The sequence below is a fragment of the Ammodytes marinus genome (genome assembly GCF_949987685.1).
Source record: "Ammodytes marinus genome assembly, chromosome: 1".
In the NCBI taxonomy this organism is placed as follows: domain Eukaryota; kingdom Metazoa; phylum Chordata; class Actinopteri; order Uranoscopiformes; family Ammodytidae; genus Ammodytes; species Ammodytes marinus.
The window spans coordinates 11700988-11773076 of record NC_137230.1 but is presented as its reverse complement, the minus strand read 5'-3'; the positions used below and the strand labels follow the sequence as shown (position 1 = coordinate 11773076).

Here is a 72089-nt window from a genome sequence, read left to right as displayed (position 1 = left end):
TGTTTGCGATTGGTCATATTATGTATACACTGCACTGTGTATATAAGTGCATTCAGGGCTACTTACGCTCCTGTGACACCGCTTATCCTTATTCTGGTTATTAGGTCTAACCAGCAAACAAATAGATATTGTGGGTATAATAATTGCTTTACATGCCTTGAGGCTTACCCCCTCTTTCCCAATCACCTGACTCCCCTGCCCATCTTCACACCTCTTCCCACTACCATCATCAGCTCTGCACTTCCTTGGCTTGCCCTGCCAACCTCCTCACATGCATCTCAATCCCTCATCAGTCATTCAATACACATTCAGTTGTCACATCCTCCTGGTTACATCACTATTATGATGCAAAGTCCTATTTTGTCTTTGGCTTTCAAGGCCTCAGAACCAGTTACTGCCTGTTTGCCTACCTATCTGATCCCATGCCAGCCTGTAAGCCTCTCTATTTAAAAAAGACCATCGAATGTCATCCTGTTGACTTTTGACTGTGTGCATTTTTGGGTCTTATCTCCATCACCCTCGACAAACCAGCAATGACATTTCTGAATATGCTTAACATTGTAAAGATATACTGTTGTTATCATGACAACATAGCCATCCCAATAGTTTGAACCCTTGAATAACTGTATGAGATGTAAAAGGGAAAGCTCACACATTTCTCAATGATAACCTCATGCCAAATCAAGGTATTTGCTGGTACTAGTTGATAGTCTTCCATAAGCTCAGTGTACTCAACAGGGTTTAAAGTCTGTTTTAGAGTTGCTTTTCGTATTTCTAACATTTAAATGACTATAACACAATGTAAAACAATTGACCGTTTCAGCTTGATATTAAAATGAACTTTCTAAGCATTTGGACCTTGCCTCAAATCCATATTAACATTTTAAAAGTCTTTCATATATGGACTCTTAAAGATACCATATTGTATTATGGTAATTCAATTCCAATGAGCCACAGATCATGGTGTGATGTTGATTAACAAATATGATGCCAGTACGTGTTACGTGAGTAATTAAGGCCTTGCTGCTCCTTTAGACTCAATTCTATAATCCACTGTTAATGTCTAAATAAGCAAACCTTTCTTGTTTTTTTCTTCCTATTGGAGATTAAGCTGTTGTTTGTTTGTGTTTCCATTTGTGAGTGGGTATACAGTGTTTCTGAGGCTACATCCAGGGAGAACCTGGATTCCCCCTCACTTAATAGATTCTTCCCCACTGCCCAGATTGGGGTCTGGGTCACAATGAATCATCCACCCATCCATCCGTCCATCATTCCATCCATCCATTTGTCCACCCACCAATCCATCCATCCATCCATCCATCCATCCATCTGTCCTTCTGTCCATCCATCCATCTGTTCTCATCTCCTTTCTTATTGTTTTCAACTAAATAATTAGAACATCAAATCAGGTAATACACTTCAATAGCTTTTATTGTAGGTGTGTTTGTCCTACTCTAATCTACTGCTTTGTTCACTTTCCTATAATGTTTTATGTAGGGGAGAACGGGGTAATCTGAGCCACTTTTTACATTTGCTCCCCTCTAAGCGAGCTAAAATGATTTATCACTCAAATTTACACATTTCCCATTAATTCAGGATGTTTCCTAGAAATGGGCATTAGCTGAATTTTTTCAAGACAAAGGGCAGTGAAAATATGATTGTTTTAAAAAAAGTTGTCATGTGGCTCACTTTACCCCAGCTGTGGGGTAAACTGATCCACCTACTTTTTCCACTCTGAAACTACCATAACAACACATATTGTAACAGTAAGAATCCTGAAAGCTAGCCACACATTCCAGAACTAATGTCGGTCTAGTAAAAGAACGATGGGGTTTGGTCAATTAAGCAAAGCAAATTTTCTAAACACTTGAAATTAACTCTGAACAAAATGAAATACAACACATTATAATTCAAAAGGTTTTAATAAGATTCAAATGAAAGATAGAACCAGTTAGATTAGAACACAGTCTGGGGTTCAGAACACAGGACCCTTAGAGCCAGCTAGTGTCTGGGGGTCAAAGCATAGGAAAATCAGAACCAGCGAGAACAGCCTGGGACTCAGAACACAGGAGAAGACCCAACTGGATTATAACATCAGCCTGTCATGCTCTACAACTAGGCCTACTCTACATTCCAGCCCTGAAGGTTACAGGGAAAGATGAGAAGGTGCTCTTTCCGTGTGGTTGCCCCAGGTCGTCTTCCTGGTGTATTTCCTTGGCATGATGGCTTTTCTACAATGTGTATGACATTAAAATAAAACATATGTCATGTAATATTACATTAAAATATGTTTAAGACTAAACTTAACTTGTGCCTGATGGTGGGGGAAAGTGAGACAGTGGCTCACTTTCCCCCACAGCATTTGGCTCACTTTCTCCCACCTCCACAATTTGAGAAAAAACTACCTCTCTTAGCATTTCAGGCTAATCTTTAGCTAATATCATCACATGGTTTTTATATGTTGGTAGTTCATCAACACGTATGATAGAAGTTTTTCTACGTGAATACATTTGCTTTGGCACAACAGTTGATTAAGTTGACAGCAAGAAAATTTACTTTTACATGCAAAATACCTATTTTGGTGAAAAAAACATGCTTACCACAGCACCATGAGGTCCTCTCTTTCAGGGCCATGGGGAAATGAGAGGGGCTTGAAAACATATATCTCACATGACCACAAATGTTTTCCGTTGCCTAGATACAGGGGGTGGCTCACATTACCCGATGCCTCAGATTCCCCCGTTCTCCCCTAAGCTGTGTTTTATCTACATATTTTATTGTTTGTTTGCCATTGTCTGTTAATTCATTCTTACTATGTGTTACTGTATTTTCTGAGTCGACTATGTTATTTTTAATCTTTGTTTGTACATGCATTTTATTTCTGTAACTTTAGGTTGCCTTTTTAATATCTGGCAGGGGGCAACGGATTCAAACTAGCCTCTTAGGCTGACTGGCTCACTTACAGTCTGACTGTTTATTAGTGTGCAATGTCAAATAAACCAATAAAATAAAATAAAAAAGCTATACCAATGCTAGACCAATTTCTTTACGTCAGGCTTTATCAAAAGAGATAAACTATTTTGAAATATTAGATTTAGTAGTTTTCTCACTAAAAAAAAGGGTCAATTGTCTCAGGATAAAAATCCTAGATCCAGATTGCCACCAAAACATTATTGATTGATTGATTGATTTATATTTATTTCGTCCATGGATGTCTTCCAACAAAACTCATTTCAACATTTTCACATGTACAATCCATAAAACCATGACGAAAAGGAGGCAGGGTGAAGAATATCTTATATTTCCTGCCCCCTGAAAACAAAACAAACAAAAAGAAAAACACTCTACATGTCAATATCAATTATTTCATGACCAGAGGCCTATCCATCAATTGATTTTCATGGGAATATATACTTCAGACTATCAGCCACAAAAACATGATGCCCTCAATAGAGTTAATTAGTTTTCTGTGTGCTTGTCATGGATTTTTGGGAAGTTATAGGATTGATCCTAGGCTAATTTATTCTACTTGAAAAGTCCTCTGGAAGTTCTCGCTCCATTTAGTGTTGTCAAGCCTGGATGGAAGCTTTGAGACGTTAAGATTGTTAAAAAGCTCTCACTGAAAGAAAACCTCAAGATGTACCAGTCAGTCCTCTTTACTCCTGTCAAACACGATGTATTTATGGTCATGTCTCACACTGCTGTCACAGGCTAATCTTGTGTTGAGTCAGCTAATGTAGTCTCAAACTGCTAGAAATAGTTACATAGAATTTATTTGAATCAATTAATATTTAAATCTGTTAAATCCTGAAGAGAACACTACAGTCCTGCCAACCAGATTCACACCCAGTTTGTGAAAAAGGATTGTAAAGGTTGGATGCACTTTAGCATGAAGGTTTTTAATCTTACTGAAGACCATCTGATTTGATGTTTCAATGCACCACACGTTTGATCAGCCTTTTCACAATAAAAAGAAACAATGTTTTTTTTTCCATTCCATCATTTTCCATCATTTTCAACACATGATTTTTATTTTATTTTTTGCAATTTTGCTTTATTACCCCCCATAACACATCCCATAAAGGGAACGGAAGTGGTCTGTGGACTTTTCTCCTTCAACTAGTGTACAACATTATTAGTATTAATGTTTTTAGATGTGCCATTAATACAGTATATATTACATACAAAATAATGTTTTCAATACATTTGTCAAGTGTGTTTTAAGTTTTTACACACTTCTGAAAATATGTTCCTAACACAAGCTTCTTGGGAAATGCTCACAACCACCTGCTGGCATAGCATCAGCTCTGTCTTTTCAAGTACTTGTGGGATTGGTCATGCTTGAGTGAAATCCATGTCTTCAACAACACCCTGGAGAGAAATAGGACCTGCAATTATTGGGCACATAAACTACATTTTGAGATACTTGCAGTCCTATCCCCAATTGCAAAATGTCTTGCCAAAATGTGTGTATCAGTGCTCTACTTTAGTATTGTTAAGAGTCTATTGTGCTATTTTAAATCTTGCTTGCATCCGCAACAAAATGGCACTACGTTAGGTTCCTGTCATTCACCCGATGTTTCATCCCTGTGTGCTGCCTTTTGATTGCGCTTAAATTCCACACAGGTAGCAATAGGAAAGAGCTTATTTGTGTGTATGGCTAGTGATCACGACTGAACAAGAAAATATAAGGTTTAGAAATGAGCATGTCTACATATATACACTTTGCATCTAGTCTTGCAACATCAACTCATCCCCCAGTGAGCTCTCCCTGTATCTCAGAATCAATGTGAATGCTCCAACATGCCTGTATACACCGTGCTTTTGGCCTCTGCTGATTTTCAAGAGAGTGATACAATGCATGGCAAATTATACCCAACACCAAATAGGAAAGACTGTCTTATGGTTGCAGCAGCAGTGGAGACATTCTCCTACATCTCCAACAACAATTAAGGCTTATTGTCCAAGCTGATTCTTTGCAATAGATGAACCCTACAGATTGGCCGAAACGTTTTGGCAGCACTGAAATGTGCACTGTTGCGCCGACCAGACTGTGCCCAGTATTTGTGAGAATGAGGAGCAACTACAGATTAGCGAATCGATGGGTAGAGATCAGTGGAGGAATGACCTGTTTATTCAAGCTAATGGCTCCCAGAGCTGCGCCAGAGCATGTAATGGTTTCCTTCTAATGTTGTCTCCTATCGTTTAAATTCTTCTCCGTGATTCTCTCTCACCCACTCACTCCCTAAGGAATTCTTTATCATTGGCGATATAACTCTTGCTTCTTGACATCCTAGGAATTTCTCCTGAATCGGCTGAAGTGTTATTACCTTTAACCAATATGCTTCAAGCTACTTTTATTCTGGGGCTTGCTTTTAACTCCATAATTTAGGCTTCCATGGGAAGTGGGAAACATGAGTTTTGGCTATGTCATGTTCAGGAGAAGCAGACTTAAAGAGAAAGCAAGTGCATGAAAAAGAAGGCTTCAACAAGCTTTTGTTAATCTGGCTCTTAAATGCATACATTTGACAGTGTAATGGAACAGTACATCAAATGTTGATAGAATGATGAAAGCAGATGTTTCATTTAATGCTGAATGATAAAGCACATGAATGTTTGTATGATACCGCTGAGCACCGTATATCTGGGGGAACATGTGGTCGCCTGGATTTTCTTTTGTTTGTTTGTTTGCATTTTCTGTGTGGGAAAGAATTGAATGAGGATGGTGAGAGTGTGCAGATGTAAATGAAGCATGAGGAAAACGTTATACAATCACAACCCATTGTGTCAGATCCAGAAGGTTGAGGAGAATTGGTGAGCGATGAATTGATGAATTATTCTGACACAGATTGTCTTCTGAACACACCGGAAGAATGCTTCTCAACTCAGACCACACATTGTTCTATTTCATGAGAACTATTTTTGTTGATGTAGAAAGGAACTTTCAAGGGTGAAACACACATGGAGTTGTCTATATATATTACCACTGCAATGTACATTTTTCCATAAAATGCATCCTCCCTTGCCTTGTATAAAGGAAATACGTACGTATGTATTAAATAGTGGGGATGTTTCTATGAGTTGGCAAAGTCTAGGGCTAAGCCAAGGCTTTCTAGGGTAGAGGGCAGGGTGGATCATTGCCCCTTACATTTAATTTAGATGTAGTATGCCATTCTTGTGGACATACAGTAGCCTAACATTTATAAAGCATGTTACTCAAAATGTCATGATGCAGCAGCAGCAGATCACAGATATGTACAAACCAGTAGTTCTCAAATATAGAGGCAGTACGGTTACTTGTGGGACTTTTCGTTAAACCTTACTTTTTTGTGAAGTGTTGTTAGCAACAGAGTGAGTCAGACAGCTGAGCAAAAGCAGCTTAATGACAATGCCGAGAAAGAAAAGAAGAGGCCGTAATATTCAGCCTCTTCCATTCCCTCTCAGCATCCACACACACAGACAATAACAATGAATGGGGGTGGTTGTAAAAATTAATTATTTACACTACAAAACGATGGTAGATGTTTTGCCTTCGAAGAAAAGATAAGGGGCTATGCATATAAACATCCACATGTTTAACGTTGATGATGCCGATATAAAATTGTTTAATGAACCTCAATATTACATTATTAGAGTATGTTATTAAAATGACTCAATTATCCTCATGTGATGCTATGTGTCAAAATTATGCAATGTGGCTGGTTTAATTATTTTTCCTGTGGAGAGACACACGTATACTGTGTTTAAGGGTATTTGCATCTTAACAGGTACCACCCAATGTAAACATTGTGCTTCACAGCTATACCCCATACAAACAACTTCTTAATTATCGTTCTCATGTGTTCAAAAGCCAGAAATGTAAACATTTGAATTGATACATCCAACACAGAATGTTTGGGGTTCAAAATATGTCAGCTGTTCCACAATAAACACTTATTCTCTGCTTGTAGAGTTAAAAATGTATTGCAAAATCCTGACTAAACATTGAACAAGAATGTATAACTTAGGAGTGATTACAGTGCCAAAGAGAGTGTATCCCTCAAATCCAGGTGGCCCATTTCTGTGGGGAGAGAACAGATTTCCTCCCTGAAGGAATCAGTGGTTCCATCGGAGTTAACGTTCTCTCACGTGGTTTATCGAGTAGGGAAAAGGGAAGTGGTCCTTAGTACAGACCATTCCCAGCGGTTCTGCACCAGTGCCACTCTGACTTGACACTTGGTGAGCAGAATAGTGATCAATCCCTCAACCTCAGAATGGATACAGACAGCCATAACCAGAGACACAAGAGCTATAGAGGTACTTGCTGCACTGTTACCACGGCAACAGGCCAAGGGAGGGGGTGGAGGGGTGAGGGGTATTATCGTCTCTCTGAGATTGGCTGGTGGTGGTTTGGTGCAATGGTTCAGCCTAGTTGGTTGATCTGCCCTCCGAGAGACACAGACATAAAGTGGATCGGCTTATCATCTACCTCCATCTGGAAGAGACTGAGCAGATTTCTGATGGAAAAACAGGGGAAGACTTTAGATCTGACAACTCAACGCCTCGGATCTTCAGATGGAGCCTAAAACCAAACACGTGTGATCCGATTACATAATAGCCATATCACAATTTATCATTAAAAAAGCCATCTTATTCATTTTCTGTATCACACATGTCAGCCTATGCAGTCTAATTTATCTGGTATGAATGCAATAAAATACAATAAAATAGAATGTTACTAAATATGCTGATACTATTACATGGTGAGGAAGGAATACGATATTCATAACTCTATCATGTCTTAATAATAATTTTGTATGTTTCCTAACTACACCACTGTCGTGTCTGGAACATTCAGTTGGCAATGCTTTTTTTGTATTCCTCACCATAATAAACCAGGGGACACTTATGCAATACACCTATCCAGCAATAGACATATCAGCCTCACAGGATAAAGTATTAGTGACATGGTAACACAGTCACAAACATGAGACTACTGTCCCTAGGTGCATACTGTATGTTCAGTATAATAGGAGTCCGGAAAGCATGCATTATGCAGTGTTAGTATATGCATTAACATGAACAGGCGAATGTTTGCACACAAACACACAATTGTGAACCTTAGCCCTGCCCTGCTCTGCTCCCCTGAGCACACTTAGAGAGCCCCCTCTCTAGGATGCAGACGTACAGAGAGGATATACTGCATTGTTCACACTGGTGAACCCCATCAGGATGAACACATCACTCAAACACAGTCAATTGCTGGCTGCTACACACAAACCATTTAGACATTGTGATGATGTTTCACAAGTGCCAACGATGGCTAATAACAGGATGCAGCCATCCTCCAACATAATTTCTTATTGAGCATATGCCTTTGAAAAGAAAAAATGTAATTTCTTTCATGCATTTTGATATCAAGACGGACCGACAACTGTTGACATTAAGATATGTTAGGTTTCATCACATTTTGCCAAACTAAATCTGGTAAACTCCATTGTTGTGTTTATGCAAATTATTTTCTTTTTAAATGCTCTAATGTTGTACCATGACCAGACATGGAACATCTGGGTGTCTACCACAGACTATGTGATTACTAGCAATTTTGTGTTTTCTGAGCTATTCAAATTGCACTAATGCTTAGCAAAGCCACATTCCCTGATGCCTCGTGGCTGAGTGAAACAGAGAGCAACCAAGCATTGCAAAATGGACCGATCCTTTCAAATGCAAATTCATTTCAGTGTCTACAAATAATAGAAATCTACTACACAGCTCCAGGGTTGTATAGCACATAAACAATGTGTTAAACTGTGTGTCACATGCAATACACAGGCAAAATAATTGTATTTAGGTTATAATTATACAATCAACAGGTCCGAACGGATGGAAATCCGAAGTATAGTTTTGAAGCTTTATAAGTAAACAATTTCTATAGTTATGGGATTATAGAGTTTAATTGTAGATTTGAATATACCTGTATGAAGAGTATTTTGCCTGGTATCAACTCTGGGCTTATTTCTTTATGCTTTGGCAAGTCAAAATAGTCTGAATAACATTAAAAGAAAATGAGTAATAACAACGATACAAAGAGAGTGTGTGTGTGCGTATGTGTGCATTTGTGCTTTTCTGTTTATCTTCCTTTCTCCCAACTAAATCCCTTTTATAGGGTTTCTCCCATGAGCCTCAGCGGGTTTAGCAGGTGTTACCTTCTCTCTGGGAGGCTCCCTCCTGAAGCAACACACAGTCTAACAAAGCAACACTCCTCACTCCCTGAGCAGCTTGCACTCTGCCAATCACACAGGTGAGGATGATGGACAGCCAGAGGAGCATCCCTCAGCCCCTATAGTGATATTACTTATTGCACCTGAAAAAACCACGATAATCTAAAAACTCTCTTGTTTTTCACATCTGATTTAATTCCTGGTCGAGGGGCGTGGCCATTCAAACATTGCATTTTTGATGTTAATGGTTTTGGCAAATGCAGCACTCCCTTAGAGTGAAATAGAAGTACAAATAAGCAAAACATGGAAGGTCTTAAAAAATAACAAATACATCCAAACTGTACTTAAGTACAATACCTACGGTAGCTACGTGGGCAAATCAGCCACCACTGGTTATTGTCACAATACATACAGGAGACCCTCCATGGGGCTCTGAAGTAAACCCTTTTCTGGGGGTCCTCTTGCTACAGATGCAGACACTATCGATCTAATTAGCACAATACGGGGTGCTTGGTTTGTGGTGCTGTTGGATTGTTATTTGGTGTGTCCCTTAGGATTAAATATATACATTTATTGATGTATTGTTTTCCCTTATATAGTAAAGCACACATGCTATTTTGTCTACCCCCTGTACAGAGGCAGTACACATGTCTTAAATTGGCTCTATCTGTGTGCAAATGTTTGGTTATCAAAAGCATATTGTTTTGCCTTAACACTGTGTCATATGCAGTAATGATGGTTAAAAATGGTGGGAGGAGGTTGTTACTTCAAGTCAAGGTATGGGAGTCTTGGGAAGTTCAGTGTTGCAGATCTTTACTTGTAGAGCTAATCCGATATCATCATATCAACTAGGAAAACCATTGTCTTATAAGAAAGACACTGGCTATATACAGTGGCATAATTCATGCATTGGGAGCTTCAGCGCAAGATATCCAGATACAAGCTGCCTTGTTACCAGCTGTAAATGCAATAATACAATAGGCCTTACAGTGCATTTGTAGAGATGTGTCTATGTTCTTGGCTGTGTCAGATGTGAACTATGTTTGGATTATTTTTCTTTTTAGAATAGAGCCAACGCAATATTCTTTATATGGTCAGACTTGTATACGACCCACATAGCAGACCTGATGCTAAAGAATTAGACCATTATAAAACAAAAACAAGTCTAGGAGTACCTACATTCTGTGGGTCAGTGGCAGTTAATGCAATTGAAAAAGCAAGATGGAGAGAGAGTAAAATCTAATATCTAATTCCATCTAATCCAATTCTCTCTGGTTCCAGAGAGTAGCATGTGCTTCTGTGGGTTATTTTTAGCATCATTCACACACTGTTCAGGCATGCAGAGAGGTTTGTGGCCATGCTTACATTCAGCCAACATTGAACCTTTCAAAGTTGAGGCTTTTATGGCTTGAATAAACTGCCTATTTTTTTTAATTAGCAGATATAGCAGGTGGTCTTTCCCTTCATTCTTCTACCCAACTTATCATCGGATCAGATAATTAATTTCTTTCATTTTCTTTAATAGGCAATTTGTTGCACACTTGGGAACATGCCATTCTGATTGTTGTGCACATAATGGACACAGTGCTGTGAAGGTTGAGGGAAATGAGCCAGTGGTGTGGAAGTTGCTGCTTTCACAACTATTGGTCTGCTTGTCAACTCTGCATTTTCCTTGTACCATTAATGCGCTTTTGGCTGTACTGCTACTATAGCAGAGGGTGTCACAGTGTTTTGGCTGCAGCATTAATGTACGTCCATAAGTCTTGTTGGATAACGTGTTGCAATTTTGTTCAAAGACCATAAAAGCAGGAAATCTGACCAGTCCATAAAATTATTAACGTAACTTTCTTGACTGATTTCAAATTTGCGTATTTAATTGTTAATAATAACATAATAATGATAATGTCCCATGTTGACAACATACTTGCATATAGCCTAGTGGTTGTATGTAATCCATCCAGTGAAACATTAAATTGACTCAAAAACACTATAGTGTAAACATCCGACCAGTCTGACTGCCAGTGGCAATTTCAAGATTATTCACCGTAAAACAAAAGTAAAAAAAAAAGTAAAACCAATGAATACATTTGGTTAACTACCTGACTTGCTACTTCATTTCCATGGGCAAATACTGCAGTAATCGCATGTCCGAGCGGAGTCACTGCCCTTTTGAAGCACCTATTGTCATAATGTGGCACAGCACAGTATGCTATGCCTGCAGCAGCCCTTCACACTTTATTCTCAGTGAAACATTTATGTCTTTGAATAATTACCATTAACAGTGGGCTACCATCTGGAAGAAGCTAAGCTCATAATTACATTTCTGGCTTTCTCTCTCTTAAGGCCTGGCAAGCCACACAAGCAATAAAGGAACACATACTTTTTGTCTTAGCTCAGCAACAAAGCCAAGGGATAGTAAGCTGATATACCTGCAGGCTAAGTGCAGGAGTGATAGTATCACATAACAGTGATAGTGAAAGGCTCATCTCTTAAGGATACATTGTAAATAGTTGAAACATCTTGAGCATATTCATCATAATGTAAACACAAAATAATAGGATTTTTTGATTTGGAATTCCAGCTACTGATCAACACTTGTTCCATCAGTGAAATGGACTGGATTGCTAACTAGGAGAGTACAATGGGTTGAGGCTATTTATTTATAGCTCAAGCTAAAGTCTGACAGAATTCAAGTTGCAGCTTTTTTAACTTGCATGTGAGTTATAGTTCAATGTTTTTGTATTCATGTAAATTGTTCATAGAAATGTGTGTAGGTTAAATGTAAGAATGACTCGCCTGTGTCAAGTGTTAACTGTGACCGCACCACTGTCCTGCACAGCTGTCCCCCACTGACTCAGTATTACCTATAACTATACGTTTATATAGGCGTCTCTTTCCAGAGGGACTTGTCACATCAGCTGCTATAGGGTTCAAGCCATTCTAGTTATATTGCATGTCATCTGTGTAATTGATTACCTGTTTTCAATGTTCTACATTGATGGCGTCCCTCTACTTTATGTTATTCTAAAAGGTGAACAAACTCCCTCTGCCTCTGACCCTGCCCCTCTCAGTCTGCATAGAACATTACTATGCACCCATGAAAGAGATGCCTTCTGATCAGATTCAACCACTTATGAATGGATAATGTACTGTTACCACAGTCCTGAGGTTTCTAATAGGGCCACGGTGACCCTCTTTCCTATCATACGATGCCCATATGTATTTGAATCAATCATAATGAGAGAGGAAGTTGGATGAGCTCTCAGTTAAATGTGTCATTGGACATGGGACAGTTGGAATATGCTGAAAATAAAAGTCTTAAACACTTTGATTTTCTAGGACCCACTTCATGAAGGGACCTCAACCCATAACACAAAAACATTTCAAACTCCTAAATCAACAGATTTTTTTATGCCAGACTTGTAAACTGTAATGATAGTAAACATGTGTATAACCAATGCATCAGAATGAATAATTTTTAGTTCTTAAATTTGAAGTTCTTATATGGCTCACAAAAACCAATGTTGGTTTGATGTTTCATTATGTCTCCGTGTACTGCCTTAGTGTATTTTTCTTCTCTGACTTACAGTTTCTCCTTCATATCCCCTCCCCCCACACAGTAACACCCTACATTATTCTGTTCTTCACTTACACAGCGTGATCTCTCTCTCTCACTCACTCTCTATCCAACACACATTCAGAAATAAGGTACCTTGAATTGGCTTTGCTTTTGTGCATTCTGTTTTTAAGAGCTGTTGCTCAAACCCTCAAGGCCTCTCTTTTTGCCATAGAGAAAACGGAAAGGCAGAGAAAGAGCAATTGAGATGAGATATAATTCTACCCCATCCTTCCTCCTCTTTTCACAGTTCCTCTACAAAACACCTATTGTCTCATTCAAATCATTTTGAGAGGCTTGTGCACAAGATGTGAGGTTTTGTGGAAAATAACTAGTAATACATTTCTTTTACACTCATCTTGTCCCATGCTTGCTCTTCTCCCATGTCTGTGGATGATAGATCCATTCGGCAAAGGAATGCTTTGTATTCTCCCTCCTTTCTGTGCACACACCCAGAAAACACATCTATACGCCCTTTACTATTGTCATCCAGTATTAATCATATTTAGAAGGTGTTTGCTATTGTTTGCGTAAATTGTTTCTGTTCTCGCATTATCTGAAAAGCTAGTAATTACAATGGAACTGGTAGATTTTTGAGGGGTTTGATAATTATCCTCCCTGTGTTGAACATATCATAGAGAAACATCTTTGATATGTCACCAAAGCACTGCCACGCATGAAGCAGAGGCATGCCAAAGTTGCGCTGAGATAAGCTGCTCAGCATAGCAAAGCCAGAGGCAGAAAGCCCCACCATTTCTATGACAAGAGGAAACAATAAAGGGGGGCTCCCTAAGACAATAAATAACCCTAATTGCATTGGATTGCAACCCTCCATCATCAGTCCTCCATCATGTATTGCAGAAAGAAAGCAGAGAAATACACAGCTAGTTCAGCCTCGCAAACTGTGTCCAGTGGTTGAACAGATCACACTATATTTTACCTCTCCCTGAATTATTTGAATCTTGTCTGCACAATATAACGATTTAGTGTTTGATGCAAATTCATAAGGGTAGTTCTTGATTTTATTTTCCGTATCATTTTGGATCACCGTCCTCATCTTACTTTACCAGAGCACGGTCCACATTGGTCGAAATAAGCTGATGGGGATATATACTCTACAATAGTGGGGAGCGGAGTAGACACAATGATGTAACATTGATAGACAGTGCAATGGAGAGTGGCTTACAGCATGAGTGTTGAACAAAAATAAATGGGTGAAGAGTGCCTTCTGTCTTTGACAGTTGCCATGGACACCAAGAAAGTTGATTTTCTGCTGTGTGCATTTGTTTTCTTCTAATGGAAAACACACGCACACACAAATGATCACCACACTTTACGACGTTCACAAACACCAGCTCCTAGTTGTCTTTCTGCCGAAAAAACACCCACTTCCTTAAGTGTTCAAAGAAGACAAATGCATTTTTAAATGAATAGCATGCTAATGACTTTTACAGGTTTTCTTGTATGGAAATGAAGTCTTTAGGAATACCTGCTAGGCTCTTACACGGTAAGAAAGCACAGCACAAGATGTGTTAGACAGCAGAGCAACAAGATAAACGCACACAGGGCACAGCTAATCAGAAGTTGTCTTTATCTTTGATGGAAGATGACTCCTGGGCTCTTTGTTCCTCGATGAAACAAGCATGAGATTCACCAACACAGCATAGCCTACCCATTAATCTGTCACTTTTCAGATACACTTTTTTCTCTTATCTTTCTCTTTCAGTGTCTCTTTGTTTCTGTTCGTCCCTTCTGTAATTGCCGGGGAGATTTTGAAGCTCTGATGTATGTACACGATCTCTTTACTGGCATCCTCTTTTTAACTTTTTCATCCACTAGCCTCATTAAACATTTCCTTACATCCACATGACTTCAAAGGGACATTTCATATCGCACAAGAGATTATTTATCAGGGAACGTCATATTAACAGTAGATTAGCCTGTAGCGTCTGTCTTTGTAGGGTGCATGTCAAAAACTCAGGCTTTAACGTGTTCCACTTAAGTGTAGTGGTATGCACCCTATGCATTATGATTAGGCCTGTCTGTCAGTTTAACGGAAGTGAAACTGACTGTGTGCCTTTAGGCAGACAACTTATTGATCGGTGAGTAAAGCACAACATGAATGACAAAAACATGCAAACCCTTAAAATATTGACTGTCCCATGACAACTGCATGGAGCTTATGATAATAGTTATTCCCTAGGAACAACATAAACAATAGGGACACTTAAAAAAGGACAAAGGTAAGATTAATCAACTGTCTTTGTGCAAATGGGTTCCACATTTTGGATTAGTTCAATGTGTGGCAAGACCAATCATAGAGGCCATTGCAGATGAATCCATTGCTGCGGTTGTGACTAAGACACAAATGAACTGTTAGGAGAGACATTACACAGTTAAGTTAATTTGCTATATACTATTACTAACATAATGGCATGCAACATTATTTGTGAATTTTTAGTGATACTGTATGTTACTTGTTTTAGCTTTTTTTTTAAGCAAAAATGATTTCACAAATGATTTTAAAATAGAAAAACCAGTGTGAAAACCATGTCATCCTCTGAGCGGCCACGTTAAACCACATCACGTTTGTCGTGGAATGAATGCCATAAGTGATCGGCGTTTGCTACAGGTTGTGTTGCTCTAACATCCAGATATGACTCCAGACCATAAAAGGCTACACAAGTTTTCCTGAGCGTGTTACCGCTTGAAGGCTTTCAGACATCAGCTGACACCGGAACGCATGGTGCCAAGATTCACCGTAGCGAGAGTCCGGCTCTGAAGCGCGCGCACAAATCAGCACCTTGGACAGCGCACGGCGCCGCAGTGGCGATGCGTGTATTCAACCGGTGGCTTTCAACCAGAGCAGTAGTGTGAAGAGACTGTTTGATTTAGTGTCACATGCAAATTATTTGTGTTCCACATGTGAACAAGGCTGATCAAGGCTGATGCTTTCTGGATCACTTGGACTTGTGTTTTTTCTTTTTTCTTCTCCGAATACAGAGCACCTCCGTCCATTCCATCGTGTGGGTAGGCGTGCCGCCGCTGGATACGCGCTTGACTCCAGAAGCCGTGCTGAGCAGCCTTTGGAATAGGTGACTGTCAGGCGGGCGGGAGTGGTGGTGGTGCCAAAGAGACCCTCCATTTATAAGGATGCTGGTGGGAAATGCCTGCAGACAGAGATGACGAGATTTGTCAAAAGGCACTTGAACTCCTGTCGGATCTTTGTTCGAAGGGAGAAGTGCAGAACGAGCACTGCCTGGATTTTATCTACTATTTCCGAGACCTCGCCAGGCCACGCTATTCGGATTCAGGTGAGGCATAATTTGCACGCTTGATGCAACGGGTGCATTCCTTGCTTTCAACTGAAGTGAACGCGCGTGAGACTTTGTGAACATTATGCTCGTAAAAAAAACCAAGGCTATTGCTGAGAGCTCTTTCACTAAGACAAACAATATCCTTTGTTCGGAATTTGGATCTGCACCATCTTCCCAACACATTAATTAGCTCACTAATTATTCAGTGTGGTTGTGTAGGCTTCTATTTTTTGTAACGGGAATGTAGGCTACGGCATCTCTTTTTCACTGAGAGCAAAAAACGTGGTCTAACAGTTTAAATTCTTATTTCCAATATTCATTTACGTGAGGTTGACATTCTGCAAGAGTCAAGATGTCTTATATGAGCCCGGCTCATTCCAACACGTGTACAAATGCCGACAGGGACGTCGTGTAGTGAGAGTGGCACACTAAATAACACTGGTCAGGCTTTTCTCCTCCATGAATGAGTTGCGCTTGTGCCTGCGCTCGCCGGTGGCAGTTATTACTATATCTTACTTCATTAAAAGTTTACCTACAATTTCATTCCTCTTGAAGCCTTATGTGGGTAACATGAAACATTTACTCAATGAATGTACTAAACTTGAGATAGGTCTACATTGCACAACAGGGCGTATTCCAGAACACGAGTCTCCATTCAGTGGGAAATAAGTGTGACCACATAGTCACGCTTCATCATCATTGCGTGTGTGTGTGTGTGTGTGTGTGTTTGTGTGTTTGTGGGTGTGTGTGCGCGTGCGTTGTGAGTGGGATAATGTGAAGGAGTGAGAAAGCACAGTTACTGCAATAATCCACATGCCTGTACATAAATTAATTTTTAATTATCATTAAGCATTCTTCACCACATTACCATCATTTTATTCTTACTACCCCTCTCTGCACCCATTCCCATCATCCCTTCCCTCCCTATTTCCTGCTGATATCCTCTATTCCCTGATCTTCCAGCGGTCTCCCTCCTTCATCATATGGGCTGATCCTGTCGTTTATTTTCCATTGCACAGACAGTTTGAGAAGTGGAACTTCTGTAGTAGGTAGCCTATGTGAAATGGAGTTATCTATCAGGGTGGCTTGCCCATATGGTTTAATTTCAGTTCCTGATGGCATGTTGGCAGCACCTGGTATACTAGATACAAGTAAATATAAGATCAGAGGTTCAGCCCCCTTTGACCCAGTGTTCAGAAAGGGGTGGGTGGGATTCAGTGTATGTCTTAAAATACTGGTTGTGAACATTTATGTCCTTTCGCAACTATTTTGAGACATAATTTTGACTTTGCAAAGTGATAAACCAATACAGGAAAAGTTCATTGTAATGGAGATATATTATTGACAATCTTGTATGGCTGCCCCCTGGAAGACTGTGAGTTGAATAATCAGTCTGAACCCCGCTTGTATGGCGTGTCTTGCCTTTGGTCAGTCAGTGTAAATAAAACATATAAGCAAAACACTGACACAATCATGCCAGGCCAGTAGTTGGCAATATTGTTATTGGTTGTAAATTATATTTTCTCTGGCAGATTTAGTAACATTTAGACTGAGGAAAGCTTTGTTTTCAATGGCTATTTTATTGGCTATCTTACGCTAACTGGCCATATAGCCTATTGCTTTGTTAGCACTTGTTTGCCTCATACATTATTGTACATACGTATATGAAGGTCACCTGTGCTCTTAAATAAGCCCACCCTCTTTGTCGTGATGCCATCTTTGAATATGTTCAGGTGTCTTTGGATTCTTCTCTGACAGGAAGAACTAGGGTGGCCTGCCAATTAAGGCAACTGCAGGCTCTGAGTCGTCAGATGACAAGTGTCACAATTTCTCAACAGTATTCTCCCAAATGACACATACTTTGGTATTCACAGAATCTCAGAGCACAGAAAGGACAGTTTGCCTGAGTTCCTGTGCGAGGTATTATGATAGCGCCCACACACAGCCATTCCTGTTAGGCAGTGCTGATGGATTTGAAAGATGTGTAATGCAAAATTCAAAGCTCTCTATAATGCCCAGACTTTTTGCACTTAACCGTCAGAAATAGTCTTTAAATGAGGTGTGGCAGATTGAGAACAACTTTTTTGTTGCATAATATGTTTTGTTATACCAGTTCCTCTTTTAAAGGGGTGTTTTTATGGTGACAAATCCTATAAGTCAGGTTGAGACTTAACTGCAACATTTTAAACAACACACTTTAGTTAAACATTTAGTGGCATACAGTATCTTAATATCCAGGATTTTCTATTGATATAACCTATAAAATATCTAGAAAAATGAAGATTAGAGTATTAAATCAGATGGCTTTGAAAATGTGTTTTCTTAACAAACCCTGCCTGGTTTTAGTGTGAAACTGTTTTCAGATACCAACAGATACTACATGCACAATACAATAGTGTCCACATACAAAGGTTTGCGTAAGGCTGTCTTTTCAAGCCACTGGTTGTTTCACTTAATTATGCTAACTCGTTATACAGTTACCTAGTTACTGAAAAAAATGTGTGGCAAGGTTGTCAGCCCATACAATAACTACATTATAGCCATTATCAATACAAATATCCCATTCTGATTGCCACCAAGGGATATTTGACTTGATATGATGCTCATTCTGTTGTTAAGATTGTTTTTATATTAGCATGCTTGTTTAAAAAAAAATGTTGGGCTAATACAGTAGCACACTATGCATAGCAATGTGAGGGTGGTTACTCAGGAAAAGCAATCATTGGTTCCTTTAGACTGAAATGGGTTAATTGGAACCCTATCATTGAAGTAATTACACTGAATCACAGATTGATTCTATTTTCAGTTATTATTTTCTTTTTAAAACCATACACATCTTCATCAAAATGTACTCTACACACATGGATGCTCACACAATCGATAGGTTTAAAGGTACCCATTAGCCTTTGCACATACACTTGGCCTTGGTCTGTATAACTGCCCTCAAAGAGCCAACAATAGACATCGAAAAATGATTTACCTTAAATATTTTAGATTTGATAATTATTTAAGAAATTTTAATACAGTAAATTAGAGGACACATTTAAACATCTAAACAGGAAAGCTAATAATGTACCTGGCTAATATTGGCCATCAAAGCTAAAGTGAACATTTCAATATGTGAACATCTGCCCCATTTTGTCATCAACATTTTTCCTCAAAGGACCATAACTTTGGATTACATTTAATTTATCTGACTCAGACTGCTGAAGTCTGGTCGCTTTGGCTGTACTTAGCAATTATGCCCCACATTTTTCACTGTAGTTAGGCAGGAGTGCTGATTTCACAGCCACTTTGAAGAGGAGCAATTATCATGGTCCTTTTTCTATCAATGTTTTTTTAAAGGTACAGTTCTGGACCTATACATAAAGACAAGAAGAGAGAGCAAAACTAGATGAAAAAGTTAATTAATAGGGTACATTTTCACGTGTTATATTTCTGTTCTGTAATACTTTTATTATTATTTATTTATTTTATGTATTCCTTTGACTATAGAAGTATAGAAGTTCATAGAATCCCTTTTATTACAGAGCCACAGATTGGAATGATAGTTAGAGTTACAGAGGCTTCTATGATTTATCTTTCAAAAGAAAAATGACTTTGGAGAAAATCAGCCACTTCTTGTGAACAGAGCTGATTCACAAAGGCCCTTGATGACTACGGTTCACAACTCACCCTTCTCATCCATGGTGACTAGCATAACCTGTCCTGGTGAATAATCAGTGTCTGCTTTGAAACCATAAACCATTGACAGACAGACAGACAGACAGACAGACAGACATACAGACAGACAGACAGACAGACAGACAGACAGACAGACAGACAGACAGACAGACAGACAGACAGACAGACAGACAGACAGACAGACAGACAGACAGACAGACAGACAGACAGATAGACAGACAGACAGACAGACAGACAGACAGACAGACAGACAGACAAATAGATAGACAGATAGATAGATAGATAGATAGATAGATAGATAGATAGATAGATAGATAGATAGATAGATAGATAGATAGATAGATAGATAGATAGATAGATAGATAGATAGATAGATAGATAGATAGATAGATAGATAGATAGATAGATAGATAGATAGATAGATAGATAGATAGATTGATATAATCACTTTTCCTTTTCTACTACACAGTAGTTTGAGTCAATATAAAGAGGTAACCTGAGGTCTACTGAGAAATCTTCCTTTCCAAAACGTTTATAAACATATTCATATTCATACACCTCAACCCCAGTATCATTAAAATGAAAGTATGCGTATGAAAATGCATTTAGTGGTTTCAACACACTATTCCCTATCTGGTATCAGCAACGGGCTAAACAAGATAATCATGCAAGGGCGTACACACCATTTGGATGTGATGAGTTAAAATGATGATTAAATAAATGGTTTAATCCTAATTAATCTCATTGGAGAATCGTTGTAGCAATGAATAAAAGAAAAACAGGAAATCCCACAGAGAGCTAACTGTATTGTTTTAATAAATCAGGTTTGGAGCTATGCATACAACATACCCATGAGTGTTACTGTAATAGCAACAATATGATAAAATATTTCCAAACGGTTTTCACACTACTTAATATACAAAGGTGTCTCATGATGGTAATGGCAAAGGGATACTTTTGGATTAACTTTGCAACAAAGCAGAAAGAAAAGTAAAAAAAAAGAATTGTTAAGTCCTCATTTTCTGTCTCTCTTGTCACCTTCTCAGATATATCGATAAGTCTGTTGTCACTGGTGGTGACTGCCTGTGGCTTGGCCCTGTTTGGGGTCTCACTCTTTGTCTCCTGGAAGCTCTGCTGGATACCATGGAGAGAGGGTGCTCTGTCTCCCACTACCAAGGAGGTCCATGGGCACCTCAACCCCACCATGAGCCCTCTGCCCTCGCTGCTGGCGCCCAGGCAGCCGGTGTACACAGCTGTGGATCCCCCGCCACACAACCGCCGTGAGTCAACACAATGCTCCATGGCCAGAGAGCCCACTCCAGTGGCGTCTGTGGTGTCAGTGGAGGCTCCGGTGACTCCTGTATCACCACCGCCACCTGCTGTGGTCATGGCCACACCAGAGGCAGCTATGAAGATCAGTCACACATCTCCAGACATCCCCCTGGACGCCCAGATTAAAAGCCGGGAGAATGGGGTCCACACTAACCCTCGCATGCAGAGACAGACCACTGAACCCCCGCCCTCTGGTCAATTGACTGAAATTGGGTCAGTATGCTACACCATTTCTTTGTTGATGTCATTTTTAAAGTGAGAACTGTTCGACATTCTGTACATTCTTCCATCCAACAGAATGTTCCTAAAGGGATATATATATATGACTATGCTTTTTCTGATTGAGTCGGTTGATGTTGTCTAATGATGTTTTGTCAATTGTCTTTGCTCACAGGCAAGGGTCTATTCGCAGGCATATGAACCTGTCCAACCCGGACTTCAACGTGGCCCAGTTCCAAAGGCAAGACTCCCTCACTGGAATGGGGCTGGGCCTGGGTCGCCTCAAACCCGAGCTGTACAAACAGCGCTCCCTGGAAGGGGATGACGGTGGTCGCAGAGGCGGGCGCTGTGGGCGCCTCACTTTTATCCTAAGATTTGACTGTGATCAGGAGCAGTTAATAGTTAAGCTTCACAAGGCAGAGGACCTCCCAGCCAAGGACTTCTCCGGTACCTCTGACCCGTATGTGAAGATCTACCTGCTCCCCGATCGAATGACCAAGCACCAGACCAAGGTGCACCGCAAGACACTTAACCCGGTGTTTGACGAGGTCTTCCTGTTTCCCGTGGCGTACTCTGAGCTTCCCACGCGTAAGCTGCACTTCAGCGTCTACGACTTCGACCGGTTCTCACGACACGACATCATCGGCCAAGTGGTCGTCGATAACTTCCTGGATCTGGCAGATTTCCCCAGGGAGACCAGACTCTGCCGGGACATCCAGTATGTCTCCACGGTGAGTTAGTGCTGCACTTTGAAAATGATGTCATGTCACTTAGGTGTGCCACTTTATATATTTAGCTCTGAAGTATTCCCACCAAAAAGCACACGTGCTATATTTAGCCTGACAGATTTGATCATTGAGTGCTTTTGGTCCACATTTGAGTCCTTTATTACAGCACAATCTGTCTTTCAGTGACAGTTAAAATATCAAATAAAGTTGACAGTTTTTATAAACACCGTGAGCTGTCAGCTCTGAATAAACAAGAGGAGAATTGATATCCAAGGTGAATAAGTCACACTTTGACATCGTTGATATTTCTTTTTACTCTACAAAACACACATAACAGGCCTTTGTTATCTAAAAAATATTAGCTTTTAGGCTTTGTATTGGCTTTAATTACTTTTTTAAATATACTTGGTAGACACAAAATATTAGGAAGAGGAAGCAATTAAAAAGACCCTACACATGCAGCTATTCATTCTAGTTGAACTACAACCATTGTTTATGTATACATTGCAGCCAACCGATACAGGGGAATTTCAGAAAGACATTTTAATGGGAAAACACATTAAATGCATCTACCACTAATTATCTAAATACAGTTCCCTTAGCTGGGGCCACCCATTTTTATAAAATATGTCAATTAAATCCAGGGTCAGACTGCCCAGGGTCAACAAAATGTAAAGCTTAGCTGGGTTAGGCTTCCAGTAACTGCTTCATTGACAGGCACCTCAGTGTGGGATTCTAACCAGCTGTTATGTGCAATTGATCTGGTTCGTCATGAAGTGCTGAAGTGACATTAATAGGACTATAGGGCCCAATGCCATTGATTGCTGCAGACAATTCCTTTCATCCTAGGTAGGTCAATGAACCATCATAAAAGAGGAACAGCTGTTTAGATGAAAACTATCTTGTCCTTTTCTTTACATCACAGATCCAACCCTCAGTTATTGCTGTAATGATTAAATTTTACACACCAGAGTAATTGCTTAGAAATATAAGCTAAAACATGGCAATGCCGCCAACAATTGGTCCGAAGTCCTCAGCTCCAAAAAGAAAACTGAAGTTGTACCTTCCTTCTGTAATTTTCAAATATTACACTTTCATAATTTTCTGATCTATAATGACAACTACCCAGCAAATGTCAGTTGTACAGTGTATAAAGCAACATGGGATTACATGCCTCAGCTCTGTGTGTCTGTCTCTGGTCCATCTAATAAGCAAAGCATCATCTCCCTCCACTGGTGTCCATGTTTCTGTTCTGCAGCTCTGTTCCTCGCCTCATATGTAAATGACTTGGCTGCACAGCAGCAATTTCAGTTTAATGAGCTTTGTCTCTTACGTACCTGCATTTGTTAGCCTTACTGATCCATCTGTCAATCTAAGTTAAATATAGCCACTGTAGTAATGTGATGTATTAGCTGGAGAAAGAAACCTGCTTACCTTGAAACCTGTAATGGACTGCTTTAGTCTCTCGCATAATGTGAGAGAGCTGCACAATTTAATCTTCACATTCATTTTCACAGTCACTCATGCTTTCATTCATAGTAACTGCTGGTCCTTTAAGTATCATTATTGTGTATTAATATTATTGCAATGAGCCAACTGCAAGGTATGTGGAAACTGCACCGTGCAGGTCAGTTTACATGGTTATCTTGCTAACTTAATGTATTCCCTTACTGATGTAATGGCAGATGGACTCATCATTATAGAGTATACATGACTACACATTGGTTTGGCCATTATGAAAAGCAAAACAGCTGGAGGCATCATATCCAAAAGACGTATTGTCAGCATTGTTTTTTGTCAAAATCACTCAAATAAAGTGCTATATAGTATAATAAACTTAACATTATAATAAAGGTGGCAACTCTGCTTTAGGACACACTTTGTCATGGGCCTCCCCAATTATGAGGGGAAAAGTCTTACTTGACCTAGAAAAAGTCATATTTAAGGGAGCCAAGCAAAAGTAGGCAGCCGAAGAAAATGGCAGATGCCTGATAAGACGCAAAGTATGCAGGAGTGGTCTGTCAGGCAGCTAGTTATCAAGAAGCAGACAGCCAGGTAGACATTATTTTTAGACCTTTGGGCTTCTTGTCAATGCCATGAAGCTATTAGAAATGACAGTGCACGTCAGTGTATGCATGTTTGTATCAATTCATTTATAGTTCATGTATTTTGTGCCTTGAAAACCATCAATAATTTACAAAAGCATACAAATAAATGGTTACCATTGTTGTTGCTCTGGTTGCAAAAGTAAACCTGAGTTAGGTGACAATACAAATCCAAAGCTACATCACCTGAAACAATGCCATTTTGGCCATTGATGGTTTCTACACAGTATTCACTGATAATAGGCAATGTATAAGGTTGACAGGGTTTGATTGATTATGGTTACTGCAATTTTTATAAAATATACAGCACACGTGAAGGAACATTTATCTTTTTTTTCCCATCTGATATCTGTCCACATGATGTGCCCTTGTTGTTGTTTTTTAAGATACATGCTACTTTTTTCTCAAAGTAGGAGTGAGCGAATTTGGAGAATGCTTGAATCTCTCCTCACAATCTGCTACCTGTCTGTACTGTATTGTGGATCCTGGATCGTGAGGAGATATTCACTGATTTTGACAACGAGTGATTTTGACAACAAGCATTCTCTAGAATCACTGACTCCACCTTTAAGCTTACAGTAAATGTGTGGCATGGTGCATATCTTTCATTCTGTAGACTTCTGATGCAGCAAATATCAGCTCACCGAATAATACTTTAATGCATAGAGTTTCACATATGGCACACTGTCTCTATCTTTCTCTCTCTCACTTTCTCTATCTCTATATGTCTTTCTCACTCACTAACATACACACACAGACAGACAGACACACACACACACACACACACACACACACACACACACACACACACACACACACACACACACACACACACACACACACACACACACACACACACACTGTATCCTCCTGCTTCATTCAGCTGCAACCTGCAAGTGCTAAAAGCAATGGAAGGTTGCATGAATCTCCAACAGTCTTTGCTTGATAAGACTTACTGCACTGAAATACACACAGCAGTCATAAGCCCACTTGTCATCCACACATTCAGCAGACTTGTCCCAATGATGATAATGATACCAAGTTAAACTGGGGGTTGAGAAACATAAAAGTGACACATATAAGTAATAGTATATACATAGCAGATTTCAACGTGTGAAGTTTATTTATTCATGCATTTGAAGTTTGGTGTCGATGGACAATGTGAACTTTCAATACATTGCTCAAGGAAAACTGAAGAAGGACTCACAACCAGTAAAACTGAGGTGTTTAGATACAGCTGAATAAAGATCCTGGAAAACAAAAGTGTGGGAAAGGGTTCAAAATGTTTATATTCAGGTGCAGCGGTATAATGTGATTGGTGGCCATTGACAACCATCTTGTATCATGTCCTCAACTCAATTAAACATAACTCGGGTCAACTTTATTAATATGGGTCTTTAAACACGGGGAAATTAAAATTGAGAAATATGAATATAAAGCTCACGACACAATGTCCTATTTGTGCAAACAGAGAAAGTACAAAATCCAAGTGGCTTGTACACTGTCTGTGTAAAGTGCTACTGCGTTGTGTAATGGGAGCTTCAGCAAATCAAGGAGCAGCAGGGAAACAAGGTTAGAGTGCTTTTCTTGTGCTAGGTCTCAGGTCACAATGCGTAACCATTCTGTTTCTCACAGGATTCATCCTCCAAGAAGTCCTAGAAAATTATGTTGGCAGAGTCACCAACTGGATAGATTGATCCAACACATACCTCACTGTGGTTTTATGGTCATGTATGACTGAAAGTATACGTCGTGATCATGTGCAGTCAGTACCATGGGGAATGGACAGATTAGCTGAGCAAGTACATGCATATTTCAGTGTGCTTCTCTGCAGCTAAAGAGGACACCGTGTGCCTTTGTGAAGCACATTACATTTACACTGACACTATTATTCTACACTTATCATGAAAGATCATGCTTATATATTTATGAAACAATTGATAAAAACCAACATTGGTCTAAGAATCATAGCAAGTTACAAATGTGCCATGAAAATCAAGATGTCCTCAATAGTCCATAGTTTATCACAAAATAGAGGATTTTGGGACCACATTTGCAGAAAATAAGAGACTTGGAAAGGAAGTGAGTTCGGAGGAGACGCTGAGAATGTGACTACATAGGAAATGTGTTCTGTCAGTGTGTCCGAAGGGAATATTGATATTGACAAAAATATTCATGTGTGTATAAATGGTTCCCTTCTGATTTTTTTTTGTGGGGCGGTGCTGATGCTTCTTCCCTTTATTATTGATAGTTTCTCAATGTTAGCCAGTTAGATGAGAATGTTATGTGACAGGTGGTGATGAGCACCAGACAATCCCAGTATCTGTTGTGCTCCATTCTCACACAGTTCAGTTTATTCATTCATTTTGACATTACACAGCTTGCGAAAACTTACACATACACACACACACAGATTCTTAGACTTGCTAAATTGCTTGTTCTCAGACATTTGCACACACGTCCCACCCGTATACCCTCATAAACATTGTGCTATGACATACAAAACTAAAGCATGAGCACATTTAGTCAGTCGTCCCTTTACAATAACACTAAATGTTAATAGCAATATTAATCATACCTCATTCCAAATACCAACAAAATCCTCAATGCATACCAATGGATAAGCAAGATATTCAACTGTGGGAGTTGTTGTCTTCACCAGACACGTTTGTGTGCTTTCCTGCTTCTCACTTCTTCAGTTGAGTTATTTTAAGAGCAGGTGAGAAATGAGCTCAAGCAGCTGAACAGTATTCTCCATATTGGGTGAACAGTGCAGGGCTTTTATAAGAAAAATGTGACTGAAGCAATATTGTTAAATAGTGACCATCAAGTTGCTTTCATCAACATAAAACAAGTGTATGCTAGCATGATAATTAAAACAAATATACATAATCAAGATAATGCTTATGGTAGAGTAAATATGTTTTTTTTTGTGTCTTTCAGGATAATGTGGACCTTGGGGATCTGATGTTTTCACTCTGTTATTTGCCTACCGCTGGCCGATTGACCATCACCATGATAAAGGCACGCAATCTCAAGGCCATGGATATCACCGGCGCATCTGGTAATTCAAATGTGACACTCCCTGGAATCTCACTGGTATCCTGAAGGAAAAAATGATTGTCATCCTGTCTGTTTCTGTCCCTTGTTTAGATCCATACGTGAAGGTTTCACTAATGTGTGACGGGCGGAGACTGAAGAAGCGGAAGACATCAACAAAGAGGAACACTTTGAATCCGGTCTATAACGAGGCCATTGTCTTTGATGTCCCTCCAGACGCTATCGAGCAGATCAGCCTTTTGATTGCAGTGATGGACTATGACCGGTTAGAAGCTTTATATAATTCATACGGTCTTTTGCAACTCTTTTGCAGAAATCATTTTTAATTTATACGTGCTGCAGGATAAAAAGGATGCACTGTTTTCAAAGCACACTGCAATGACTTTGTAAACTCATATAAATAGTTTTGACAGTTCCACTTTTTCTATTCACACTCAATAGGTATTGCATCGTTATTTTTGGGAAATGCAGGGTTGTTCGTTATCATATAATTTTTTTGTCTCTCCCTCATGCACCTACAGTGTAGGCCATAATGAAGTCATTGGTGTGTGTCGAGTTGGCAACGATGAAGACAACCTTGGTCGGGACCACTGGAGTGAAATGCTCACATACCCACGGAAACCTGTCGCCCACTGGCATCCCCTCGTAGAGGTGAGGTGACTCTACTGTGATGAGTGTGAAGACCTGACCATATTTGGAACATGAACACATTTTGGTTCTTGCTAAGTGTTATTGGCTAATAACGTTGTCAAATCTGTTATAACACCGGCTGGTTATAGTCCTCGGACAGGACTATGCTGTTACTAAGCAAATATTGAAGCAAACTCTAACTAATTGTAGTTACAATCTGCTATCAGCAGACCCTCAGACATGTGTCTAACTGTTTCAGCCAAGAGACAGTTTGTGTAAACGTTATGTTTACTTCATGAGGCAGATTTTTTTTTTACACAAAGCCATGTGCATGCGAAATGTGGATTTTCAAAGGAAAGAATATTATACAGTATACGCTTAGAAAATATACAATATAACGGAGGATGTTGCCTACATTTTAGCATATCGCATGGTAACAATGGCAGTAAGGGAAAAGAGGATTACTAAATGCAAATCATTGGAAACTGACATTTATGGAAAACAAACTGATACAAAAATATGTATGAGCCCAAAATAGAAGTATTTCTTGCGTAAAAGTGTAAATGAATGAAAAGTATCTTAAAGTTAAGCCTGGTCACCACCGTTTCGACAGACTGACAATGTGCCGAAACGTTGATGACTAAAATAAAATGTATGGAGCTTCACTGACTGTATGGTACTTCTTCTCTTATGGATGGTGGAAAGATAACCTGCAAAGCTCTGAGGGGTTTGAGCTCTGGCACGTTTAAAAAAAAAATATGTGGTAAATAAAAAACCTGCAATCACTCTTTGTCATATCTGAAGATTAACTGAGAATTGCAGAAGTGATAATGAGGCAGACAACTAAGAGATACTATATAATCCAGCAGAGAAGAACTCTGAAATGCCTTCATTGTGTGTATTTGTGTGCACACTAAACATATGTGCAAAGCAATCCAAAGAGACGGTGAGAGTTGGAGCAATTGAGCCTTTTATTTCTTTCCTCTGGGGTTTTTAGAGTATGTAATACTTAAAAATCGTCACCGGAAAGAAACCACATTCAATATTTATCTCCTCACTTAAAGTTGTTCCGTCTTCACAAGCCCTTCCTCCTCACGCTTCTCCCCAAACGGCAGAGTATTGTAGTGCTGACATGCTGATAGCTTTCGAATGCTAGGTCTAGTCACGTTTTGTTTGCCAAGTTAGCCACTTACACTGTGAAAACTATTATCACTTTGCTTGTAGATGGCAAATGAAACAGTCGCTCTAGCGCAGTGTATTCCAATACAATTGAGTGAATACATTAAAAAAACTGACCTCACAAAATACCAAAATGAAATAGGAGACATTATTTGCTTGCGGCCCAATTCCTACCTCTGCAGGCGGTTATTTGTTTAGAGGTTGGACGATGAAAAGTTGGGGTTTTGCAAAATGTGGCTGTGGTTATATTTGATATGACTATGTATCTGTTAGCATGACTTTGTGAGAGAGTATTTTTTCTTGCACACGAATGGCACAGCTCTAACAGCTCTTTCTGCTTGACTTTGCAGTACCAGGGCACCACAAATAGCCAGGGGGGATCCTGCAATTCTCTGAAGACGCCTCCTTCCCCGTAGCCTTGAGCAACACTTCACATAATGGCACCAATCAACCTGAAGTTTCGGCTGTACCTTTGGAATGTTGTGCTGCACACATATGGTCCTTAAACATCGATAGACTACAATGGGAAAGAGAGACACAAACTGTATTGAGCTCTGCTCAGTTGGACCAGTTGCATGTTGAATTGCCGCATAGATGGATGTTTTTCTTTACTATAATGTTCCATAAGAAAAACAGCAGGCATGGGCAGACATTTTACGTCTGTGCTATTCCTGGGATTATTACTGTTTTTTACATAGTCTCGTTACTTGTTTTAATGAGGTGAGTCTGTATTTGCACAATGTACTTACAACCAGTTATACTGCCACACTGTTTTTTTTATTTGGTGGTAAATTGGTGCATGAGGTCATGATTTGGTGGGAAAACTTCTCCTTGTTTGTTTCGGTTTTCTATTTTTCGGGAAATGATATGTTGTTCTGTCAGTTGGTGTGAAGTGAAGGTTAATTTCTAGACAAAATATCTGTAAGTAAACTATGTTAAATGTTATCAATAAATATTCCATTTAAAAGAATGGTCTTACTTCATTTTGGGGAAATATAAGAAAAAAAACAGTCTGAAAATACAGTAGTTCTACATGGTGGACTTGGAAATATGTGAAACAATAAAATATGTACATTGAAAATCTATAAAGAATTTAAAACAATATTGTGAAAAAGTTGTAATTCATTTTGTAGCATGTCAATACTATTAATGTTTAACATAAATGTGTAAAATATACAATCCATAAAAAGGCAGCCAAGTGGATTTCTTAAAGGGCGGTTTGTCCAGATTATGAGTGCCTGTAGGCAAAGCTATACAATTAAACTTTGCCAAATTGGTAACTTCTCTAAAACAGTTAAGGAAACAAAATATGGAAATACATTATTTAAGTACACATTGCAGTGATTCCCACTGTAGTGAGCAATCAATTCGATTTTAGACTATGCTCTGAATTGGACGCACTCAAATGTGTTTGAAACTGTGGGATATTTATTGACTCAATTGAATCTTTTTGCATCCAAGAGTTTATCTGAGGTTGTTAAAAGGAAACATAGTATGAGTCACCAGGAACTTTTTTAATCATCTTTTAATAACACACACACACACACACACACACACACACACACACACACACACACACACACACACACACACACACACACACACACACACACACAACACACACACACACACACACACACACACACACACACACACACACACACACACACACACACACACACACACCACCATTTAAAATGCTAATTAAGAACAGTCAGTTCTACTGTACTCCTCTCGTCTTAGTTGCTTGAAATGGTCCCCAACCAGCAAGTCTCTCAACTGTGACTATTATATATACGGAAATTATATTTCATCATGTTTTATATTTAGTAGGGCAAGAATCTCGTTATACGATGCATATCCCGATACATGGGTGATGATACGATACGATATACGATACGATATACGATATATTGCGTTATATTGCGATCAACAAGCAAGGCGATATATTGCGATTTTTTTTTAAATAGTACATTTTTAGAAAAACTATAATGTTTACACACAATGGTATATGCATAAACATACTGTTTCTATGCAATCAGATTCAGAACAGTTATATGAATGAATGAATGAATTAATTAATGAATACTTTATTCCGGACTCAAAGTTCCATATTAAAAGACAATACAAATGCATGACAACACAAATTAAAATACATACAAGCATCGATTCCAATGTTTCCACAACCCAGAGGAGAACCTTGTATCGCTCTGTTTAGTGTCAGTGAGTGCAATTATTAGTTTGTTTTTTGACTCAAAAAGTCGACACATAAATTGATACATTAAATTCCTCAACACAGCATGAAAGGTGGGGACATTACTAGTCACAAACAAAGAGCTAGCACTTGTCCATCTAGGACGCTTAAGGAGGATCCTAAACGCATCGTTATACGCTACCTGGAACTTTTTCAGTTTTGCTGTTCTATATTTACACCAGAGGTGATCTGTGTAAAATGGAGTACAGTAGGCTCTGAAGAGACTAACTTTAACATCATCCGTGCAAATATGAAATTTGCGTGCCAACATATTGGCCTGTGCATAAAGCTTACAGCACTGGCGCTGGACATCATCATCATCACAATGCACTTCATAAATTCAAAAGAAAGATAAGCAGTATATGATTTCACAATTGAGGACATACGGTTTATTTCTACCATAAGGAACACTGTGTTTCGTGCTTTCTTTTAACTGAGGAATGTTCGATAACATCCTCTACTTCATATCAAATAATACATGCATGCGCCAGGGCGAGATAAAACGCTCTGAATCTGATAATGCCTTGCACTTCATGGATATTAAATTCAAGTGCAAGTCAATTTCATGACATGCTTCATCATTTTAATCTACTATATCTATGCACGAACAGAATGAATCATATCATTAAAACATTTGGGAGGCTTGCTTTGAAATAAACTGTTATCAGTTTAATAGTTTGTCACAGTTTGGCTTTAAAGCTATAAGTGAAATACGTAGAGGTTTGCAATGTGTATCAGATTATCATGACTTGGACTCTCATATTCCACAAAAGAAAATACATACAAAATAAATAAAACTCCATGGTCCATCAGAAGTAAAGTCAAAACCCTCAAGCACATTAAGTAGTTGATGTCATTATATATACAGTATTTACTTTTGATGATTTTTCCTCACATTTTTAAGAGACCATTCCATCACTTTAACATCCTGGGAAATGAAGTATTTAATAATTTACTCTATGGGATACAGTGGCCCTGAGGTTCAAAGCACAACAAAATTTCACAAAACCCAAGGACATTTCAGATTACTGAAGTTTTGGGACAACACTTCTTATTTGTGATTGGACAGAACCCAAGTCCATTCAGAGTTGGAGGAATGGCTGTGGATCGGTTGAGCATAAAAAGTTAATTAGGATGATCCCTGAGATGGCTAACCGGCTAATTGTTCAGAGCTTTGGCTTTATTGAACAAAAAACTACGCTTTCACAAGTATTTTTCCTGCTCCCACTTATTCTCTGTAGTCTCTGCTGCCTCCACAGTGTCAAAGGTCAACTTGAAAAGCAAACATGAAATTGTCAGCGAGTGTTTAGCAGTTGCGACTGCAGGCGCGTTGTGATGGTCTAGCTAGCAGACAGCTTGGAGAACAGATATGCTCAGTGCAAGAATGGTCTTCCCTTATACTGCAACCAAAACATCTACCTGCGCATGGTTTTTATGTGATCGAGTTTTGCGACTAATTAAACACCACAGGCACACTGCAGAGAAGACGCAGGAGCAGTACATTTGCTCATGAAGGTGTAGTTGTTTCAACAAAGACATGAGCCCAAAATGATTGTCCAGTTAGCCACGACCAGACTTCAGTGTAACTCCATTCTTTTTTACTTTAACACATGCCCTGAGGGGGAAATAACCAATCAAAGCAGTGTTGAGAGCAAACCTCCAGCTGATCCAATCTAGCACCAAACTGAATTTACTTTGGCTTCTGCCAATCACAAACAATAAGTGCTGTACGACCGTTTCTGTTATCTGAAATGTCACTGCGCCTTTTGAAATGCTGTTGTGTTTTCTTAAATGTTATTATGTTTTGTGAAATAACTTTTTTTCTTAATGGTGTTATGTTTTGACACTCAGGGCCACCATAATGGAAACTAAGAAAAACTAAGTGCTTATAAAAAATAAAAATAAAAATTGCTGTTTGTATTTCTATCATCCAGCCTCTCACATCAATCTTACCACATCACAATTTGTCAGCACATTTGGCCACAGATGGTTGGTTAAAGATGGTTGACCTCCAATAAAAAAGCTGTTTCTTTTTCTGAGACCTCATGGCAGTATTATAGATGTATGTCATACTGTATAAGAGAAGCAAGATGGACAAAATGCAATTTTCCAATATAAATATCTACCTGTCCACTGTCGTTGCCAGACAGAGATTTCGATAAATAATAGGCTAGTAGCCATGGATGGTTTGATGTGGGGGGTCCAGATGAATAATGCAGATCTCCTTTGGCTGAATGTCAGGGGTCTGCTACAGTGCCCTCATAGCAGCTAGCCTTCCCTTGCTCCCGTCTGGTTTTTAACCATGCCCTTGTCCACTTACTCTGTCTCAGATTCTGCCATCACCCTGCGTGTGAGCACATCCTGATGGAATATCATCTATACAAGGGAACAAGAGAGGTGGGTGTGGGTTGTCAGCACAGAGGCAGAGACGTGTGGTTAGCTTGTTATGGTCTTTTCAGTGGGTGTTGTGTATGACACATTTCTTGTAGGCTGTGCACCTGTGATCCAGTCGAATGGTAACAAGGAAGGGTAGCAGTGCCCTTTTCGCAAAGCATCTCACTTGGAAATATAATTACCTGTCTGACATTTATTTTACATAACCGAAGAGTATGATTGTTGAACATTCAGCATACCTTCCGTTGTGTGAAAAAACTATTAGCAATTGTCGATTTTGAATTGTTTGGTTGTTGCCACTCTACATTTAAAAAAAAATGTTAACCCACTTTTTAACAGAATGACATAGACTCATAACTTTAGTTCTATGAGGTTTTCTGAAAGTGCTCAACTGTCTTGGCCATTAGTTCCTCTTATTTGGAAACAACAAAGTGTGATCCGGTTTAGTTGTAGCTGAACTAGCCTTTTCCCTTTGTTTTTTTAATCATTGTGCTAACCTAAGTTTACCTGCATCTGGCTGTTGCTTCATAGTTACTGTACTGACTTGAGAGAGATATAAACCTTCTCTGTTAACTGTCAGGAAGCAACGTTTAAACAAGCATGTTTTCTTGGTTACAAAATAATTCAGTGTCAGTTGGCCATTCATGGTGGTGGATATTGATCAGGGATTTATTGCTAATTACGTCCACCGATTTGATGGGGATTTCTTTCAAATCCCAATAGACTTTTCTTAAATATGATGTCTGTTAAATAAAATTTTACAGAGTCAGAGACAAATTAAATGGCAGGGATTTGCCTACACTATTCTGGAGCCAAAAAAAGACGTGGGCATGGTGAATAATTACGCACTATTTATTACCGAAAGCTGTTTCTTTCTTTACATGCTGTACGTATATATTAAGATTGCATTTCATCTAAAAATAGAATATTTTAAGTATGTTGAGATGAGTGCATACGTGTTTATAAAGAACAGCGTATACAAGAAAAGTATGCAATCAGTAATAAGTATAAAACCAGGCTGTTGATAAGGAGTTATATATACTTTGTTCAGGTCCTGCAGCCCATGCAGACGAGCCAGCAGACTATACTTCTTAAGGTAAGGTCAGACTGACATCTGTGCAGATTCTCCAACCTCACATGAATTTAGAAATTGTAATTATTCATAGGAAACAATGCTCTAAAGCTTCCACGTGCAGATCCTTCATCCAAGCTATGTCACACTCCTCTGTGAGCTGCTCCAGTGCACAAGGCTTGCACGGCATAACAACATCAAATATTTCTGAGCTGCAACTTTATCCTGTGTACAGTCTACTACAACAATTGGGGAAGACATTAATTAAACAGTCCTGGAAAGAAAGAAAAAAAAGATATTGCATAATGTAATTGCCGACCGGATAGAATTATGCAGACCTCCACGAGGAAAGGTAAAATGTTTGGACTGTCAGCCCTTTTCAAAAGCAATGAAACAGATAATATGTTTTGCTTATATACACTTTTAGAAATCAATATGAGATCGAGTGGCAAAGGTTTGAGGTCAGCTCTCTTCAACGATGTGATTAACTGTTAACTGCAAATTACATCTGTAATAGAGGCGATAGTATATTGCAATTTGGGCTGCATACTTGTGCAGCCTCTTCTACTTCTACTCTTTTACATTTTGATGAGGTTTTGAGTGTCTTATTATCCACACAGTGTTTAGCATTTCAATGCTGTTTTGTATTCTGGTCTAATTATGCTGGTGTGCAATTACTTGTGTGAAAGCAAGGCTCTGGACACATACAATATTTCAACTGGCTGCCCCATATTTCATATATTTCAAATTACATATTCTTTTTTTATGTATCTGGTTTAATACTTGCTAAAAACAGTCTTACATGACAATGATATTTGCAAATGAGCTATTCACAGAAGCATATATTATCTTATGTATGAATGTTATGCAGAGGACGGGTGTTTTTTATTCAATAGCATGGCCCCCTAGGCAACCCAATACTGTATGTCCTACATGCACATATAATACACTGAAGTGGTATAACATCTTAGGTTGCTTCAAAATAATGTGTTCCTGTGTGTGTGTGTGTGTGTGTATATATACAGTATATACCATTAAGAACATATGCAGTGGATCGAACATCACATTCAAATGATTTATATTCTCTTTGCACCCAGGTCATTGATACGTGGAAACTATGATTAGAAAAACCTCACTGTTTAACCCCGGTGTCCGACCCTGATCCTTTTACCTAATCACAGTTAAACTGCTGCTGAGTAATTAATTTAGAGAGACAAGGAAGAATGATAAAGAACAAAATTATAGAAGAGGGGGATGGGGGGGGGGGGACTGGGAGAGAACTTATTCATCTCCCCCTCAGAGGCAGCTGTCTTTTCCGATGTATAGTGCCTTGCAGTGATGTTGATGGTGTGCGAGTGTGACAGATTTACACAGGGCACTGGTGTAACCTCTCATACAGTGCATTTCCCCATCGCCCTGGGTGCAATAATTGCTCCCATCAGCTGCTACAGGAACTGCTCACAGCAAATCTTAAACTGACCATGGCTTGTGTGGCTCATCCTCAAGACGATCAATTCTCCACTCAGTGGAAACTACATTAGCCTGCACATACTGGTGAGACCGACGGGTCAGTGTCCACTTGGCAATACAGAGTACACAGTATACACACAGGACACACAGGACTGTATATATGCTGTGATTTACTGTGATTACACCTAGCCTGTAACTGGCTAAATAATGAGAACTTCATCCTATACCACTTGCATTTCAAAATAGTTGAAATAAGCAGACCTCTTTCAGTTAGCTATCTCTCAAACAGTCTCTCTTTCTGGCATTCACATAGTAGCACACAAACACAAATTTAGATTTTTTGCTTTAATAGAGTGACATAAATACATTCAAATTCCCCCCAAAAAGGCTCTTTCACTATGCTGCAATGTACTAGGCAATTTAGACTGACTAATGTTCATCTGAATTAAATGTACTGCTCACACGCCCATGTGGCATGGTGAACATTGAATGAGGTTCCATTTGAAGATAAATAACAACATCATGGCAAGTGATTCTAATTCAGGGTGTGAGAACTTGATGTTCTTTTCCTACTTCCCCAACGTCACATTGCTACAAGTTGTCACACGGTATCCCTGTCGTCGAAGCAAAACAAAAGTAGACCTTTATTGAAGCACTTAAAAACAGAAAAGCAAACATGAACCTAACCTTAGCCTACTCCACTTGTAATACACTATTCAAAAATGTACACAAAGTGGTGTATGACAGTACAGTAGGGGAGAGTGGCCTAAGTTGTGCCAGTGGGGAAGTTGTGCCACCCCTTGTTTCTAGAAAACCATAGTAGAAATTGGAAATGTGACCACATATTTAAGAAGAGCCATCCATTTGACTCATCCTGTAAAGAAGGGAGAAACATGGAATAAGATATAATCACATTTAAGCTGTTTTTTGCCTTTCAAAGTAAAATTTCCATGATCAAGGTTTTTTGATTATTGTGTCTGAACAATTATAGACATGTTTGAAATCATTTGACACATGTTTTAGTGCTTTAGTATGCTACACTTTGTGTCTATATAGTTAGCACGATGTCAGCCCTAAACTGCTGCATCATACTTATTATCCGAAATTCTGGGGTTGGGGTGATTTGTGCCAGAGGGCCTGGGGTGAGTTATAAGTAAGTAAGTAAGTAAGTAAGTAAGTAAGTAAGTAAGTAAGTAAGTAAGTAAGTAAGTAAGTAAGTAAGTAAGTAAGTAAGTAAGTAAGTAAGTAAGTAAGTAAGTAAGTAAGTAAGTAAGTAAGTATTTTTCTTTATAAAAGCACATTTATAACAGTTTGCACTGTCCAAAGTGCTGTACATAGTGCATTCAGGAGGTAAAAAAATGAAGGTAAAATAACAATAACAAAAATAATAGACATAACGCCCAGACATCCACATATAAACAAAGATAGTTGTGCAGAGGTAAGATAGTTAATGGGGAGGAAAAGCCAGGGTGTACATATGGGTTTTGAGCCTTGATTTAAAGGCAGAACTGGAGAGGGAATCGCATATGCCAGGTGGCAGTTGGTTCTACAAGGGCGGAGCAGCTTGTGCAAAGTAAATTTCTGAGAGTTGTGCCATTGGCATGGATGTATACGCTGGTCACCAAAATAAAGTGATTGTCTACAGTAGCTCAGAAGAGACTGATATCTCCCATTACACTTAACGACACCACTGATGAGAGTTCAGATGGCCAGAAAGATGATGATGGTGACTTTGTCATTGTGAGCTTTGCAGGTAAAACCATTAGATCTGCTAGGGCTTGTTTAAGAAAATTGTCCTTCAATCTTTTTAAAATATTTACTTTATTTACTTTAAATAAGCCTTAAATAAGTGATTGTCTAATGGATTTGTCTTGCATTACAGTTTATGAGATATATATCAATGGCACAATTTACCCCATGATATTCTCTCTTGTGGCACAACTTACACCACACAGGGGGCAAGTTGTGCCGCAAGACAACTTTTTTTCCCGAAAGCTATATTTCTTAAACAGTTTATTTCAGATCCAAAGTTATTGTTGCCGGGGATGCATAACACCCTGAAATATATGTACATATTTGAGTTGGAGACTTTACCGTCAAGACCTCACTTTAAAATCACTTTGAGTAAAAAGTGGCACAACTCAGGCCACTCTCCCCTATATATCTTGTAATAATAACATGAACATACAAATATGTGCTTGAGGGGCTTTCTCAGATGCAAAATGTTGGAACGCTATCAATTATTTTGTCTTGTGCTACAGAGGGATTAGATTAGATCACTTCAAAGCTCGCCAAGAGACACTTTTATCCTCCCTCAATAGGAAACAAAGCTGTTCATTATATCACAACGTGTTTTCGAAAATGTGGAGCAATTTATTTTTAAGTATTTGTTTTCAGAACAGGGTTCATGAGGAAATGTGCGTTTCATAATCCCAATGGCAGGTTACAAAAATGTTCCTGGTCTATGTGATTTTAATCAAATACATTTATTTCCTTTTTGTTTCCCTTTCTGGTTTAGCTTTACAAACCATAATTATATATTTTTTTCCTGGACTAGGAATCACTTGGTGCTCAGCAGAATGGATTGATACTGGAGATAGGAAGACAAATAGATTATGGAGATCTATAAAATTAATGCTACATATATTGCATGTTTAAAAATATACCTATTCCATAATATTGTGAGTAGCAGGGGCTCCTTAGCTCTTTTTTCTATTTTATTTTTAATCCTAGACTTATGACATACATCCCTTTGTGAAGATATGCTACGTTTGTGTTGAATAGTGGTGCACCCTGTTGGCCACACTGTATATAACAGTTTATGAACTAAATAAATATATGAATGGTAAGGCAATAATAATAAGGTAATGACGATGCTTAACCAGTTAAACCAGTGGAGAGAATTACTCAGACTAATTAAGAAACTCCAGCAGAACAGGTATAACCTCAGTGGCAGTTGTGCAGTTAACCTCTGAAAGACAATGGATGAACAGATGCTACATAATAACTGTCAACTTGGGTTTCAAAGTACTCAAAAAAACATGATAGTATGCTAAATGTCAGCATATCCTGAGTGACTGGCTGCTGTGTGTTAGGATTGTATTTATGTTAGTAAAGTCTAACACTCTAATATTGCATCAATTAAAGAAATATTGCCAAACTGCAAAGTTTTTATGGGTGCGACTGCGCGGTCAGCTGTGGCCAGCGTTGCTTATCATTACACAGTATGTTCTCTGTCATCACTGTCAATCAAAATCTGTTGACTATGTTCCAATGTACTGATGTGACCTCCGTGGCTCCGCCTACACCACTGGCTTTAAGCTAAATATATAGTTGTCACATCTTTCACTTTGTTGTTTTGCACGGACTGGTCAAAATGATCTACAAATGTAGTTGGTGTGGAGTAAAAATATATACAAAAAAACAATGAAGACTGAAGGAAACAAGTAAACACACTATTCCCAAAATGAGCTTTGGTCTCAAGTGGATAAGAGAGCTGACAATGGGTAAGGCTCGGGCCGCCAAATGAGAGGGGAGTCTAAACCCAGAAGCCACATTCAGGAGTTTTCTTTGGGTTGTAAGTCACTCAGATGTCAGGAGGCCAGCTGAAAATAATCTATGTGCATCTTTTCTGCTGAAGTTCTCTCACTCTCTCATTCCACCAGCTAACACTGTCTTCTTTACACCAGTGAGGATCTACTATTGCTGCTTTGTTCAGTTTGTTACCATGGCGTCAAATGCCAGCCACATGTTGGAAGCTGCCTTGGAGCAAATGGATGACATTATTGCTGGTAAGAGTTTCTGTTTCATTATCAATAGACTGCCCAGTATGTAATTGCAGGCTTCAATAAAACCAACACTGCACCACATGAATTTCGCATTCATACAGTATACATAAAGAAAACAAAAAAAAACATAGCATTCCGACTATTGATTTTTAAATATTGATGGATTTGTTACGAACAAAAGCGAGAAAAAATAAATGTATTAAAGCATTTGTTGAGGATGAAAGGCCACTCATTTATTTGGAGAGGTTTGACTGAACTATAGCAAGCACAATTTTGATTATATGAGTACTTTGAACTTTCCTGGCTCTCATTTTATTGTACTCTTTTGCACTTTTATTGCTTCTGCTCTAGCTTATGTCTCACACTCTACACTAGTTAGACAAACTCCAAGTAACTCTCCAGTGCCCACTGTTCTGTATTTTCTAACAGAGGTGATACATTTTAGTCGGTGCTGTTTGTCACAACCTCGGCAGTCGGTTGGTGTTTTTGCACAGGGTCAGAAGGCAAAGTTCTATGAATAGAGGCGACAGGCCAACCATTAGCACACTGTAGTGACAAACTGCACCACAGTTAACAACTAAGAATAACACAGTGTCATTGAAAATACACACTCTTCATGTTACTAAACTGTCCACATTTGTCCACACAACATGATACTGTACATGCGATTCAATATCATGGTGTATGAACAGTACTTTCACCAACCTGGACATGGTGATTATTACAGTAACCTACAGGTTGAACCTTTAATGTGTGGATTTCAGAATCCACAGAGTACATCATTCAGCCATGTGATTCTATGCATATGCATTGTGCAGCATTGGAGCACAATAGTGCCTTCAATCGGTCATTTCAGGAACTTTTCTTACCATACTGCAAGCTCTTAAAACAGTTGAAGACTCAGTACAGATGCCTAAGAAATAGATGATGCTGGAGATATCCGGTTTCCTTAGTCACTGTTCTGTTGATTTCCTGTCTACGTTCTTTCCTCTAGGCAAAATGGGCGAAGGGCTTTTCAGTGCTCTAATGCAGATGGTTGGCCAGGATCACCAAACCAAATCAGAGTGTCCCTCACAGTCGTCGCCCCCTCCCCCATGTGTGGACCCTGCCCTCAAGGCTTTTCAGCTGACAGAGGCCCTCCGGACAGTGCTGGAGGGCCACGGGAGCGAGGCAGAGCAGGACTCTCTCAGGAAGCAAGTCCCTAACGCCACAGCACACTTTATAGTAAAATGGCTAGCGAGAGATGAGGTATGATCACACAGAGATGGATCGAAGAGTGGCAATAACAGCATTATTATAATACCGAGCAGTGTCCAAATCCAAACTGAAATATCCAACATCTAACGTAGTTTTCTGTTTAAAGAATTGTTCAAAGGTGTATACTTCTACTACATTCTTACTACTAGGCCATGGGTTGTATAAGTTGCGTGATATGGTGGGTTCTTTGATCCTGGTCATCAACATCTGGAGGGCTTTTTTCCCTCAGTCTGCAAAGGAAGAAGTGAGCTCCAAGCTGGATCTGTTGCAAACTGCACCGGTAATTAGATCCAGAGCTCCTGTTTTTAAAGTGCAAGCAGTTGCACCCCCTCCTTTTAACTGTCCTTATTTTCTTCATTCTTAACCCCCCCGCAATTTCCCTTTCCTTTCCCTCTTTCCGAAACAATTTGTTTGTCTGGTCCAGGTAAGCCTCCACCAGTATATGACCTCTTCTACTCCAATTACGTTTGATATTGTTTACTTTACACTCACATTCCCTTTCAGTCCCCTCCACTGCCTCCTCCTCCCCTTTCAGCGCACGTCTTTTTACTGACTTCTTGCTCCACACCACATCTGACAAGCATGTGCTGCAGAAAGTTTCCTCTCCCCTGTGCCCCTTTGGGAAGCTCGAGTGAGAGGTACTTCAGACGGAGCGAGGGAACGGGCTGCAGAAAGACAGAGAAAGAGAGAGAGACAGAGGTACTGGAGAAAGAAAGGGAGGACAGATAGGGATGAGAGATCATTTAGTAACAGAGGTACAACACAGAGATATGGTAGATACTGAAGCAGTTTGAACATGCTGCAGAGGGCATAAGCAGGAGAGAGAAATAGGGGGAGTTTAGAAAGAGGTACAAAAAAGTCAAGAGAAGAAAGAAAGGGATTGCAGCCAACTGGCATAGTTTTGAGTTTTTCGGCTCAGCGCTAAAAGTTTCAGGCTGCCCAGACTCCAAACCACACGGACCAAGGTCCTCTCTGCTCTTTCTCTCAGTACTGTTGCAATATGGAGGGTCTGTAAAAGGAGAACAGTTGGATGCAGGGAGCTAAAGAGTGCAGCCCAGCTAATAGCCATTGTTTTTATCTTGATGTGGATTGTGGTATCTGTTCATCCTCCTTGATGCTTTGTTAACATTGGCTAGATTCTGTTAGTACCTAACGTTAAGACTAAAGGAACAATGGGCCTGCAGAATGGAGTATGATATTGATTTCTACAAACATTTTGCCTGGCTTAAAAAGGTGAGTCTTTCTCAACTTGCATGTCTGCTCTTCATACCTTCACACTGCACCAACAATTGCACAAAGGATCTTATAGTTGTTTGTTTTGTTCTTGTGGTGTAGCTACTTTTATGACATAATTATGGTTGCCAGGGGAGATAATTTGGGAGGAAGACATGTTTTGTTTGTGAGTAGTGAGCACGAGGTGTGCTGCAGAATTTGCAAAACATGCACTCTGCTCTACAAGGTCTTAGTAGACAGGAAACATTGATGTAAGATCAGTAGCAGCATTACCAATAACAGCCATAATTTGTATACGTATATGCTGCTGGTCAGGTCAGATTTCATTATCGTCTCTAAAGACAATATTTTCCAGATAGAGCATTACAGTAAGAGACTTTCGAGCTATAGTCTCCAAAATAAACTTTTTTTTTATATAAAAACTGAAAAATGCACAAATGCAATAGCTAAAATAGGCTTTAATGGATTGTGTAAAATGTGGGTGAATTGTTGTGGTCTTACAAGCTGGTTATGAAGCTAAAGAAGAGAAAGATATATTGATGTGCATGTCAGCTGAGTTCATTTTGTGCCACTTGAACCCATAGGGGGTCTTTGGACCTTTGAACCCCACATTCCATCTTGCTTGCATTTAGAATGCATTAGTCCTCACTGCCTCCATTAGGTTATACATTTATACAGCATAGATTGAAGCGGTTTTTTGCATTTTACCTATACAGGCAGAATAGTTCATCTTTGCTTAGAGATACAGTATATCTTTGGATACATTTTTTTTAAAGTAAGTGAGTGTGTATAAAAAGTAAACATTTCTGTTTCAAGCCAAATACACAAAGTTCTGCAAGATATAAAGATGTGAAAAAATAAAAATAATTATACCATGTGACGAAACAAAATACAAAAGCATTTTCTTCTGCCTTACCAAATAAACAGCTCTCTGGCAGTGTCAACCAACATGAAAATTGTTTAGTTTCACAAAGGAAGTCTGGACTTTTATTTTTGGAATGAAATACAAATGGATATGCATTTTTGTATTAGTTAATCAGTGTAACTCCTCAGGATCAGTTTCAGTGCTGCTCATTAGATCACTGGGGATCTTTTACATTACTGTGTAGTCCATTATTGCTGAAAACCTGAAAGTCTGATTATAATAAAGCATACAGCAAAAACTAAGAGAGCTGTTCACAATTTAAAGTAAGCCAGGGCCTACTATATTGCCAGATACTGAACTGAAGGAGGAAGGAATCAAATGCTAACAGAAACAAAACGTTAAGTTAGAGGATATCTATTACCACTCCAACCATGCATACTGTACCTTCAAATATTTTTTCGCCAAAACACACACATTGTGTTGATAAAGACGGTTGCAAAGAGTATATTAAATGCTTAATGGTATTTTACAATTATTGCAAACCACTTGAGCTGGCTGGCTCAGGATGATGGATGTTGGACTACATAATGTTCCCGTCACTGTGGTTGAAAGCCTGGATTTCTGAAACGTTTGAGCTCATTTGGTTGCACTTTACTTCCCTTGCACACTGGTGTCCCAAAATTACCCTGACTACGCAGACAGCTCTGAGCTTAAGACATTTTTTTCCCCCCGCTAATCAGCCGGTGAGAATGGTGTACAAAACTTTTAATGCTGGATTAGGACTGGTAAACCTCTTACAGGCTTCTCCACACACCATCCACTGACACAATAGGAAGTATGACTCTGTGAGTTATGTGTGTGGCTACATACATCTGTGTGAATGTGTTTGAGGCTGCAACCTCACTGAAGGAAAACAACATTGGACCCACTGGGTAATAGTTCTGTATTGTCAGTACTGACTGAACTTAATAGCTGACCTTTATTCCTAAGGTAAACCAGCATTCATCCGGAAACAGTGAGTCTTACCAGGAGCGGTTATCACGTCTGGAGGGAGACAAGGAGTCGCTAATTCTGCAGGTGAGATAAGTCACTCCTAGCATGCAAAATACAAAACAAACTTATCTCTGTCTTGTTATTTTTTTGTAACATGAAATCGGAAATGTAGTTCTAGCAACAATATATAAACAAAAACAAACTATTGATAACTATTCAGCTACTTATAAGGACATGGAAGAGCACTCAATGAATGGACCACCTGTTACATAGTTGCGTAGTACAGCTTTAAGATTTATATGACCTTCATACACATCTAACCTAATGCCCGCCTGTACATCCATTTACAGTATAAAGGTGAATCCATGCCATTGGATATGAGCCTGCTCACATAAAAGAGGACATATCACACCACACTGTTAGTGGGAACTGATTCCAAATGGTGTCTATATCACATAACAGTGTCAGAGGAGAGAGTGGAAGAATTGAAGGAGAAAGGGCAAAGGTGGATCTTAGATACTTAGTTGTAAATGTTGCGTAATCTTCCAATGCATGAGTGAAGCAACAATGACAAATCTAGGTTGGGTGCCGTTAAGACACTAGAATATCTTGTTTCAGGTGATGTGTTTGTCTGCGTATCTATATGTGAGTGTTAAGTTATCAGGACTGCTGAACAAGTGCTTATCTCAGACAGGTTGAGGCTAGTTAGCACTACCATGGTGCTGTATCGTGTAGGTGTGTATGTGAGGGCAGGTGCCCTGTTTGTTTCTGCAGGCCTCACACTCAACATTCCTTTGGAAAATTGGCACCAGTGGGCCGGTTGTTACTGCCTCTTAGCAAGTGATTAGCTATTATGTGGTCTTAATGGTTTCTCTGCAGATTTACATTCGACATGTATCCTGCTGATGGAGCTGCAGCCACTGAAGTGTTGCTAGAACCTGCTGAGGCACAAAGGAGCATTCATTTCTTCTCAAAGGAAATGTTTGCACTGTTTGATCTGGCGCACATGTAGACATTTCAATACAGAATGAGCACAGGAATAACATGAAAATAACTGATATTAATGAATATTGAGAGCAACTCTGTAGTCAAAGAGAGAGTCGGAGGCCTAGAATGGGTTGGCCAGGAGGCATGTGCTGTAGCTTTGTGAAAAATTGTACAAACTAAATGATGGATACACAGTTTAATCGCAGAAAAAAAGATTCTCATGTCAAATAACTTTCTTGTCCATACACACACATACACACAGGTGAGTGTGCTGACGGACCAGGTGGAGGCTCAGGGGGTCAAGATCAACGATCTAGAGAGTTCTCTGGTGGAGCATCAACACAAACTCGACTCCACAGAGGAGATGTTACAGCAGGTAAACAGCTTTACAGACCTCATAACAAAACATCTTACATTGGACTGTCTAAATACCAAATGCTTGAAGTATTATACTGGACCAAACTCAGGAAAACTCTGAATTTCACCTGCATACATCCAGGGCTTTTATTACACTGTTGTTTTTGTTTTTGTTTTAATGAATTATGACAGGGCCCCAGACTGTCCATCTACCTTTTAAATCATAAGTCTTCTGCAGAACCAATCTTTTCTCATAAACTAAAGAATGTAATGCGAATGATTGCTGCCTCCTGGGAATAGAATTCCTTTGCGAATAATCCAGTGTATCTGGCTGCCTATTACCTTGACAACAGAAATATTTAGTACGCTCATAATAATTCCAGGGCAGTGTCTCAGGGCATATTTCTGGTTAATGCAGGGCCAGGCTGGTCTGTCTGGGCAGGTGATTACTGTGATTACACATCACATTGGCCACGCCCCTCCCCCCCTCCAACCTGTAACCACAACTACTGGGTCCGTGCACACTCACCCACTCACACAGGGAGAGAGAGAGAGAGAGAGAGAGAGAGAGAGAGAGACGACAAAAGAGGAAAAGAGAGAGGGACAAATTAGTAAAGGAGGGACAGCTGAAAAAGGTGGAGAGATGGGAGGGAGAAAGGATAAGGGGTGGTGCTCCTTTAGAGAGTCAGAAGTGCATGCATGAAACTTTCAGCTGTTTACTTTTGACTTGGAGTCTACAACAGAGACTGTGCTAAACGCCACGCAGTGCTCTGAAGGGAGTGGATGTAAAGTAACACTTTAATCTTCTGAAACTACAAGACACTTGAAACCATTGCATCCATGAGGGGAATAAACGCACCCATCCTTTGCTGCTGGCAGACGTTGGAGTAAGGTGAACCAGGTATTACAAAGAGTAATTGTAAATCATTCATAGAACGCTGCTCTTGTGAAATTTACATTCAAAGTTGACCGTTGTCAACCTATGGTAGCTTATTCCACGAGTGCCAGGAATGTGTCTGATGGCTTTCCTAGGAGTTGTGAAATGTATGCTTGGTGTGTACTTCTGAGTGCAGTGCTGTATGTACAGTATGTGTGCAGTGTATCAAAGGGCATGCTAGAGGGCTGCTTTCTTGGAGACATGGTCATTATGAGGCTTTGGACCTGAGCCGTAAATCTCTTCCTGGTGACAAAGCTCTAATATTTTCCATGTGCACTCGAGAAGAAGCCCAGATACTTTCCGAAGCCAGAGATTTAAAAATGGATGAATCCATACGTGCGTACTGTTTGCCTGCATGCCTCAGATGCTCATTCATGGACTTTTTAAGTGATCTAGCACCTGCTTGACATCAACCACAATTAGTAATACATCTGCCATCATAGCCCGGCTTAACTCTCAAGGCTGACAGCCATTCAGGATGGATAGTCACACAGAACTGTACTGCAGACTCATGACTCCCTCCGCACCAGACCTGGGTTTTTTTGATTGGCAGCAGCTCACAGTGAGAGGAAAATGCACCTGTCAAAGCTATTTTAATGTTCTTTCTGTGAATTGTTTTGCATGCTTTTGGTCAACCACCCCTCCACTCCCCACCCCACCTCTCCCTTCCCCCCTCCCTCCTCTCGGGCTGTGAAATAGGCATTATAAATAGTGGTCATGGGTTGTGTATATTTAGCCACTCAAACAGCGTCTGAAAGCAGTGGGTTTGTGTGAGGGGACTGTCGCTACAGCACTGGATAGCTTGCTGTCCCTTATGCCTAATGTTGCCTTTGTTGAGTAAGTATTGAGTGTTGTGTATCAATGTACTTATCATGTGTTGACCTGTCTGTCTGTTCTTTTTTGCTTCATGCTCTTTTGCTGTATGTCGTTGATGACAGGAGCTCCTGCATAGGACGTCACTGGAGAGCCAGAAGCTGAGTCTTATGGGGGAGGTGTCCTACCTGAAAATAAAGCTGGCAGACATGGAGAGCCATGGTGCAGAAAGGCAGCACAAAGCAGAGGTAGGAACAGAGTCAAAACATGCCTATTCCTATACAGTAAAGTATGTAAGTGTGTGGCTGTGTTGTTTGTCAGAAAGTTGTTAAAGCTGTTATGTACACATCAGAACAAGGTTGCCTTGTTGAGTAGTTGCCTACCTGTTGAACTTGATTTACTTGATTTTCATTATTTTATTGCACAGTTGCCTTAGTCTGAACTATGAATAATTTTCCTATGAATTCCGCAATTAAACCTGATATTCTTGATAAGCAATTTTGTAAATGCGAATGACCTATTCCAAGAATACTTTACAGTTTGTTTTCAACCATGGACTATTAGCATGAAGGAATTCGTTTAGCTAAAATCCTCTGGAAGTTCTGTCTTACTTAAGTATTAAGAAAATTGAGCCTAACTCTGCCAGGAATAAGGATGGTACCCACAGAAATCTACCTGGTATTGTGATGGATCTAACCTTGAAGTCAGCTGCTGATTTTATGGAAGACCATAAACACTTTTTTGGGATGGATTGAGGGGAATATTTACCCGGACCCCGGCTGTGTTGTTCCTAGGCAAAGTCTACAGGAAAGAAAGCCTCCAAGGAGTTTAAATTCTTTGTCAGTATAAACTGAATGATGTATTTTCTTAAGGCCGGTGTGTTTGGTTACCACTAGACATCATGGGCATTTGGTGACCATATGAATTGGAGAAAGGGGAAGCAGGGAAAGCAGCACTGCCAGCAGACAGGATACCGTAATGCATGTAGTTACAGTCAAAACACTGCTGGTCAAAGAGCCTTTGTGTCCTCAGGTTAAAAGAGTTCAGGCATAGCAGAGCTGGCATGGTGGACGGCAGTCCAAATATGAGTGTGTGTAGGCTTCAGCCCAGGGAACGTTGTTGTTAATAATGATTGGTAAAGGTTGACTTAGCCATTCTTAAAAAGGGCACCTCTTTCTAAAGGGAGACACGTTCTCAAAAAAGTTAAAGTAAAATAAAAAAGAAGAATTATGTGACAACATGGAAGTGTTTACAGGAATTTGATATGTATTACAAATCTGAAAGAAAGAGCACATATAGATGTAGGTGTGCTTTAGCATGAGGCACTTCTTAATCCTACTCTCATCATGTGCACGAACTTTCCCCAGAACAGCTGCTTGGACTTAAGGATATTATGAAAAAATCTGCTTTGAAAACCTTACTGGCCTACCACGTGCTGCCTCTACTACACAAACACATGCACGCACACACACACACACACACACACACACACACACACACACACACACACACACACACACACACACACACACACACACACACACACACACACACACACACACACACACACACACACACACACATTCAGTAAACACGCCAGGAAACTCAGAGTTAAATTTAGCCAGGGAGGCACTCCATATCATCTGTCATATCCACTGTATTGGACCCCAAGTGAGACTTCCTCTATCCACAGTCCATACATAACTCGGCTGCTGTTTACACTCTTTCTGAAAGAACATGGGCACGGATCACCTCTCGGATATGGCAAACCTACTCCCCCCTCTTGCTATTACTCAATGCTACCAACTGCCAATTTGATAAAGAAAACGATATGCATGGCACATAACTATGTTTGAACAGGTATGGTCAAAGCTAGGGAGAAGTTCAAGACAATGAACACTTTCAAAACAAATTATGCACACCAGGTGGGACAAACTGGGCATATGCGTCAGTATATTATAGGACCAGCCATGGATGTGTGTTTCACAGGAGTGCATACGAGTGCATTCAAGGTCAGGATTTAAACATATCAGATTGACAGGGGGTGGAGGAAAATATTGATTTTTCTTTACACACAAACACAGACATATTCAAACTGTTAGTATTTCTTCTTTTCTTTTCAGACTTTTCTCTCATTTCTTCTTCCTCCCCCTCTCTTTCTCGTCTGTCAGACTGTTGTGAATTTCATTAGTGAGCTGCAGGAGCAAATGTGTAGGTTTCAACAGGAGATCAATAGCAAGATCCAGGAGAAAAAGGCTTTGGAGTGTGACAGCGGCTCTCCGGTGGCGTTCCCCGGTGAGTCCACTGAAGGCCAGCAGGGCTCAGAGTCTGGGCCGGCCTGTGACGGAACCTCTGGGATACTGACACACACACTGGAAGAGGCTCCAGATGGGAACACACACAGCCTGGAAGAGGGTAGCTCTGATGGGGAACAGCTGTACCACTGTGGAGGAGAAAGTGTAGGCACAGCCCGCCTGCATGACTTGTGTGCAGCATGGGTTGTCTCTCTGCAGTGTGTGTAATGTTTAGGTTCAGACGTAAACAAACCGAGCGCTCACCAAATAACCCTCAGCAGCACTCAATGTCACTGTTTGGAAAAAACATCGCAAAGACAATCGTATTTTTCTGTTAGTGTGTGTGTGTGACACAATTGATCCCTAACATTGCCTGCATATTTGAAATAGATATATGTTGTTCTCAAATGTTCCTTTCTGTTCTAGGGTCTATTTAAAGAGCTCAGGATTCTCAAGGACAAAGTGGGGCACCTGGAGGATCAGAAGCTGCAGTATGAGAAGAAACTCAAGGCAACAAAGGTAAAATAAAGCTTTTCATTTCATTGCTGTCTAGACTAGACTTTGCAACACACCATCATTTCCCTCAAATTCCACTGTCCACTCGATTTTCCTAAATGCTGTCCAATCCGATGTTCCAGCCAGTTCAGTGAGTCATTCCTTTTGCACACTGTCTCGTATTCGCGGACACCTTTGTTGTTTTTTTAGACGTCTGAGGACTATTTCACCTTCTATTTTAGTACTGTCGAAATAGATTTGATGATGGCTTAGTTCTTTATTTAAATGTTCCACTTGTATACTTTGGCATGATCCAATTGCATTAATGTCTTAGAGATAGAGTAATCTCTCCCATTATTCTGTCTGTCTTGCTTTATTTCCCCCTCTCATACAATAGCCACCTGTCTATGTGAATACAATTGACATAGATACAGAGGTTTAAGAGACACAACCGCTACTTCACTTCTAGTATCATGTGTTCACAACAAACGAACCCTGTCAAGTGTTGTCAGTCACAACATGATTGCATGATTGGCATTAGGGTCACATTGGAAAATATATTTTTTAATGTTTTTATTATCCACCTTTTGGTCTTTCGGGAAAGGAGTTCCACTTTGTTTATTGAGCAGTGTGTTTCTCAATACTGTATGATTCAAAGTCTTACCAAATTACCATCTGCAGTTCTTTATTTTTATTTTTTTAGAAGAGCCCATCAAATATCCTATTGGCATCTCTCCATCTACTAGATGTTTATCCAGAATTTGCAAAATGAACAAATGCAAACAAATACAGACATATCTTCCTTGTTTCTCCTCTTTGTTTATATCTTTGGTATTGTTAGATGAATATTATTTTAATGCAGCAAGGGAAATCTAAATGCAAGATCAATTAGGTACAGCAATGACATAGCATATTTGTTCAGCTATATACATGCTTATATGTGTGGCTCTATGTATCTTTACTCTACATTTTCTTTTTTTAAATAAACCAGTGTGGAATACTATCTTGATAAAAGTAAACTAGGGGTGTGATCTGGTATATGAGGCACATAGTGTAATGTCCACGTCTTTATATACAGAAAGCACACACTGGCAAATAGATCAGCCAAAACGTAACTTTATCTGTTTTTTCCTTATACTCTGTAACTAACTTCAAAACAAACTATAAACCAGTGCCGTAACATTTGCTGGCTCTAAAAAATCAAAGAAGAAAAATTTCTGTGCATGCTGTGTGTTGTGGGTGATTTACATATAGATAGTAGTTGTGGAGTGGAACATCAATATCAAAACATTTCAAGTGAGGACTTGTGTGCTGGTATTTTAATTAATGATGCATGTACTGTACATGTCTTGTTTTTGTGAACGTAGAGAGAGAGAGCTTTTAGCTGTGCATGTTTAAACAGACGTGTTTGTCTTTTGGCACACAAAGTCCATTTCTGCTTAAATACCTCGCTGTGTGTGTGTGTGTGTGTCACCCACAGGCAGAGATGATCGGCCTTCAACAGCTTCTGCTCAGTAAGAACGCTGAGATCCAGAGCTTGCACACTCAGCTGCTGGCCAGACCCTCTCTATCCCCTGAGAGCCCGGACAGAGGTAAGCAAAGCATCCAGCCAGCTTCAACCAATCTGCCAACAACAGCCTCTCCTTCAATGACAGTTTACCTAGCCCCATAGGTGACACAGTCGATTACTCCTTTATGCATTCCTTAACTTGCAGTAACAGCTATGGGAAAAATGTCTATCTTGGCCCTTAATACACTCTCTCTCTCTCTCTCTCTCTCTCTCTCTCTCTCTCTCTCTCTCTCTCTCGCTCTCTGATGTACAGCAGGAGGCTAAAACACTAATTGTGAGCCAGAACAGAACTTAAACCCACAGGCCATGTCTGTCTTCAATGTTTCATTTATTTCCTTTTTCTCCAGACATGCCTATTGCTTTTAATGTCCTTGGTTTCCTTTTTGCTCTGAGGGCCCAGCTTTCACAATAACCAACCAGGTTCCAACATGACTTGATGCACTATCTCCTCTTCCCTTTGGCTTCTTCAGTGTCTTTATGGATTTGTAAAAGCATAATGTCAAAATAGGAATCAGGAATATTGCTAAATGAAGTTTTCACACACACATGGAAATTGTCTTGGTATACTGGTGCATAGCAATACACAGAGCATGTAAGAATGAAAAAAGCAAGCACTGGAAAAGGTCAAGAAACATACATATGAAAAAGAAACATTTACAAAGAATAGTATGGATAATATCTGCAATGTATCTATTTCTTTTTTCACACTATGCAGTTAAAGCAATAAGTGAAATGTACGTATATAGTATGTCTTGCTTTGTTTTTCTCTTTCATAGATACACACCGAGTACTATAAGTCACTCTCACTAACCAGATAATGCTTCCTGGATTCCTGCAGTTGTTAAGAAGAAAGTGTCTATGTATTGTGGGACAATGTATTTAAAAGCTGAAATGGCTAAAGCTAAAAAAAAAAATGGTGCATATAAAAAGGCTTGGCTGCATCTAAAAATACATATTTGCAAGTCTAGTCTCAATTGCACTCTTCTGAGTAATACATCTACAACATGCTAGCATGTATTTTCATCTTCCCCTCCTTTCTAAATAACCATATGCCAATATTTGTCTATAGCAAATGCACATGTATATGAGATGAACAGCTGCCTATATAAGATTAATAATAAAGTGTGGTGTTTCTCTTTATAGATCAGGAACTGCAGAGGCTTAGGATTGGAATGAAATCCCTGGTAGCTGCCAATGATGAAAAGGTAAGTTTCCAGTGGTCTGCCTGAAACCTATCCTTTCTCCTTCTGGTCAACACAGCTGCATGTGATTATGCTGGATAGAGCAGGCATGTGTGTTGTCATCCGTTTACATCAATGCAAAGTGTCTTACTGGCCTGCATATAGTAATTTTAACCATCGCTGGTGTTCTAAAGGTTGAAAGTTAACCGTTTTTAGATGTTCTCAGAGGCGCCGCCCTCAAACCATTTATAGTACAGAGGGGCTTTTGTACTCTCCCTCTCTCTGAGAATCTTGGACTTTAAAGACTTGCAGACGCGGGGCCTACATGTGGCACACGAGGAGAAGACACACACGTCCGCACAGCCCCAAGGCGAGCCATTTCAGGCAAAGCCACACTTAAGTAGGCCCTGGACCTGCCAAGCCTAATTTTGGAGTGAGCTGCATTAAGAGACCCATGGCAAAACCAGGCATGGGCACCACTTCAAAAAACACACACACACACACACTCCATGCGGCTGGTAACCACAACTAACGTTTCCAGCCAGGCCCTGTGTCAATCCCCTCCCTATCCACCACTTTGATGTAAAGGCCATATGGTGATAGAGGGACCTTTTTGAGTGGAATATCGGTCAGTAATAGAGCGAAGCAGAGAGTTCATATGTGTGTTTCCTAACCATAGATAAACATCTAAATTGGTTTTGTTGGCCTTGCAACCCCGCCTCTCAATGTCTCTACTTTCTTCAGGACCGACGCATTGAAGAGCTCACTCTGCTCTTGAATCAGTGCAGGCAATTCAGAGAGGTCACTCACACCACAAGGCAAGGTAATCATCAGCTTATTTACTCCTTTATCTGTGCGTGTCTCATGTTTCAAACACCGATTGAGAAAAGCCCTGACAAAGCCACCGCACTTCCTTAGAAAATAAAAGCATACCAATGCTTGAGTTGAGGTGAAGATTTTTCTTCTGTTTGTCACTTTAGCTCCACCTGCTGTTCGTTCATTGTCCAATGGCAGGACTCCATCCAGCAGCAGTGAGGAAGAAGAGCAATGCCTCATGCAGAAGAATACTGACTCTGCCAGTGCAAAGTCAGATGATGTTAAGTCTGTAGTGAGTACAAACTAGAGTTCAAGTTCTTTGTTTGTATGAACATGATCATTTCAGTTTGTCTGACTGCATTCTCTGCCCATCGCAGGTTTCCACAAACAGTTCTTCCTCCAGACAAACATCTCTGTCATCTGTCCAGAAGGACAGTGATTCCAGGTAGAGAAGAAGCTTTTTTTTTGTCAATGGACTATTCAAATTTCTTAGTTGGGATTTTACTGAGACGATTGTGCTTCTATCTTCTCAGAACAGAACCACAGACTTTGTCAAGTAGCATGAATGACCTAACAAACGGACCTTTACAAAAGGTATAACCTTGAATGCTTCCAATCCTTTATTTTGCTAAAGTACAAGTCAAGGGTGGGGTCAGCAATTATGTAGAATGCTTCTTACTTATGCTTGCAAAATAACTTTTTGACAAAATCAGTGAATATCTCCTTGCGATCCGTAACCTGTCCTGTGTGTGTGCTGGAAAATGTGTGAATACACAGCCTGTGCTCTGTAAATGGGTATGTTGAAAGCTACAGTGGCCCCTTTGTTTACATACATACCTGTATACAGAGTCTATGCTGTATTAACACTGAATTTCTTTTTCAGTGCACATACAGTATGGGAAGGTAGCGGATCGTGATGAGATATGCACTTATTTTGACAAAAAGTCATTTTGACAACAAGCATTTTCCAGTATTACTGACTCCACCTTCAACATTATGATGTCTTACATGATTGATGCAGAAAATAACTCAGAGTGTGCTCATTTGTCTGAACGTTTTAGTGTTTTGTTCATATATATATATACATTTTTTTTTTTTCGCTCGTCTTTCTTTGTAACTGTGTGTGTGGGTTAATCCAGATTGGCCTGGTTGACAACAGATGTCAGACTCTGCCTGTGAGTCCCTCTCTGTCGGAGCAGAATGGGATTGGAGACGGCAGCAGCAGCAGCAGTGAAGTCCAGAGTCAAAGGTCTCCAGATGGGAGTGAAGATGGAGACTCCAGCCAAAGTAAAGCATAGACACATTAACTATGTTGCTGTTACAGGTTGTTGCAGCTGTGTGGCTATTTCTGTGGATTTTAGTCGTGAGGCCATGCAGTATTCCTTCCCACGAGCCCATTCCCTTTTGGCCAGACCGCCACTGTAACCTTGATCACAGCTAATTGCAGAGGCTCCTCCTGACAGAACAGATGAATCATGGGATAGAATTTATTTTCCAAACACACCCTCTCTCTTGCTCGCCTTGATTGACCACACACTCATCCCAGCTCCACCCTTTCCTCAGCATCACAGACCAGCTTCTTGACTAGAGCCCTACCCTGCCTCCTCTCTCTCTCTCTCTGCTCCAGCCCATATCATAAAGATCACACCTTGTAATATAAAACTTCTTGAACCCCTTCATTTTTTCATGGGGCATTAACCGATGAATTATTTTTCTGAACTCAATGGTCCGTGACTTGTGTTACCCTCTCATGAATGAACCACTGTGAAAAGGCAGACCACCAAACTAGTGCTACTTAGCTCTTAATGTTCTGTTTGGTATGAAAAGAGAGAGAGAGAGTAAAAATGTTTTTACTGCCTTCTACTCAGTCATCATCATCATCAAGATTTATTCTCGTTAACAGTGCCTCAACTACAGGGCACTATAAATGTAGACAGCCTAATTTCTTTCAAAGATACCATCATTGAAATGCTTTTAATTTGGCAAAATAACAGCGAAGGCTACGTCTACTTTAGTAAACGTTCCATTTTTATATATAATTAAATGCATCTTTACAGTTTTTTGCATCTAAGTTGAACCACTTAGTAGCAATACACTGACTGTGGTTTTTTTTGTGACCTGTTAAAGGGAAGTTGGAGAAAGTTGATGACAGCACTTCAAGTGATAACTCCCCCGCTCATTCTGGAGCAAACACACAGGCTGGCCAGCGAGCTTTGGGTTCACCAGAATACATGAAGAATAACAGGAGCTTGAAGAAACTCTGGGGAAAGTGAGTGTGGGGAAATACATCGATACATCAAACATACACCAACACAGATGACCTCTAAGTAGGATATACAAAGGGATAACTGAACAATAAATTGAACTAACTTTGAATAACATACATGTATACATGTAGCCTATTGTATATCTTAAAGACAACACGTTTATAACAAAAACAATATAAATATGTTTATTTAAATTGTAAATAGTATTACACTTATCATATTTACACTTATCAAAAACGTTATCCAGTTTGGTTGTCGTGTACCTTTTCACATACAGAGAATGTGTCTCTGTATTTTGGTGCCTACAAATAAACATTAAGAATAAAAGAGCAAAAAGCAAAAAGCACTTACTGCAGAGATTGAGGATATCAAACGTGGAGTAGGAAATAAATCACTTTTTGTCAAAATCAGTGAATATCTCCTCAAGATCCGCTACCTGTCCGTACTCTGGTAAGTGAACAAAGGGTTTGTAAACAAAAAAGGGCCCGCTGTAGCTATCAACAGGACATGTTCACGGATTATGACGAAAAGTGACTTTTACAACAAGCTTCCCCCAGAATCGCTGATTTAAGCTAAATAGTTAAGATAAATAGTTAAATAGAAAATATCCTTCTGCGACTGCACCGGCCCTGCCAACACGCTGACCAAGTGAAATCGTACTTTCAAAACAAAACTGCCAAATGGTTAGTAATAAAAGACAGACTTTCAGTGCTGGGAGACTACAGATACAGTATAGAAAGTATTTATCGTACATCTTATTATTCATATGTATCAAAGTTTGTACTGATTGTGCCAGATAAAATATTATTTTACTTTGAGAATCAAATGTAGTTTTTAGTGTGTTAACAAGAGAGTTCATCCTCATCCATGCAGGCTTCGTAGAACCCAGTCTGGAGGGCTGCAGGCAGCAGATCCAGATGGTGGTCAGTTTAGAAGAGGAGGACTGAGATCAACGGCAGGACCCAGACTGACCAGGACCCCCGAAGCCTATGACTCTGCACGGTAATGCTCAGTGTGCTCTCTACCACACTCTGTACAATTTGCCTATTTTAAGTGTGTCAGGGTTTTGTATCAGGTCAGCTAGTAAGTACACTTTGCTTCTTTTAAATAACCTGGTTTGGATCCCCTACCATGTCCCCACCTCTAACACTTCCTAAATGTGTGTATTAAGATGAGCATTTTTAAAAAAACCTGCAATACATTTTATGAATGATTGATTTGATGTGTGCTTCATTTATTCCAGCGATATGAATATTCCATTCAGCCAGTGGACCAAGGAGCAGGTGTGTGGCTGGCTAGAGGACTATGGCCTGGGCCAGTATGTCAATCTCACCAGACAGTGGGTTGAAAATGGACAGACACTTCTGTCTGCTACACCCCAGGATGTTGAGAAGGTCAGTGAATGAAACAAAACATTTAACATTTTTAATTAACCCAGTGGATAAACATACATGAATAACTGCTATACAATATTGACATGTTGGATCAGAGAAAAATAAATACATAGGCACCGATGTTTATTCTAAATATAATTTTTTATTAGTTTTGTCGTGACAAATAGTGTTTTCTGATCTCAGGAGATGGGTATGAAGAATCCGCTTCATAGAAAGAAGCTGCAGCTCGCTCTGAGTGCGTTCACCACTAAAGTTATAGAGAAATCGTCAGAGCTGGACCACATCTGGGTCACCCGTAAGTCTCTTTCTACACGGGATATTTTGAACTTCCCCTGTTGCATGTTCTCATTTGAATCTAGATTCAGAAATAGTGAGCGGCGCTTCTATTGCCACAAAGCAAACAAAGACATCATATAAAATCATATATAGCTCGCATTGAAAAACCGGGACCTGCATCTTACCCCAGTAGTTAAGAGTGAGAATTGTTTTGACAGCTGACTGCATGAAACTTGCGTCAGCTTTCAAAAGTTAAGTTAGTGACGTGAACTAATGTGTACATTTCCCACCCATTTAGGCTGGTTGGATGACATCGGCTTGCCTCAGTATAAAGACCACTTCCATGAAGCTCGAGTCGATGGTCGAATGATACAATACCTCACGGTGGTAAGACTTAATCCTGCGTCCACACTGCAAAACATGTTTTACTAAAGCGGGGGCCTGTCAGACATGATAGTGAAAAACATCAAATAAAATGAAGGTGTGAGTTGGTATGAACTTGTCTTCATGAAGTTCACTGTTGTTCTTTTGTTCTTTACTCAGAATGACCTCTTGACTCTAAAGGTCACCAGCCAGCTCCATCATCTCAGCATTAAATGTGCCATCCACGTCCTCCATGCCAACAAATTCAACCCCAACTGCCTTAGACGTCGGCCAGGGGAAGAGGTGAGCCAACATGGGAAGGAATGAGTGGAGGTTGACATTTTAGATTGTGCCAGGATCTAATGTATGTAGGCCTCATGTTTTTATTCTGTGTGAAAATACATTTTGAGCAATTGTTACACACATGCCATAATGTCTTTTACTGAACACAACAGGTATCATTGCATCAGTTGCCCACAAGATGGCGGCATACGAAATGCTTTCAACACAAAGCATGTTTTACTACCATGCAATTGTTTCCTAAAAAGCCCTAGTACTGTTCAAGCTTCATTCTGACCACTTCTTGCATAATGTAGATGTGGAGTAAAACAGATATTGGTACGATAGGAGGTGATACTGGGCCAATTAATATTTGTATGTTTAACTTCTTCAGAGACAGCCTTCCCCGTCAGAGGTGGTGCAGTGGTCGAACCATCGTGTGATGGAGTGGCTCAGGGCAGTGGATCTAGCCGAGTACGCTCCTAATCTACGGGGCAGCGGCGTTCATGGTGGCCTGGTCGTAAGTACTTGAGCTTGTCTACACGTTTTTTTTTTAAGTTGTACTTTCATTACATGCTCAGATTTCATGCCTGGAGAACTACACATGTTGATGTCATCGGCTGACAATATGCTCTGCCACAGATCCTGGAGCCACGCTTCAGCGCAGAGACTTTGGCCCTGCTGTTAAATATTCCTCCACAGAAGACGTTGCTGCGCCGCCACCTCGCCACTGCCTTCGCTGCCCTGGTGGGGACTCAGGCCACGCAGGAGAAGAGAGAGTACGGCAACGCCACCGGCCATGTGCCACTCACTACCACTGCCAAAGTAAAGGTGAGAGCACAATCTTATCACCTAAATGTGATAACACTTGTAATTAAGTAATAATTAAGGCTTATTAAGCATTCACTTAGCGTTACTGGTTAGTTATTAACAGTTAGCTAATGTTTGGTTAAGCATTAACTGTGCTTAGTTAACTAATGATTTAAGCATTAACTAAGCACAATGGTAAGTTAATGCAGTTATTATGCTAGGTAGTTAATGCTTTGTAAATGCTTATTATGCATTAACTCAGCATTAGTTAATGCTAGTAATAATTAACTAACAGCTAATACACGTACCCATAGTGTTACCCTTAATGCTCTGTGGTTGTAGCATGAAAGAACACTTTATTAATGGTTTGGACTTTTATTTTTTTGTCTTCTCAGCCAAAGAAGCTTGGGTTCACCCAATTCAGTCACCTCAGAAAGAGGAAGCCTGATGAATCTGCAGACTATATCTGCCCAATAGACAGTGGAGCGCTAACAGTCAATGGGGTTTCTCGCCTGCCCTCTGCAGCACTCCGACGCCTCAGCCCCAACCTGGACAGACACGCAGAGAGGCCGGAGCCAGTGGGGATAAAAGCCCAGGCTAATGGCCCAAAACAATCATTTTAAAAGTACAGTGGTAAACTCCACCCTCTCTCCTCCACACCCTCCTCTCGCTCACTAAGTGACTTTGTGAATCAGTGGAAATTCGAGTGCAGAAATGTGCCGAAGATGAATCCACTAGGCCTTTTTGCTGGATGGGCTGCAAAAACGCTATGTTTAGAAGGTGATGCTAATTGTTGTTAATGTATTTTTTTACCCAGATGTTGCGTAAACAATAATCATCTAAAATGGTGATGCATGGCGACACTGTGTGAAATGTTTTATGAAAGCTGCTCTCTGCATTCCTTACACGGTTCGATTCCAAAAGCTTATACTCTTGCTTTAAAGCAATTCATTTTACTGACGATTTTGTATCTTTGAATTTATTTAGAATATTGATTACCTTCACTTGTTGTGCCTATGGATTTACTGTACAGCATAATAATTGACGCCAGTTACTTTTCCAGTTAATTCTTGTTGGTGCACTTTCTCTCCTGCACCTTCGAATAAGGCTGGTTGTTATACCTTATCATTGTCATATCCAGATGTTGCCTTCTTTCATTGGATCAATGTGAATATACAGTGATATAATAAACATTGGGTCTACAGTTAGTCTTGTTGGAATTATTGTACATTGTATATAAGTTATAGCATACAGTACTTTTAGATAGCTTGAAAGCAGACAGTTGACAAGTTAACGTTGTGAGACCTTTTTAATGGCATAACATCATGTATATGATTAAAGTCATAAAGGACTGTTAATGTTTTTAAGATGACATCAACTTCCTGATGAAGGAACTTGTGATCTTGAATGGGCATGTTGATTCAATACTGCCCACTACTGGTCAGAATTATAAAATGTTTGGCACCCCACTAATTGTACAGGAGGTTGTGTCCAGGTTCTTTAAAGTGGTAGAGCTGTACTATACAGTATGATTCAATGTAGCTGGCATCACTGAAAATGATCCTGGTTTGACTGGGTTGGTGAGAGAATCAAAATAAATGTATCAAACACTCAGGCATCCTCATTTTGGTGAAAATTAACCGCTTTGATTTAAATGTGGCTTAATTTTTTTTTACACACAGTTGATATGTTTGTTTATCATCTTTAAAAAATATATAATTTACCAATTTCACCAAAACATAATCTGGTGTTTAGGAGCATTGCCTGATTTCCAGATTCCTGGCATGCATATACACAATAGTCATTGTGCAGTGAATGTTGTTCACCCCAGAAATATTCTCTGTATTTTGTTTATATCATCAAAATAATACAATCCAAAATACAGATTCAATTTCAAACAATTTCCAGCTTCATTTCACTATCTCTGAAAGAAGATTTTTTTTTGATGGACCACGATACAAAGTAGAAAGCATGTCTATGCCTCTCGCCTTCTGATGGACGAGTAAAAGATACAGCGATTTGGGAAATAAAACTCACACTTTATTTGCTCAACTGAACCTAAATGCCATGTTGTGCATTACATTTTTGGCTTTCAAAATAAATTCATTTACTTAACAAGTGGGTATAACCAAATGAAGGATTTCTGGATTGTGTTGCACCATTTAACCTCTGGCTAATGTTTTTGACTGGAGTGAATGTAGAGCCCTGAAGGGAAATTCTAAAGCGGTGGTGAAATGGCATGTCATAACACATTGTAGCTCGAAGGACAAACCAAGCACATGGGATGCCTTGACCGGGGTAACATTTGCATAGCTTCCTATATGCATTATTAACCAATATCCACTTAATCAAATACCACAGTAGTGCGATTGTTATGCAGTTACTGTACTGTATTCGCCAAATGAAACGGTATACAGTTAAATGTATTATATTCCATTTTACATAAACTTAGTGCTGGATTCTCAATAGATGACACTGTGCACAGGGGTTTTGCACCAGTTTCAGTCCTGGCGAATACACTAGGATTCTGCTGGCGTGTCTTGAAGTGCAGGGATACAGGGCAGCAGTCAGATCCCCTTTGAACCCTCTTTCCAGAAGCACACAGCCTCAATTAGACCAAACACAATAATTAGGCAATCTTTTACCTATACCTGCATATCATTAGTCCCCTAACGGAGAAGATCCTAATCAATGATTACAAATGACAGGTTCATAAATAAATTAGTCCGGCTGATAAGTGTGTAACACTAGTCAATTGATCCGTGTTAAATGAAAATTAGAGGGCTACAGGGGCGAGGATTGGGATAGTGGATTTTGCAAAAGTCTGGATTTAAAAGGAGGTTATTGTAATACACAAATGTTTTTCTTAACGATAGGGAAGTATGTAATATAGTGTATGATAAAAGGCAGTACTCACTTTTTTAAAAAATGGCTCTAAAAACACTACTTTTTAAAAATCCAGCAGATGTCAGTGTTGCCTGTGGATATGTCATGTGCTGTTAGGGCTGCCAGCGCTAGTTGACTGTGTGAAGTGGACCACAGAGTATTTAGATAAGAAAAAAGGTTTTATTTTATACATTTTATAATAACATTGATTTTACCTTTTTGCATTGTCTGTATTTAGGAAATATTGCTATTTTGATTCAATGACACTTTCTCAGGGCCATGAGCATGTGGCCTGTTGGACTAGATTACCCCCATTTCCTAATTACCCTTTCAGCTGGACGGATTTGAACATGGGTAAAATGCCAGCACAATGTACAGGAGAGGATGTCACACCATTAATCGAACACTGTGGGCTCAGTCTCATGGCTCATATTGACCAGGTGGGTGACGAATGTCCGGGATTAGAATCAAGTAATATCACATGCATTTTTTTGAGTCCTAAATAGTCAGAATGCAATGAAATAATCAATCTCAAAAAAATACAGAAAGGCATGCATTGAAATATTGTTTTAGATAACTAAAAACAGCTTTAATAAGGCGGTACATGTCTCCAAATGTGTGTCTATTTTGTAATGCTTTTTCATCTCTGTTGTGTGGGTTTATCCGTGTGTATGCCTGCATGGGAGGATTAAGAGAGGATGGCATTGTTTATAATAGTGCATCTTAGCTAATTTCAGTAATGTGATCCAGCCTCCACTAGCTGACAGTTTAATAGCTATTATTTGTGTCACCCACTTTCATAACGCTTTAGCAGTAAATTGCTATGTGCAGGCGACTGTGGCGTGACTGACATCCTACCTTGTAATATGATAGCTATTGTTTTAATTAAGTGAAAGCGATTGTGACATTTATTGGTTTCCAACTTGCTTGTTAATGGCAGTATGGGGAAACAAAAGTGGACGTAAATTATCATGGTTTACGTTGCGTTTATAATTTGCAAATCTTTTGCTAATAATAACACATTATTCTCCCACTGTGACTGTCAATTTATTCAAATCCATCACAAATAAAAGCAGTGGTGATGCAACACAAACTCTCTCTTGGCAATAACTCTTTTCTTCTCTCTTTCTCCGTGTGTGTGTGTGTGTGTATTTGTGTGTGTGTGTGAGTTTTGAGAGAGAGTAATGAATAATGTTTATTTATTCTCTATTTCTTTTGGGCTGAAATTTGGGTGACATTCCCCCATTAAAATCAGACTTTTCATTTACCATTGCTCCTGTTTCAAGTAATGCCAGTAGCCATTGGTTGTTAGCTTTCAGTCATCACCCTGTCCGTCTGATCTATGGACTCACTCAGATGTCTTTAGCAGGGCGTAATCATGTTTTTATATGATGTCACCGCTCGTTCCTGTCATTAACTTGCCACCAGCTTGCCAGTTTGGGGGAACATACTGATGTCGGGGCGGTGCATGTGTTGTATACTCCCTCCGTCCAGCCACTAAAGCTGTATCTGTCTCTGGCGCACCAGTTTGTTCTGACAGGCCTGCCACAATGATGACTGCATCACCCAGATGCGCCAGAGCAGCTTGCGAGCCAGCACTGACATGCCGTCAAAAGGAGCAGCCAGCCGTCCGCGTGAGCCTTCTTCTGCCCCATCAAACCTCAGAGCCAATCTCATCCTGTATAGCCCAGCCCACCATCAAACCAAGCTGCTTCCCTCCTGTTTGCTTTCTGAGTCCATCCACTGTAATAACCCTTTTCTGGGATCAGTTGTATAATATTTTACTCCTGGGCTGTACATTTGGATTATCTGCACATGATCTGAAGTCACTACAGAGACATTGTGACAGTCGCAGTCCAAAAAACAAGCAAGATGGGACTTGATTTTAGGGGGAACTGAAGTAGAAGAGCTTAGTTGTGATCGCCCCCCCCCCCCCCCCCCTTTGGCGCCAAAGAGGCCTTTTCATTGGTAGCCAAGGAAACTCAATCCCTGTCATGCTTAGTTTCTGAACTGGCTTTTTTTTCATTGCCTGAAAAATGTGGCAAGTGTATTGAGAGACAGGAGCAAATAAAGTCAAAATGAGATAAGACATTTAAGGCATCCGAGAACCTCCTGAAGACCGAGCTTTGGGTTACCGCTCTGGTTATCTACAGACAACATTTCAACTGGACACGTCTTAATAGAATGAGATATACTACAAATTAGCTAATTGAAAAAATACAAATAAAACTAAAATCTACATTACATAGCTGTTACAGCTATAATCAAGCTTTGAGTTACTTTAAATGAATACAAGGGAAGATTCACACAACATCAATCATGTGTTGTTGCAGTCTTTTGAACTTCAGGAGTGCTAGACTTTATGTCTAAATGTCATTATAATGTAATATGATAAACATTTGGATAAACCAGGTCACTGGACAGATGATGTGATTGAGACAATGATCAACCTTAAGGTTCAAATGAAACACCGTGGGGATAAGAGTAGATAATGGGGCATTTTCTATGTTGTCTGAGACACATGCAGGTAGAGAGGGATCAACATTTCAAATTAATTATTAATTAATAATCGAGATAAGTGAAGCATAACCGCCTTCTGATAAACAAGGTAGTTGGCCTGTCCACCTGAATGTCTGTTCTGGCTGTATGCCTAAAGTATCATAAAGTGCTGAAACCCCAAAGAGTTCATATGTCAAAGGAGTGGATGCAGTTTCCAACCCTGGGGCCATCATCATGGGTGATCAAGACTGACATGCCTCACCAGAGGCTTTCATGTCCAATGACAACACCTGTCTGACTCTCTGGGTGAAACTGGACAGAGGAATGCCATTGCAAATAACATTTCACATGTGCCACACTGACTAGACACAGTGGCATCGTGCACCAAAGCAGGGGCGGAAATATGGAAAATATGTCTGAAGAATGAAGAGATTTGTTGAGTATGATAAAAATGTATTTGGTAAATAAAAAATGTATCATCGCTATAAAACAAGTTCAGTAATGCATATCTAAAGAAAGAAAGCAGCAGGTGCCTCTAAATTCTTTAAATGCAGGAACTTTAGACTTTTTGGACTTTTCTTTTCTCTTTTTTTTTTTTTTTTCTTTCAAAGGTTTTTTTATTAAATGTTCGTAACAAAGAGATTGTAGCACAATTAGTACAAATTTTTTCCCCTTTTTTTCCCGAATTTACCCCACCCACATCCCACCCTCACACCCAACAACACGAAATATACACTACAAGAAACAAAAATAAACAATCAATATGAAAAAAAAAACAAAAAAAAAACACATAAAGAAATCAAATTAAATCAAATAAAAAGGGGGGGGGAGCTACTCTTCTGTAGTTATTATTGTTTTTTTAAAATAATTTAGGAAGGGGCGCCAAATTCGGTCAAATTTATTCTCGGATCCCTGGGTAGTGTAACGTATTTTCTCTAAATTCATACATGCCATAATGTCTCGAATCCAATGTGAGTGGGAAGGAGGAGCAGGATCTTTCCACTTGAGTAGGATAGCCCTGCGAGCAAGTAATGAGGTGAAGGCCAGTACTCTCAGCTTCACTTTAGGTAAGCCCGAATTTGGTGCAATGCCAAAAATTGCAGTGAAAGGGTTCGGCTTAATTTGATGCTGAAGTACTTCAGAAATTGTTTGAAAAACTGATGTCCATAACTCAGTCAAGGTGGGACACAACCAGTACATGTGAAAGAGTGATGCCGGTGCGCTCTTACAGCTATCACAGGTCGGGTCTACATCGGGGAACATACGGGCTAATTTAGTTTTAGATATGTGGATACGATGTACTACTTTAAATTGCACAAGAGCATGTCGGGCGCACATGGAGGTAGAGTGTATCCGATCCAGGACTGAATCCCACATGTGATCTGTGAAGGCAGAACCTAGGTCCTGCTCCCACAGGGTTCTTATAGCTGCTAATGAGGGGCTATGCAACTTCGAAATAAGGTTGAAAAACTCAGAAATTGAGCCTTTTAATGTGGGGTTTACAGAAAGAAACAAATCGACATGATTGGCTGGCGGTTTATAAGGGAATTGGGGAATTAACTTCTGTGTAAGATGCCTGATTTGCAGAAATCGGAAAAAATGTGTCTTTTCGATACCAAAGTGTTTTGTCAATTGAGAAAAACTAGCAAATAGATCATTAATAAATAAATCACCGATGCATTTTAAGCCTTTTTTATGCCAGATCTTGAATGCACCATCCACCGTCGAGGGAGTTAACAAGTGATTAGCTGCAATTGGGCTGAAAAGTGAAAAATTCTGCATTCCAAAATTCTTCCTAAATTGGGTCCAGATTCGAAGGGAGTGCTTAATCACGAGACTGTTGGAAATAGCCGGACTTTTCATTACATTAATATACTGTATATATCTTAACGTCCTATACATTGTCTAAAGCTTTTGTTCAGAGTAAAAAACTAGAGCCTCAACTGAGTTCATGCTGATTACAATATGCAAACTGAGACTGCAGTTCTCTTAGAGGGCGGTTTGTTTTTATGCTTTGGGGCCCATTACAGAGACCAACAGAGAAAGACAATCAGCAGAGGTTAAAGTAGACAATCTTTAAAGAGGACAGGCCATGAATGCAAAACACTCTTGAAGTGCTGCTGAGTAAAAGTATCAAAAGAAATTGACATGGTGTGTGGATTGGTTCATGCATACTGTACCGTATGTTCTGCATTTTTAACCGTGGGTTGCACTGCCTGTTCCACTGCAGGTTAACCACATGTACCAGAAGTAATTGGCTCCCATTGTTTTCAAAAATCAATCAAATGCATCTTTTAAAGGAAAGAAAGACTGCTGCCTTGGTTATTCAAAACAACATTTGCACGTTGTGCATTGTGCATTAATCTGAAGCTCTCCACAAGCAACAATCAGAGACAGTGGAAACATTTGAGAGCATTCACTTCTGCTCTTATTCAAGGAGAGCAATGACAGAATACCTAATATGCAAATAAGACTTGTATCCGGCCCTCCACCTGTCAAAGGGAGCTCTATGCATTTATTTTTCCATGTAAAATATATGTGAAAAATGAAATTGTACGGGAAAATAACAAGACTATAGGAGACCACTATATGAGGATGTCCTTGGAACACCATGCACACAGTGATAATGATAGGGTGTTGGTATTTAACAGGTAAGGCCAACATGTTAGTTTAGCCTGTTTTGCAAATATATATACAGTATACATGTATAAAACATATTGTCTGTTAAGCTGTGTCTGACTGGATAGGCGGGTCCCAGACCATTTGTATCTTACAATCTTTCACGACTTGCATGGTTTCATTGGAAAGGTGGCGCTAAGGACTTTCTTCCCTAAAAAACAACAACAACTACAGTTCCACCTAGAAGCATTCAACAGCATCATCAATGAATTATATGTTCCTAATAGTCAGCATCAGGCAAGAGTAGACAAAACTAATTTTGACAGGCAGTGTTTCTTGTCTGGACATTGCAGGGTGTCCCAGATGTGGCGTCAGTTAACGTCCGCTATGATACACCACATGGGATTAAAGGATAAATTGTTTTGGCTGATGCCAATTTTTTGTTCCTGACTGCCTACATCCAGAGGTACTAACCTCAGGGGCAGAAAGCTCATAAAGAACTGATTAATGGCTGTGTTGTCAATAAGGTTCATGCCAACATGTGGTGTTTAAATTGATAATGTGTGTGTAAAAATGTGAAGCATACAATCCTATTTCTAACACATCCTGTTTACAATCTTCAAAAACACACAGGGAAAGGGGTTGTTGTATGAAATGAAAGTGCCTCATTTAGGCAATAACGTATAACGAAATATGCAAGAAAAACAAGCCATGCTTGATGAAATTACAGACAAAAATGGTCTCTGATGAATTGGCACTTAATTACTGCTTGATTAGCATAATTATGCATGTTAATAGCATCTCAAATGAATTGCAGTTGTCAGGAGGGAGGAAGCATCTGTAGTGGTGGCAGCCTGATACATATTTTCTCCTATCCAACAGCGTTGTCTAACTCTTCCCCCTTAAGTGTTCTCCATTAATCACGACACACTCCTTTTCCTTTGGAGTGAAATTTGGCATTTTGGGATAATTGGGCTATTATGGTGTGTTTGTCACATCTGTAATAGTAGGCTAACGAGCCCCCTCGTGGGCTAGCATTCAGAAATGGCATGGCGGAGCGTGGGCACTGAGTGGCATGGCAGGAAAAGATATGGCCCAGTCATACTGAGACATATGATCATACTGTTTTAGCTATTGCTGCACACCACAACTATAGGTTTTATTCACACACACACACGCAGGAAAAAAAAAATCCAATACCATACACAAGACTATTGTATAGAGACTTAAACTCCTATACAATTTTACTGACTGATGTCCAAACTGAATTTGAACACCCTGAGTGAATTTCCACCCAGCACACAAGAAGGTAAGGCTTCCACAGTCATTTCTACTGGCAGCAGGCGGTGGAAACAAATATAGCTTGCCTTTTTCCCTTTGCCACCACCACCAACAGAGTTAGCCATGTGCAATCCTTCAGGCATGATCTCCACTAGTTCTGGAACAGCCTGTGCCTGTATTTTAAGAATTCACACACAGAGAAAAGTTCTATACATACATAACTGAACACTTTGGAAGACTTTGTTTTTTGTGTTGTGAAAGCTTTCAAACTAAAATGAATTCAGGGTATGGGAAAATACAGCATCTTAAAATGGCAACTTGCTGCAAACTACCAGACTTTTCTCATTTAAATAACCTCAATGCGTTGAGTTTGAATCCTTTATTCTGTGGGAATCAATGGCGTGATGGATTGCATTGATATTCTTCTCGGTGGCTTGGATCACAGCTTCTAAAGATGACAAAACCAATTTCATAGTAAACATTTCCTTCCCACTGCCACTTCATCTGGCTCCTTGTTATTGGCAGACACGGAGAAGAGTGGAGACAGGAGAGAGAAGGGGGGAGTCTCAAGGTTGCAGGTGGCAGCCAGGAGCACTTATGGATTTAGGCAAAGGGCACGGTCTGAGATGAGCTCTGACTGCTTCATTGGGAATTCTCCTCAGGAGTATATCGCATTTGTAATCATCTCTAATCACTTTTTGTTTGAAACTGACACAAATAACAGTATGTTATGTGTTAATGCCAATCATTTAAGATAAGGATAAGATACATTTAGTGATAAGACTTTACTTGAATCAAAAAGTATATATATATATTTTCTATTTTGTAAAGCAAAATTCAAGTTTAAGTTCAACTCAAAACTTAACGTGGACTGTTAAAAAGGGCCATGCTTTGGGTGTAATTTGTGTCCATAATCAGCCTAGCCATTGGCATGTGTGACAGGGAGTGCTGTATTGGATATTAACTCACTGACGCCTGGTGGTCTGTCATTCCCACAGACAGCCTCTTAATGCCCTAATGGCTCATTTACATTATTGATGAGCCCGCCCTGTGTCACCTCAAACACAGACTATTTAAAGGAAATAATTTTATGCAAACTACATATTGATGTACTAATGATCAATTGGCCCTTGTTTTGTGTGTTAATAATATGCAACTGTTGCAATGTGATGTACATCTTCAATTAGAGGTACCCCGTCCACCGGCTGACTCACACAAGTGGTGTGACTGCATCATTTGTGCTGCTGACTGAAGAGGTCTTCTGTTCTAGAAGTTGATATGTCTACAACTCTTAAAAACTTGAGTCAAGTGGGTACATTATTTTGACTTGACATTGTACTACCTGGATAAATCTTTCTCACTTTTTTCTAGTGGTGGGATTAACTGATTACATTTACTGTGTACCTGTACTTCTTTAGGCATATTTACCAAACTCCTACGTGTACTTTTACTAAGGTACTTTATAGCAAATATTGTACTGTGTTACATTCCAAGCTGCATCGTTAGAATCAAAGAAAAAGTCCACATGAAAAAAAATCAGAGGACAGTCACAAAATCAGTAGCCACAGTAGAGCTGCTTTGTCCGCGGCCTTAGGTTAACAAAGGTCCATATCCAGAGGCATGTGTGCATTCACCGGCCGAGGCGGTAGCCTAGCCTGGCACCGCCCACCTACATACATTCCGCTCAATTTTAATTTCCCTTCAGTAGTCAGTCTGGGGCTGCGGTATATTCAAGGGTTTTCTCCGGACAGATTTTTGACGGTCCAATCAGAGAAGAGAGGGAGTGGCTCAGAAGCCGGCGCATGACATACGTCACAACCAAACATTGGTTGGTAGATGCAGAGTGGCACTGGGCAGCTCCAATAGTTTTACACTTCAACAGACACCCTCCTACAAGTGAGTTAACGTTTGTCAATTGACTGATTCCAGACCTGCAAATGAAATGAAGTACGATGGTCTGGTATGACCAGGCTAGGTGCACTCAATTGACAAAGGTTAAGTCACTTGAAGGTGGGTGTCTGTTAAAGTTTAAAACTATTGGATCTGTTCAGTGCCACTCTGGATCTGCCATAACCAATCGCATAACGTTTCAAACTTCCCGAACCCCGTGGAGAGAAGCGCCACAACATCATGGCCACCAACAAAACTCGGCAAAGCTTGTTCTTGCTCCGGCTTTAATTTATCGATATTCGGCAGCGTTGCCACAACAGACCGAATAGCTTTGCTCGCATCCTTCTCCATGGTCTTCCTGGTCTTCTTCTGACTACAACTGAAACTGGCGCACAACCTCAACGTCATTGTTCTCAGCCACTCCCTCTGATCGCTGATTGGACCGCCAACAATTTGGAGGAGAAAACCTGCAAATGTACAGCAGACCCAGACTGGTACTGAAGGGAAATGACAATTGAGCGGAAGTACGTAGGCGGGAGTTGCCAGGCTATAGGCGATGTAGTCACATTTACTGCATTTTGGTTCGCTTCACCAACTGATTCACTGATTTGTACCAGGGGAAATTATAGGTGTAAAAGAGAACCAAAACCTGATACAAATGAAACATCCATCATCAATAGTTGAAAAAATGATCATTCTCACATCTGGGACAAACCAAGGAAGCAAACTATAAGCAGACTATCAGGTGTGTAAGCTCCCTAAGTGACCAAATCAAACACACGTACCATGCTGCATGACCCATAGGTGCATACAGGGCCAGGTTCAAATGCGTAATGCTTAAATGCTCATGGTAGATCCTCTAGGGGTGCATCAATTTAAGTTGTACCTTCAGTGAGTGTGTGCGTCCTTTCTAGTGTCTATCTCTGTAACACTTAGGACTTTAGAGATATTATGAAGAAAGAAGTGAACCTACAGAAGAGTGTGTAGGTCAAGTGAGTACAACAAAAAAACTCACTGATGAATTTAACTCACTTTCTAGATAACATCAAGAGTCACTGCATTGCCAAGTATCAAGGTTTTGTGTGTGTGTCGCGTGGTGTGTAACAACTGGGCAGTCTCTCCCTTGCGCTAATGTGTTTGTGGCTGCATCTGCTATGCTTTCTTTATTGTCCATGCAGCTCCACGTTGTTTTCCTTAGTGATGTTTTATTCTGCTGTTGATTCTATAAGTGCAAGGCTACTTTATGTATGTGGCTTAATAATGTTTGTTGCACCGGCAGCAGTGTCTCTCTATATTTAATGTTGGTCATTTTTGTTTAATTGCGTAATTTAATTGTGTGGTGAGGTTGTACAGAGGAATGCAGTTGTATGTTTAATTGATAAGAAGTTGTATGTACAGGCTGCAAAGTGCCACCTATGCAGACGATATACAGTATATTGTTGGTTTCAACATTAAGGCTTGTGTTTGATCGTGTTTCACTTGTGTAAAAATATTTTATTTAAAGCAATTTATGTTGTAGCATTGATCAAACAGTAGTATTATATATAATCGATACATTTTTACAAAAACATTTAAACACATTATATTTACTCAGAGAACATTTAAACTAACTTACCTTCTACTTTGAATGAAGTCCAATTTCATGTGCTTTTACTTCTACTTCAGTAAAAAGCCTTTAA

The 72089-nt window shown here is 39.7% G+C and overlaps 2 protein-coding genes across 5 annotated transcripts; both read left to right on the top strand.

Annotated features, from left to right (window-relative positions):
• Positions 1 to 15973: 15973 nt before the first annotated feature.
• Positions 15974 to 29486, top strand: syt9a (synaptotagmin IXa; the record flags this gene model as incomplete). The annotated part of the gene is made up of 7 exons (XM_080033639.1): positions 15974 to 16130; positions 20864 to 21362; positions 21544 to 22099; positions 27145 to 27265; positions 27355 to 27526; positions 27783 to 27912; positions 29421 to 29486. The coding sequence occupies exons 1-7, from the start codon at positions 15983 to 15985 to the stop codon at positions 29484 to 29486; spliced, it is 1692 nt and encodes a 563-aa protein (XP_079889765.1). The 5' UTR covers positions 15974 to 15982.
• Positions 29487 to 41993: 12507 nt separating this feature from the next.
• Positions 41994 to 60814, top strand: ppfibp2a (PPFIA binding protein 2a). Of its 4 annotated transcripts, none has more exons than XM_080026248.1 (22): positions 41994 to 42538; positions 44394 to 44480; positions 45646 to 45759; positions 47616 to 47738; positions 49662 to 49949; positions 50211 to 50303; positions 51760 to 51871; positions 52993 to 53054; positions 53775 to 53853; positions 54011 to 54126; positions 54224 to 54291; positions 54380 to 54440; positions 54986 to 55133; positions 55974 to 56115; positions 56987 to 57115; positions 57357 to 57507; positions 57691 to 57802; positions 58082 to 58170; positions 58327 to 58449; positions 58820 to 58945; positions 59068 to 59256; positions 59631 to 60814. In XM_080026248.1, exons 1-22 carry the CDS (start codon positions 42491 to 42493, stop codon positions 59856 to 59858), a joined length of 2688 nt encoding a protein of 895 aa, XP_079882374.1. In that variant the 5' UTR covers positions 41994 to 42490; the 3' UTR covers positions 59859 to 60814. The 4 variants fall into 4 exon arrangements, with proteins under 4 accessions (XP_079882374.1, XP_079882373.1, XP_079882375.1 ...); XM_080026247.1 differs by having other exon boundaries at positions 54011 to 54138; XM_080026249.1 differs by lacking the exon at positions 49662 to 49949 and having other exon boundaries at positions 54011 to 54138.
• The last annotated feature ends 11275 nt before the right edge of the window (positions 60815 to 72089 follow it).

What these genes read in the sequence shown, in the direction of transcription:
- ppfibp2a (XM_080026247.1), top strand. Translation starts at nt 42,491, where the DNA reads ATGGAGTATGATATTGATTTCTACAAACATTTTGCCTGGCTTAAAAAG. An exon ending in AGATGGAGACTCCAGCCAAA is followed by an intron (nt 55,134 to 55,973) that starts GTAAAGCATAGA and finishes GACCTGTTAAAG; the next exon opens with GGAAGTTGGAGAAAGTTGAT. An exon ending in GCGTTCATGGTGGCCTGGTC is followed by an intron (nt 58,946 to 59,067) that starts GTAAGTACTTGA and finishes GCTCTGCCACAG; the next exon opens with ATCCTGGAGCCACGCTTCAG.